Below are 70,959 nucleotides of genomic sequence, written 5' to 3' on the forward strand. Positions count from 1 at the left end.
ACGCAGTATCTGCGATACTGGCGCGCAGGCCCTCAGAATTCCCTCTGGCTGATCTCTTAAACACACAGAATACAATTATTTTTTCACAACGACCTTGAAACAGGAAGGGAGGGAGGGAGGGGGGAGCGGTGCGTCCAGGATCTAAGGAAGAAAAAAAAAAAGTCACACAAACATTTGGGTTACAGAATTTTGTAGAAGACACACACACACACACACACACACACACACACACGCACGCACACGCGCGCGTTTCTTGCAGCCAGAAACATTCTAAGAGTCTAACAATAACACAAAAAATAAACCCACCACTTGCTGTCCTGGAAAGAAACAAAACCAAGCCAAACAGATCCTTTGACCATGTCTTTCAAGTGCTGGAGAGCTTCCTCTCAGTGAAAGTCCACGGGGAGAAAAATCAAATTGCATTAAAAAAAAAAAAAGTGGGGGCTGGGATTGTTACAAAACATAAGCATCTTTAAATAGTATTTAAATAACACATCTTCTTTTAAACGCTTGAAAGATTAGATAGGGAAGAAAACAAAACACACGTACAAGGCAAAATCCAACCGATGCGGGATCCCATGATTTACGTAACACCACAAACTTGCAAAAGGCAAAAAAAAAATCCAAAAATCCCAAGCCACCATACAAAAAATAATAATAAATAATAATAAAGCAACACCCAGCAACCAAAAAAAATGCCCCAAATAATAATGAACCCACCGAAAACTGCTGGACAAATATTTTTCTCGTGGTGCCTAATAATCTAGCTGGAAAGAGCTTGTGGTGTTTACTGATTTTTTTTTTTCTCTTACTCGCTTCTAAACCTACTATATATAACAGACTTTTTCCAACGGTTCGAACCTCTCACTCCCTTTTGTGTATTAAGCCCAAGTTGCTGAGTTTATGGGTAAAAGAGGAGGAATTAAAAGCCCCAGACCCCGGGAAGGCAAAGCGCACTCCCCCTCTTATGTCACGGAATAGCAAATTAGTTCTCAGAATTCCAGAGGCCAAGCTTTGCTACAGCGAAGACGCCGACGTCACAGAGGGAAGCCCACGTGACCGTAGCGGAGCAGGCTGTACCATCGTCCCGGGCTTGGGGAGGGAGGGACAGCATCTAGCCCCTCGCACCCAAAACCAAAGCTTCCAAATCCGAGACGGCCAGCCTGTGAGGACTCCAGAATATGTCGGACGGTGACCAGCCCGTGTGATCTGGAGGGCTTTTCATGTGTCGGAAGGGGTGAAAGTCGCGGAGAGCTGACACCGAGTCCTCCCCTGCCTTGTAGCAGTGGTAAAGTCCGCAGCTCAAATTCCGAGAATTGAGCTCTGTTGATTCTTAGAACTGGGGTTCTTAGAAGTGGTGATGCAAGAAGTTTCTAGGAAAGGCCGGACACCAGGTGATTATTGCTGTTGCTGCCGCCGCTGCTGCTGCTGCCGCCGCCGCTGCTGTTGCCGCTGGTGCCGCTGCCGCCGCCGCTGCTCATGATCATTATTTTACCTTTAAATTCTTTTTTTTCCGCTCTTGCCAAATGCTTTGGCTCCAAGTTTCCTATGTGTATCTATTTGATATAAATGTATATATTTATTTATTCTAGCTGTCAGTTGTTAAATAATAAATGCCGAAGATTTAGCCCCATGTCTCTCCCACTCCAGGATATAGCTTTTTATTGTTTTTAATATATATTAATTATTTGTTCTTGCTGTCTTTGAGTGAATCGGCCGGTTTGGGGAGGCTTTTTTTCCCCCTCCCTCCCTTGTGTTGTTTTGGTTTTTTTTTTTTTTTAAAGGAGGTGGAGGAGAGGAAGGAGGGGAGTTAGGGGGCGGCCGGAGCAGAGAGGATGAGACAGTGTTTTGGGGGTTGATTCGGGCAAGTCTGGGGGCTGTCTGGCCCCAGACGGCGGAGAGGACGCGCGCGCTCGCGCTCTCGCTCTTTCTGCTGCTGCTTGCGTACGGCTTGTGGTCTCGCTGGAATCGTGCGGCTGTGTTTTCCCCCCTCTTTTCTCGCTTGCAAACTGCCTTTTCTCTGCTCTCTCGCTTCTGCCTCCCTTGCCTTCTCTGCCTCCTCCTCTCCCTGGCCTCTCCTTCCTTTCCCCCTTCCGTCCTTCTTGTTAACTCTGAGAGGCGAGGAGGGAAGCTTTGCTGCCTGCTCGCTCGTCCCGCTGGCTCCCTTCCACCGGCCTCTGTCCTTTAGATTCCCTGCCTCCCTGCCGAGATTTGGGGAGGAAAAATGCAACCGAATTCCGCGGGCGTTTCTCTCTTTCCCCTCCACCCCACACCCCCCTTTCAGTGTCTTGATTTTCTTAGGGAAAGCTGAGTGATTTTTGGTGCCTCTTTCCCCCACTGTTTTGGGAACGTTGAGCTTGCCTGGGGGCGGGGATGTTGAATACTTTGAAAATTATTCCTTCTTGGTTGCAGTTGAGGGACTCTGGAAGCCCCCACGCAGTCCCTCACCTCCATCCTAAGAAGAGAGGCTGATGGCGGGACAGGGATTTGGGGGGGGTAGTGTGGGAAAGGGGTGCGCGGTTGCACCTGCGGTGCGGTTCAGCGTGCAGAGGGACTCAGGGAGCCGGCACAGGACAGCCCTGAGCGGGGAAGGTGGCGGGATTTCTGGCGGTTGCTCTGTATGTAGTTCGGACGCTGCGTGGCTCCTTGTTAGCTCCCCGTGGCTGTTCCCTCCTGTTCTAAAATTTATTTCTCCCCATGGTACAAGCTTTGTTAAAAATAATAATAAAGCTAACTGCGGGCTAGAGATCGGCCGATGTCAGGCTTCAGATTCCTGAGGTCCATGGACTGGGCGAGGGGAGAAACAAACAGCCCCAGCCCGCGTTTCTATGTTAAGATCCAGGAGGAGAGAAGGGGACTTTGTAGCCCTTGCTGGGGGGAGCTGGAGAAGGGGGCGCGGGGTGCAAAAGAGATCTTGAGAGATCTTTGCGAGTGATTTTGCAAAAAAAAAAAAAAAAAAAAAGGATTGCGAGGTTGGTTGGATTTGCAACCTGTGGCTCCCCGCTAGGGAGTAGGAATGGGGGAAAGAAGGCGGCGGCGGCAGCCCTGGGCGGGAGCGGGCAGAGCGTAGAAGCCCAGGAAATCAGCAGAGCTCGGGGACAGCGAGAGCGAGGGGCCACCACTCTGATGGGTGTAGTGGACGGTGGTAAATGTCTTGGAAATTGGATTGTTTTGCCTTGATGATGCCGCGTTATTGGAACTCTAGCAAAAAAAGAAAAAAAAATGGAACTAGTGTTGCAACTATGAGCTTGAAAGCTCATCCATGTAAAACAAACACAGCCCCAACATTTTTCTAAAATGGGGTGGGGGGTTATTCTATGGTGTACCAGTTCTTGGAACGGTTAAGAAGTGGTGTTGAGAGTCTCCAAAGCTCCCAGGAAGGTGGAAATTGCAAGTAAGGTCCCGACAGTCCTAAACTGTTGTTGAGTCCAGGTCCGTGACCACCTTAGTAAACTGGTCATCTTATCTCTTCCACCCTCTCCTCTATTTAATCTTTTATGGATGTCTTCTTTTAAATCAGTTTCTAATTTCAAAGAAGGGAGCTCTTGTAGTGCTTTTGCTTTTTAAAGTGTTAGTAGATGCATTTTTTTTTTTTTAACTCTGGAAAAAAATGGGGCAGGAGAGAAGGAACCAGGGAAAGGGCTGTTTAGAAATACAGTTTGTGGCTCTGAGTGATGCCACTGGCTTCCTCTACAGAGACTGCCAGTTTCCCTTATTCTTTGCAAGGTGTGTGTGGTTTTAATAAATAACTTTAAAAAATAAAAGAGGGGCCCCGGCAAGATCAGTCAGGAGACAGGTATCTATTTTGCTCACTATTTACTACTAAGAGCCTTTGGCACTGAAACAGAGCCTTCTAAATCTGCAGCCCAAGTAGAAGTTCATCTGGCCCTAGTCCACACACTATTCCTGGAGGTAGCAAACACAAGTTCAAAGGAACATATTCTTGCTTTTAAATATATACTTTTTTTTTAATAAAAAGAGAAGACTTGTCTCTAGGAAAGAAAGAGTGAAGAGAAATGGGCATCCCCTTGCTAAAATGACTGCACTTGAATCTTCAGGCCCAAATAGCAACCTATAAATGGAAAATACCCCCCCCCCCCAAAGAAGTTTCCAGTGTCCCATTTGTTAGACTTTGAATACTACAGGCCCTAACATTGGCTGGTTGTAAGGGTCTGGTGGTGACATTGACACTAAGACTTGGAAGCCGCTGACTAAAAAACTAGGCAATCCAAAGCAAACCAGAAATGGGAGTTCTCCAAATGCCCTCTTCCCCTGTGATCAGTTTAGGTTTTTTTTTTGCCCAATGTTTTCTTGAAAAGACTGTCCAATTTATTCTGGGCTTGGTAGACAAGGATGGCACTTTAAAGCTCTTAAGCTGTTGTTTGCTGAGCCTTGAAGAGTTCCAGTTATTGGTTGAGTAAATGGTAGCCATGACTAGATGTCAAAATCCTTCCTTCCCTCTCTCTCCCTTGCTGAGTAGCCACACTCAAGCCACACTTTGTTGTGAAAACCTTAAGATATTCATAGGATGTGGTGCCACAGCACCACCCCTCGGCGGTGAAACTCTTTGCAAAAGTCAAATATTTGAAAAATATGGTGAATGACCTTATGGGACTTTTTTTTTTCTTTAGGGAAGGGAGATAAAACTAATTTCAAAAAGGACTTTGCATATGATCACTCAAACGCGTAGGAAAAAAGAAGGTTGTTTTCTAGCTCAGATGGTGTCTTGATAGGCAAAGTAGCTCAGTTCAAGTGCCTTGTGTCTTGTGTTTGCTTGAGCGCTCCATCCAGGGAGGAAGCAGGCTGTCTGCATGAGTTTAGACAGTGAGTTCTCACTTAGGTAGTCCCCCTCCCCCTTGGACTTGGATTCTGCGCCCTGTCTGGTTTTGAGATAAAGAGCTATGTGTTGATAGTAAAACAAACAAACACAGCAACTGGAGATCTTGTAGTTTCCCCGATGGTGTTGGTGGCCTGTAGAGAAAGGTGGTCTTGGGAGGCAGACTTGTGGACTGTGTCCGTCTAGCTTTGGAGTGCCCCAAACCCCACCCCCAAACCAGGCCAAACAATGCGGCTCGTGCAGGTTTCCTGCACTGAGCAACAAGTGGAAACGCTGTTGCCCATGCTCCTAATCAGGCTACTATGTTGTAGTAGAGCTGCCGGGTTGCTTCTCACCTGGCTGGGCTAGAAGATTGGAATGACTCCTCCCAACCTCCCCTCCACAATCCCACCTCTACCCCCATTCCCAGTCAGAGGTCGGCAGTCCCACCAGAAAGACCCTGTTCATCTCCCAACCCCCACCCCGGACTTAACCTAGCTCCGCAGTGTGCGCCAAAGATAACCTGCCTGTGGCCTCCAGCCCCCTCTCTATCCCTTAACTCAAAGATCGGGATTTTATTCTCTCACTTTTCTTTATTGTTCGATCTGTTTGGCAGGAACCTCTCCTCATACTCACGTGTGCCATTCTGTTTTTTGAAAACAAGTGCACCTTTTCTATCCCTTCCCAGTACATTCAGCCTTTCAGGCTGGGGAAAAACCCACAGCCTCAGATACTGTGTTGTGGTTGTTAGAAGCTTGAGTAGCAGGAAGGGCGGGATAACACCCAGTGAAAAGTGAAATGTTTTCCATCTCTGACTATGAGGTGATCCTCCTCCTCCCCAGTATACCAAAAAGAAAAAAAAAGAAAAAAAAACTAAATAAAACAGGGGTACTGGGGTAAGGTGTGTGGGGGAGTGGCAGTTAATTAATTGGGTGTGGAAGGCTATGACCAAGCGGTGATTTTTTTTTTTTTCGATGTACTGAGCCTGCCATCTAGTGGTGGCTCGTGTCTGAGCGCCCCATCTCCATCCTTAAACTCACAGGGGAACCTTTGGGCGCCTGAGTATTCATTCAGAACTGGTGCTAGGACTGTGGAGGAGGAAAAAAAAAAAAATCAAATGAGAATGTCATCCAACCTCCAAAGTTTTGGGAAGAGACTTGAAGATTAGAAACCCCCGGATGTTCGCTTCTTCCATGGTGGCTCAACAACTGGCAATGGCCTCCACTAAGAGAATCCTGAAATAACCCACATTGAATACGGTCTTGCTAACACTGTGTCTTCCCCGGGAAAGTCAGCAGTGGAGGCATACATATCTCGGGGCTCTAGGACATCCAACTCTTTTTTACAGTTTGAGGGAACAAGCCTGATGAGGGAGGCTGCTCATGGTGAGTTAGTGACCTAAACTGGCCCAGATTCTAAACCTATGAATTCCAGGTCAGTTGACTTAAAGTCTAAGGTGAGCTGAACCCCAGGATGTCTAAGGAAAGGAGCCACAACCAGGGCTGTGATTTTTAACTTTTTAAGTCACTGTTGTTGGAAACGGTCTTCCTACTGTCTTGGAAGAGTTTCGTTAGAAATCAAGGCCTGAGAGTTTCAGTAAGAGAAATGAATAGCAGTTCCGAAGGTGGGGGTGATTGCGTGCATTGAGGAGTGAAGACCCAATCTTGCACGGATGCTCCTTGCTGCTGCGCCAGAGGCTCACATTTGGATCCTGGGATCACTTTCCTTCCAAACTTTGCTTTAGTAGCTTGGAGAATTTGGTTGTGCGTAGAGGAAGGGTGGGGGTGGGGATGAGAGGCATAGGGGCAGAAGGAGCGCAATCTTCGTAGCATGTACGCCACTACAGCTGCTCAGCAAAGTTTTGTCGAAGTTCAAGATTTAAGATGGCAAAGGAACAGCTACGTGCTGGCGGCCCCTAGAGGCGGCCTGTGCTCCCCCCCACCGCGTGAGCAGGGGTCCTCTCCTGGTGGGTCAGGATCAAGTTCAGTCTCTCCTACTGCGGGAGTAAGGTCGAATGTGCCTCCGTTCCGGTTGGAAGCTAATCTGAGGATGTGTGTGAAGAAAGGTGCAGTTTGACTCATCACTTTCCAAGGACAGTTGGTGCCTCTCATCTTCACCAATGTGAATAAAAGACTGGCTGATTTCTGTTCAGATCGGATTTTAAAGGCATTGTGTGCTGGGGAGAGATCATGCTGCTCCTCTCCCCCAAGTAGCCTTTCCGCCAGCTAAGGCCCAGCCCAGCCTGGCCCAGCCTAGCCAGGATGACCGAGATATCTCAGTTTAGGCACATGGCTTGCTGGCAGAACCCATCCGCTGTGTCTGGGAGGCTTCTGTGAGCTGGGGAGCATTCCTTATGCAGCAGGTCTTGAGATCTCAACGATAAAACACATCCCTCTATTTTATTGCATTTCCTAGAAGCTTGCAGGCGTGCAGCCGTGTTATTGGCAGGAAATGTGATAGAAATGAAAGTCAGGACATAATGTCCCTGAACACCTCGGTCACCCAAAGCGACTGCTGAGGCCACGGTGTTATCAAATTCGCTTTCATCTACTTTCTACTTTCTTCCCTCCCACCCACCTCTCTGCAGTGTAGAGCGCTCAAAGTGTCAGTCCCCAGCGCAAAAACAACTCCGTGGTTTGACCTCGCCCCCCCCCCCTACCACTGACCCACAGTGGTTAGACCCCAGTAGCTCAAGTTATCCACAAAAAGGAGCGCTTTTTGTGGGGTTTGCTTTGCAGCAGTTCCAGTCTTATTAAGATTCTTCTCCCCTCCCCCTAAAGAAGGCTTTGCACTTCCAAGTTCAACCCTCCCCCCCCTTTTTTTTTTGAAGAGAGTTAATTGGAGTTATTAGATTACCAATAAGCCCCAAGCCAGACGGGATAGAAAGGATGGGGGCAGGGGGGAGGGCGGACAGCGTTGTCCACATTTGGAGACTGGTGCCAAACTAGGTCAATGAGAAAGAGGGGCGAAGCGAGCCGGACTGTAGGGTTCCAGCGTTGATGGAGGGCTCTCTCTAGTGTTCGGCCACAGTAACACAGGATGAGCTTGGAGCTCCCGGAGCCGTGGGACTCATGTTATCAATGAGTGTATTTACTTAATTTGGCCCTTCCTTTCCAGATTCTTGTCCCATCCCACACTTAGTTTTAGCATTCACTCTCCCACCCAGCGAGGGGAAGTGAAAGCCCCCCACCTTCCCCTGGAGGACTCTCGGAGGCCTAAGAGGCCCAATCGTACAGTGCAACTCTGACCCCGCCTCCTCCGCTGGAGAGCTGCGTGGCGCGGTGACGCTACCCGCCAGTTTTAGGACAGGCCCCGTGGCCTCAGGAAGGGGGGGGCTGTTCTTTGCCCCGCAGCACCTCCACACCCCGAAAGTACCTCTCAGAGACCACTACTTGGAACCCCAGGGGGGAGCCAGGGGGACTCAGATTCCCGGGAAGGCCGGGGAGGAGAGGGCAGCTCAGAGCGCAGCCTTGTGTGTGTGCGCGTGCGTATGCGTGCGCGCACTCGCAGCTGGACCTCCGCCGAATCCCAGCCTGAATGCTAACCTGGGCTCCGTAGCTTCGGAGAAACGGGATTTGGAAACCCCGAACTCCGGCCAGCCTGGAGGCGAAGTTCTTAAACACTCTGGGCCGAAGCCGAACGTAGCTGGAGTGCCCGTCTGGCCCGCTGGGCTGAAAGAAGGGGCTTCATTTTCCTCCAGCTCTGCGGGCATGTCCTGGATGGAGACCCGCAGCCCTAGCCTTAAGGTTCTCCATCATTCCATCATTTTTTAAAAGCAATCTATCACCTAACAGTCTCCTTGAAAAAGATGCTGGGCAAACAAAAATTAAAAAAAAAAGTTACAGTGTAAGGTGTAAGGCGTGGAGAGCAGAACGGACGCTACACCAGACAAACACCAGAGCTTTGCAACTGGGAGTAATGAAAGGAAGTGAGCCTTGAATTGGACCCGAAATCCTTTCTGGCTGTGCAGCGGCTCTGTTAGCCGTGGATCAGCCCAAACAGTTGTTTGGGGAGAGTTAGACTTAGGTGAACTGTGGGAGTCCCAGGCCAGCAGCTTGAACGAGGAATTTAGGGGAAAGTGTTCTCTGGTCCCCGGGAGCCTCCCACCAGTCCCCCAACACCTCCCCCAGTGAATCCCTGCCGCCTGCTGGGGCAAAGACTGAGATCCTGGCGGCGGCTGAAGGCTTGCAGCTTCCTGGAAAGTTACTTCTGGTTGGAGCCGATGGTAGGCAGTGTTCTGTGAAATCCGCTGAGCCTAGATCGACTACGTTCCGGGAATGAGAGGGCTGTGTCATTCCCCTCATTGCCCCCTGCCTTGACGGCTTAACAGGAAAGAAAAAAAAAAAAGGCACAAACAATGTTAGCTACCGAGGTGTATGAAAAGTTTTATTCGAATGGAACCCAATTAAGGGCTGGTACAGTCAGACTGCAGGACCTCGGCTGTGAGTGCGGGGGCTCAGAGGCGGATGGGCAGCGGTGCCTGCAGACAGCCCCAGGGTGGGCGGTCCCTGGAGGACAGGTACGGTCTGGGGGAATCAGTGTGGGCCTGAGGGTATGTGCAGGACTCGGGGTTGTGCCCCTGCCAGAGTGCCAGAGAATGAGGCTACCCAGCGCCTGCTTAGTGGAGGAGACAGGGACTGACTCTTCTCAAACTTAACCTTGATTTGCTTTTGCTTTTCTCTTGTCTCCTTTTCAATGGTTCTGTTCTCTCTCTCTCTCTCTCTCTCTCTCTCTTCCTGTGTGTGTGTTGGGGAAGACTCTTTACCAGTTCCTTTGAAGAGTCTAGTCTGCTCTCTCCACTCGATGTCTAAATGAGAATACACAGAAAAGGAGAGAAAGTATACGGAGTAGCTATAACAAAGTTTTTAAGTCTCATTTTGCTGATTAGTGCGTCTTCTGGGGCGGGGCCCAGTTGCCACTTTGCCTTGGACTGCCCTTCTCTTTTCACTGAGAAGTTTTGGAGGGATGACTGTTAACTGGTAGACAGGATTTGCTGATAACTAGTTTTGAGATCTTGGGTAAGGTTTTATCCCCTGGAATCTCAGTGCCCTTCCTAGTAAATCTGAGCTGTTAGGGTCAGATCCAGTAGTCAAGCGATAGGAGTTGCTGTGTTGTCTGTAAAAATTGAACTAGGTGTTTGTGGAACTTTCACATCTGCAGCATCTGGAGGGCAACACACTTTTGCCCACACCCACTATGACCCAAGTATTCACAATCTGCAGGAACCTGAAGACAAAATTAACTTAGGAAGGAGTGGATGTAATATTAAGGCTTGGGATTTAGTGTATGTGCATTTGTTGTTGACCAAGCCGGCAGAACTTGAGGGTGAAAAGTACCCAGTCCTGGGGCCTGGCTGACAGAGGACTCAGGGGAATTGTCTGTTTCTGTTGGAATCTGGAGTGAGGCAATGCCACTCTTCAAGGTGAAATGGCAAATCTGGACTTCCTGTGGTTCCAAAAGTCTGTGACTGGAAATCCACAAGCGGACTGGTGGTTGAAGCTGGTTAAAGACTAATGTTGGAGACTCCAGAGGTGCTTAGGGATCCTTTTCATGAGGAAAGAGGATATATATATATATATAACATGTGTTGTCAGCATTCCTTAAGAGAGACAATCATGAACTTGCTTAAGACTTATTTAGTATGTCTGCCTTGGCTCCTCTTTTGGTAGACTGGGGAGAGGAGGAAATAGGTTCCTTTGTCTTTTTCTTTCCTTCCCCTCCCCCCATTTTCCTCCCATCCTCACTCACTCACATGCACACATAACCTTTAAGCGGATGAGATTGAGTGACTAGCACTTGGGACCACAGAGTTATGTCAGTGTTTGGTTACAGACTCAAGGAAACCTCTCATTTTAGAGTGCTCATTTGGTAAGACTCAGTAGCCTGGAATGGGGGCAGAGTGTGTGGGGAAGGAACTTACAAATGAGAGTCACCCACATCAGGGTGCTGCTGCCTTGCATGTTTTGCAGCACGTAGGCTGGTTTGGACAGGAGACAGGAATTTGAGCCAAAAGACCTAGGACTGGGCCACTGACCATCTATGTGGCCTGACATGACCTCCCTGGACTTGGGCCCCTTTCCCCAGAGTGTAGCTGTCAAAGTATATGCTTTTAACAACTCAGTGGGGAGGGGAGGGGATTAGGGTTATGGTGTTGTTATGTTTTGTAGCCCACCTGTGATCATAAATGAGAGTTTTATACCTGTGCTTCAAACTGAATCGCTCTAGAGAAATTTCACTTTATATTGGGCTGTCAGACATATTTTCCTTTGTTTTTCTATGCAAGAATGCATCAGAACTTTTCCTACAGCCCAGTATTCTATCAGGACTCCTTTTCCAGTTCTCAGCCTTGCCACACAGTTAAATATTTCACCAAGAGGGGGCAGCACACACTTGGAAAATTGTAGACCCAGGTACATAGGAAGAGAAGACTTTGAGAAAGGAGAGGAATCCCAAGAATAGTGTAGCTATGCCATCTCAGATGGTCCCCTGCAGATCTGAGGTTTAGTGGCAAGAGTTGCAGGTGGTCAGGAAATACTGCCTGGCTGTGGTCCTGAGCAAATCCCTTCAAGTCTCAGTTTCATCATCAGTGAGACAGGAATAAAGATACTGACCCTGCTGGACTTTATGAATCATTCTAAAACTTGAAAGATAATATTTTAGCAAATTTGGAAGGTCATCTAGAATCTTCAGTCTTTTGAAGAGCCACCCTTATTGACTTTGAAAGATACATTTTTCTTATTTTTTATTTTCTTTTTTAAACATTTATTTATGCCCCTTTGTTACCCTTGTTGTTTTATTGTTGTAGTTATTATTGTTGTCGTCATTGTTGAATAGGACAGAGAGAAATGGAAAGACAGAGAGGGGGAGAGGAAGTCACCTGCAGAGCTGCTTCACTGGCTGGATCTTTGTGCTTTGCACCACCTGAGCTTAACCCACTGCACTACTACCCCACTCCCTATTTTCTCTTATAAGCTCAAGTGACCTTGGGAAAGTCTGCTTCTTTTTTTTTTTTTTCCTCACTTTTAAAAAGGAAATGTATGTGTATTTGTACATGTCACTAAAACATTCAATTACATTTATAGTATTCAGTGTAAAGACATCATATTGCATATCTTTGGATGTCTATGTTATTTCCTTAAGAGCAGAAACTGGAAAAATGTTTGCTGGATTCTTGTGGTAAAACCACACTAGCTGGTAGGCTGCGGCTTTCCAAGTCAAACTATACACATGCATCCTGAAGTAAGATTATTATGAATGATTTTACATTCATTTAATCAATTTCTCTTTGCTTTCTTTTCTTCCCTGCAGATTTTAAGCAAAATTTTGGACTGTGAATCTAGGCGTTGGGTAAGTGAAATTATATGCCTTTAAATTTTGTGGGCAGGCCTTTTATTTTCCCTTTTGAATTTGTCAGTGCCTGTGTGCCTGTGAAGTCACCCAATTTTCACTAAATGAGAGGAAAGGTAACCAATTCCCAGGCCTCACTCTTTCACCTCTGCATCAAACTAACAACACTCTTACGGGGATCATTCATTTCTCATTCATTGCTTAGTTCAAGTTAATTTAGCCACCACAATACACTAGTCATGTGCCAGGTACTAAGTGTTCAAATAACGTTGAAGTCTAGCAATAATAGCATGTGATACTAACACGAATCTCTGTAGTTTTTGAGAATCCACAACAGCCCAGGTGTTTTATCTCTAATTTTCACAACCACATAACTAATTCCACTCCCATTGTGGAAAGCCAAAGCCCAGAAGTAGCAAACAAAGTCAAGTCACACAGCTAGCAAAAAATAATGCTAGCCAGCTCACCTCCAAAGCATGGTTTCTTTCCCCTGTGACTCACTCACTGCCTCTCCAAGTTGGCAACTCTCCAAGTTGGTATTTGCTGTGTAGGAAAACTACTTAACAAATATTCATCCCTTCTCTCTTTCCCCTAAAAGGCTTTATATTCCAACTTTGATAGATTCAAAAAATAATGCTCAGAGAGGGAGACTGTGAATTTTTTTAGAGACTAAATGTGAGGGAACTCAGTTTGCATTCCATGCCTGAGCAGGCCGAGCCACCTGTTCTCACACTCCTATTAAGCAGGAATCAGGCTCAAGAAGACTAATGGGATTCTTTTGGACTTTTTTTTTTTTTTTTTTTTTGCCAGGTCGAGACAAAATGGCCTCGCCGGCTGACAGCTGTATCCAGTTCACCCGCCACGCCAGTGATGTTCTTCTCAACCTTAATCGCCTCCGGAGCCGGGACATCTTGACTGATGTTGTGATCGTGGTGAGCCGTGAGCAGTTTAGAGCCCATAAGACAGTCCTCATGGCCTGCAGGTGAGGGGTTGAGAAGGGAAAGATAGATGAATAATAAATGGGAAGATTGGTAGGGTATAAGCCTTTTTCTGTATCTGGGATCACTGCTTACTCCTTTGTATCTAGGTAACAGAGTAGGTTCCCAGGAAGTGAATAAATGAAAACTTTATTTATTTGTTTATGTATTTATTAAAGAGTTTCTATTCTGTGGAGATAAGAGAAGAAATCATATATGATCTGACAAAAAAAAGGATTTATATTTTTGGGAGAATATGGAGAATAATTTTAGCTAGTCAACGGAAAAATTAAAAGAGCTAAACTACTTTATGCAAGTTCATGTGAAATAGTTACGTGAGTGAGAGTGAACAAGCTGACTCTTCATATTTGCCAAGTGTTTTGAAGGTTCAGAGCAATTTTGTATTGTTCCAACTCTGGATCTTCATAGCTGTTCTCTCTGTTATGGCTGGCATGGTGACCTTTGTTTTGTGGGCAATCAAACAAAGATATAGGCAGGAGAAATTATATAAAGTCAGGGGCCTCTACTGTGTATAGAAAAAAAGTATTCAACATATATAGTGAGCACCTTTTTAAAACGTGGCAAGAACTGAGATTCATGGCGATATGAGAGTAGTGGAGAATGTTCAGGGGATGCTTGCTGTGTGACAAGCATCATTCCTTTCCTTGAATTTTTTAGCTTTGATCCTTTATAAAATTTTATTTATTTGTTTGTTTATTTATTTATTGACTGGGTAGAAACAGAGAGAAATCAAGAGGGGGGAGATAGAAAGGGAGAAAGAAAGATACCTGCAGCATTGCTTCACTGCTCATGAAGCTTCCCCGACTGCAGATGGGGGCCAAGAGATTGAACCTGGGTCCTTGTGCATGGTAAGTTGTGTGCTCACCCAGGCATCATTCTGTACCCTTTACATTCCTGTTCTTGCCTCATTCTGAAGAAGCAGATACTATTGTTCCTGCACAGCTCCTTCTTGGTTGAAATCCAGCTCGTTTCCCAACCCACTTAGAAAGAGTGGAGTCAAGATGATAACCTCAAACTTTGGTTTTTGAACTGAGTACATTTTACTTGACTAGATCATCTCATATTTAGAGTTAAGCCCTGAGATTTGACTTATACCTTTTAGAAGTATTGACCTTGCCATAGTCTGTGGACTTTTAGAAGATCAGTAGGCTGTAGACGTTGGCATAAATTCATTTATTTATTTGTCACCAATTCCCAACTTCTAAAAATAGAGTAGGATCTTAAAAATAAACATAATTTGATGGCACCCGAAAAGCAATACTTACCCTAAAGCTACAAACTAAAAATAGTTACTGCAAATGAGAGCTAAATTTAACTCTAGTAACCCAAGTAGTGAAGAATAAATCAAGAAGAAGGTTCTGTGATTTTTGAGGACTTGACTTCCCTGATCTTAGATCCATTGTTTGGAAAGGGGGCTAGGTGATGGCATTTACCTGGAAAGCCTGTGAAGAACACAGGATAATAAATGTCAGGTGCTTATGATTTCTGGCATCTCGTAAGCTGTTCCTAACTGCCCTAGATATTGTGAAGTTAAATCTGAGGGACAGGAAGATACTGACTTTGATACTGACTAGAACTGACCGTGATTCTGTGTGCCTGCTATAGTAAGGTCTGTGCTTGTTTTTGTAGTGGTCTCTTCTATAGCATCTTCACCGACCAATTGAAATGCAACCTCAACGTCATCAACCTGGATCCTGAGATCAACCCTGAGGGCTTCTGCATTCTCCTAGACTTTATGTATACATCTCGGCTCAATCTGCGCGAGGGCAACATCATGGCCGTGATGGCCACAGCTATGTACCTGCAGATGGAGCATGTCGTGGACACTTGCCGCAAGTTTATCAAGGCCAGGTGAGGTGCCGCCACCTGGATGAAAGCCTGGGAGACCAGAGGGAACAAAAAATCCTGGCTGGTGCAGGCGGCAGGGGAAGAGACATTCCCTTGTGCTGTACCACAAGTACTTCCACATGTTCTGCATGCTTCTGACTCCGTGCTGTCATGCACCATGTCTCGTGCACTCCTCCCCGCCCCCTTCCACCCCCGCCTCCCTCCACTGCCCATATCCTTTCTTCTTACCCTTCTGGCAAGGTCCAGCTTGGATGCAAGCTCCTTCACTGACGTTTCCATGCCACCACTTGTCCTCCCTCAGCATTTCCTCTGTTCCACAGCTGTGTGCCTGTCTCCAGTGCCACCTTTCCCTTTTAATGATTTGCATATACATTTTAGTTCTCCTTCGGGGTCCTTTTCCTGACTATTTATACTTATGTGTGTATATATATGCATATATATATATATATATATATATATATATGCCTTAGTTCCCCTGCCAGACTGTGGCCTGCTTCACTCATCTTTTATGTTACTTTGATTCTATTAGAGAGGACTTTGTTGAATTAAATTAAGTCTGTTGGGTCTAACCTCCTACCCAAGTGCTCATAAGACACACCATACGTCATGTGTGGGTGATGGACCAGAGACAAAGAAGTGAAAGCTTCTCTATGGAAAACAGACTCTAGGGCTTAGCCTTCCCCTCCTCCTGCTCCTCCTCTCTCCTCTTCTTCCTCTTCCTCTTCTTTATTCATGCTCTATTTTTTTTTTTAGCATCTTATTTATTTGGTTAAAGACAAATCAAGAGGGAAGAGTGCGGTAAGGAGAGGGAGAGAAGTATATCTGCAGTGCTGCTTCACCTTGTGAAGCTTCCCCCTTGTAGGTGGTGACTGAGGGCTTGAACTGGAATCCTTACAAATTGCCACCACCTGGCCCCAGGACTGTTTTTTTTTTCTTTTCTTTTCTTTTCTTTTTCTTTGCCTCCAGGATTATTGCTGGGGCCTGGTGCCAGCACTATGAATCCACCACTCTCGGGGGGCCATTTTTTCCTTTTTCTTTTTTAATTAGATAGAAATGAGAGAAATTGAGAATGGGGAGATAGAGAAAGATAGACACCTGCAGACCTGCTTCACTTGCTCGTGAAACAGACCTCCTGCGGGTGAGGAGTGGGGGCTCGAACTTGCACTTGGTAATGTGTGTGTTTAACCAGGTGTACTCCTCGTGCCCCCCCCCCCCCCAGCTGATTTCTTTAGAGCCATTTGATTCATTTGCTCTAGGGGGTTTACATTCTTTCTGAAACGGAGGGACTTGCACCATGGAACACCTCTAAGAGCCAGGAACTAAGAGTTCCCAGAGCGACACTATCTATTTTGGAGAGTTAAAATGCCCCTCTTTCTGACGAGTTGAAATCTGGCTCCCTTAACCTTTGCTCATTGGCTCTAGCTCTGTTAACTGTGAGTGTGTTCAGCTGGCCTATTTTTCTCGCCCACATAATGTCCCTTCAAGTACATGCATCTGGAGCTCTTTGCCTCCGGTGGGTGGTAATGGTGGTGGGATCATCACTGCCGTCATTTACAGGTACTTTGTGTGGGTCAGGCCTTGTGCTCGGAGCAGTAAAATAACTTGCTTCAGATTACTTAGCTGAGAAGTGGCACAGCTGGGGTTAGAAGTTTGCTCTGCCTGCTATATTGCTGGAGCTGCTTTTTCCAGCAGCCCTGCTTGTTCTCCAAGGTGAATTTCCTCATGACTTCACTTGGCATGTGGGATAAGTCTTCCCCTCAACAGACTTCCAGTCTGTCTGAGACCTTCCAAAGGTGAGACCCACAAGCCCTCTGTCATCCCTATGCCTCTATTTGTTCATGCATCAAATGGAGATGTGCAGATTCACATACACACATATGATATGTGTGACTTAAGCATGCAAGACCTTGTCAAGAGGGTCACAGAGTATGTGACTAGTTCACCTCTCCCTTCTGGGCCTAGATTGTGCAGCCGTTGGCTAGAAATCTAGACTTGCAGCATTTCTGCCTGAAACTGTGAGTCCTTCCCTACTTCAGAGCCTCTGCCCCTCTGTCTAGCAGAACCAGACACAAATATGGCTGCAGACAGCTAGGTAAATAATCACACAAACAGGAAGTAGATTATAAAGAGACATTTACTAACAATACATTGTGCACATGGGAGATTCCTATGGATTCTGAGAAACTCACAGGCACTGAGGTCATTCTATTGCAGGGGCTTTGGGGAGGAAGAAGAAAGGAGGGGTCAGTTAAAGTGCTGTGTGTTCTGCTCTCTCAAGGAAGAAAGTAAGGCAGCTCCAATGTGGCTGCATAGACCCGTATCCCGGGGAAGATCATCTGTTACACAGTTCTGGTTCAGAGGTTGATGTTTCCTCTTCTCTCTTTGCTCTTGCAGTGAAGCAGAGATGGTTCCTGCCATCAAACCTCCTCGTGAGGACTTTCTAAACAGCCGGATGCTGATGCCCCAGGAAATCATGGCCTACCGGGGTCGGGAGATGGTGGAGAACAACTTGCCACCGAGAAACGCCCCTGGGTGTGAAAACAGAGCTTTTGCCCCGAGTCTGTACAGTGGCCTGTCCACACCGCCAGCCTCTTACCCTGTCTACAGCCACCTGCCCGTCAGCAGCTTCCTCTTCTCAGACGAGGAGCTGCAGCTGCGGGATGCCCGCATGCCCATGGCTAACCCCTTCCCCAAGGAGCGCTCCCTCCCCTGCGACAGTGTCAGGCCGGTTCCCAGTGAGTACAACAGGCCAGCCATGGAGATTTCCCCCAGCATGTGCCACAGTAACATCTACTCCCCCAAGGAGGTGAGCCCGGAGGAGGCACGGAGTGATATGCACTACAGCATGGCTGAGGGCCCCAAGCCCGCTGCCCCTTCGGCCCGGAACATCCCATATTTCCCCTGCGACAAGACTGGCAAGGAGGAAGAGAGACCCTCCTCAGAGGATGAGATTGCCCTGCATTTTGAGCCCCACAATGCACCCCTAAACCGGAAAGGTCTGGTGAGTCCCCAGAGCCCTCAGAAGTCTGACTGCCAGCCCAATTCACCTACAGAATCCTGCAGCAGCAAGAACGCCTGCATCCTGCAGACCTCTGGCTCCCCGCCTGCCAAGAGCCCCACTGACCCCAAAGCCTGCAACTGGAAGAAGTACAAGTTCATTGTGCTCAACAGCCTCAATCAGAATGCCAAACCCGAGGGGCCTGAGCAGGCTGAGCTGGGCCGCCTTTCCCCTCGAACCTACACAGCCCCCCAGGTCTGTCAGCCACCCATGGAGCCCGAGAGCCTTGATCTCCAGTCGCCAACCAAGCTTAGCACCAGCGGGGAGGACTCCACCATCCCACAAGCCAGTCGGCTCAACACCATCGTTAACAGGTGATTTGGGAGGTAGTCTGGGGTCAAGGATTACCTGAGCAGAATTCTGGAGCCACTTCTTAATTTTTTTTTTTTACCAGAGCACTGCTCAGCTCTGGCTCATGGTAGTGTAGAGGACTGAACCTGGGATTTTGGAGCCTTGGACATGAGACTCTCTTTGCATAACCATTATGCTATATACCCCTGTCCCCACTTAAAAAAAATGTATTTGTTTAAGAGAGAGAGTTAAAGAGAAAGCCAGAGCATCACTCTGGCTCATGTAATGCCAGCAATAGAACTCAGGACCTGTCATGCTTGAGCACCCAACACTCTAGCCACTGTACCACCTAGCAGCTCTCGGGTCAATTCTTCTGAATACAGAAGCCGCCTAGACTTGCTGAGCGTGTTAGGTGTGTGCCCATTGAGCAAATGAGCCCATGAAAGACTATTAATCTTGAGTATCTTTTTTTTTTCTTCATGGCACAAAAAAGTCTCTCTATGGAAGAATGGGGTAGAGTACAGCAATGCTCAGACTTGCCTTGGCTCGAGGGCACCTGTGTATGGCAATGTGGAAGGGAAAGTGTGTGAGGGGTGTGAGGGGCATTCTGGGAAGCTCACTGTGAGCCCCACCACCTTGTCTGCTCCATTGCTGAGCAGCACTCAGCAGCTTCAGATCCAGAGTGGAGCTGCCGGTGTGGCCTCTACCCTGGCCCCAGCAGAGAGGAGAGGGGAGTGGCACTGAGACGAGGCTGTTAAGGTCTTTCCTCCTGTCTGTCCACAGGTCCCTGACAGGCTCCCCGCGTAGCAGCAGCGAAAGCCACTCACCGCTCTACCTGCACCCCCCCAAGTGCACGTCCTGTGGCTCCCAGTCCCCCCAGCATGCAGAGCTGTGCCTCCACACTGCAGGGCCCACCTTCCCTGAGGAGCTGGGGGAGACCCAGTCTGAGTACTCAGATTCCAGCTGTGGTGAGTCTCTGCTCAACCTTTTCTCACCAGGTGGATGGAGGGCCCCTGCCTGCATGGCTTTGGTCTTTCTATTTTGAGCTATTTTCTCTGATTGGGAGGAGTCCTTTGGTGCTAGGATCACGAGTCAGTTGTCCCACTCCTGACCTGTTAGGAAACTAAGCTGACCAGAGCATGGAATAGGGAGTCAGAGTTAATCCGGAGGAGCTGGAAATGACCAGACAGCCTTTTAGCTTCATTACCAGCCAAAGGTAATTTGTGAGGCTGGCTAGAACTTCCAGAACTTTCTTAGTCCTCTGGACTTGAGCTGCTAGTGAAGGTCTGCTAATGTGTCCACTGGGGTATAGATTCTACAAAAACAAGTCTCTGACTTTGTTCATACCTTGAGTTTGTGATAGGTCCTGCTGAGTCTCTAACATGGAATGGGCATTCAGTTAATATCAGTTTCTAGATGCTGTGTGATTGGCATCTGCAGTTTTCACCATTAAAAAAATGCCTTTTTTCCCCCCAGTTCTAGCTGTGGAGATACAGTGCTGTAATTTCAAATCAGGATTAAACCACCATGATTTAGTGCTTTCAGATGTTCCTAACCAAAGGAAAAGAAACCAGTTGCTCACACAGAGAGGTTTAGCTTTGGACCTATAGTTGGGAGAGCAGGGACTGTCCCCTTGGCCATTTGCTGCATTCCAGTTCCTTCTCTCTGGACCTCTGTTTCCATTTCTATTGTCATCTGTGATCTTCCAATCTCACAGCAGTGTATGGGAGACAAGCTATCCAGATAGGTGCCATGTTCATCATCAATTCCTCCTTCAGTGACATCAAAGTATCCTTGAATTTGATTTCTATCTCACATTCCAATAATGCTTTGTGTTATACATACGCTCCAGTGAAGTTGACAGGACAGGGATTTATTATCCTGATTTTGGAGACAGAGGCATAGAGAGAGAGGTCCTGCCAGATGAAGGGGCTTGCCCAAGGGCTTCTCCTGCACATCAGTGTAAACAAAACTATAAGCTGATAAGAAAAGTCAACTCCCTCAGAGCTCTTGAGAGAAGAAGCATGCAGAACGTCCCTCAAGCTGATGCAGGCTGTATGGGTAGCTGTTAGTTTGGGTTTCTTTTCTGTACTTTAATATTCAAACCCATCCCCTTTCTCCTCCTTGAGTTTCTAAATCCTAAGAAAATAAATAATACCATCTGCCCTTTGCTCTGAACTCCAGTGACTATTGGCTGGACGGGGTGTTGGGGTTCAGGTTAGCACCGGGTAGTAGTGACAGAGGAGACAGGTCTTGGAGACCGGCCTCCTTTCCTCGTGCTGACATCAATGTCCCCCTCCCTCCTGCCCCCTGACAGAGAATGGGGCCTTCTTCTGCAATGAGTGTGACTGCCGCTTCTCTGAGGAGGCCTCACTTAAGAGGCACACGCTGCAGACCCACAGTGACAAACCCTACAAGTGTGACCGCTGCCAGGCGTCCTTCCGCTACAAGGGCAACCTCGCCAGCCACAAGACTGTGCACACGGGTATGGCCTTGCCCCACCCCGCCTGAGCTCCCCTGGGTTCCTGAGGACAGGAAGGGGGAGGGGATGCTAGAGAAAACAGTGCTGTCCTGTGGGGTGAGACACCATGATCCTGTCCTCTTTGCTTAGCCAGTGGCCACTCCCTGTCTTCTTGGTCTGTCCTCTCAGATGCTCTCATCTGCTTCTTTATCTTGCTGGGGTTGGTAGGATTAGTCCCCCTGAGCAGGGGAAGGAAGCTAAGGCCAGTAGAGGTGAAACAGATTGGGTTTTTATATAGCCTTAACTAAGTTAAAGACCTCTTGATTTCCCCTAACTCACAACCCTTTACCATGTAACTTGTGATGATCTGGTCCGAAGTTGACTTTCTCAGTAGTGTGATAGGTCCATTACCCCAGAAGCTTTCCATGAAGGCAGGCTTAGCCCTATTGGTTTCCTTGGCCTGTGCGTCTGCTCAAAGCCTGGCCCCGCTCCTTTTGCAAATGGAATCCGACCCAAGTTGGCCCAAGAAGAAAATCGTATTTGCTCTAAAGGAGAGAAATAGAGCAATCTGGCTGTATCTCTCTGGTGTATGTTGCCTTTTAGACACACAATGAACCAGACAAACCCGAGGCCATTTGCTTTTCAGGTGCCAGAGAGGGAAACTGAGAAGATTGAGTGTGACCTCTCTTAAATCCATCAGTTAGATATTCCTAATGACAATACTGGTTCCGAGATTCCCTGGAGTCTCCCTCCCTTTTGTCTTAGTGTTGTCCCAGGTCTCTCTGCCACCACTGGCAGGGCATACTCCTGCGTGAGACAGAGAGAGAGGTGGCAGGCCAACAGGCAGGAGCCTGGCTTCTCTCTCTCTCTCTCTCTCTCTCTCATGTCTTTTGAGGGAAAGAAAAACTCATGCTGCCCCCCCCCCCTTAGAAAGGGCAGTTTTCTTTGAAACCCAGGACCCAGAGACTCCTCTGTTGAATGTGGCATCTTTTCCTTGGTACTAGGTGAGAAGCCCTACCGCTGTAACATCTGTGGGGCCCAGTTCAACCGGCCAGCCAACCTGAAGACCCACACTCGCATCCACTCTGGAGAGAAGCCCTACAAGTGTGAAACCTGTGGAGCCAGATTTGTGCAGGTGAGCTGGGGTGAGGGGGAGAGGACCCCTGGACCTGTGCATGTCCATGAGGGGTGCCAGGTAGTCCGTAGCCCACCCTGCAGTGCCTCTCATGCTTTGCTTCTCCCTCAGGTGGCCCACCTTCGTGCCCATGTGCTCATCCACACTGGTGAGAAGCCCTACCCCTGTGAAATCTGTGGCACCCGGTTCCGGCACCTCCAGACTCTGAAGAGCCACCTTCGGATCCACACGGGAGAGAAACCTTACCATGTATGTGAGCTTCTTATGGCCATGGGCTGGCCTACGAGGGGAAAGGAGGTGGAAATGTGGAATAACCAGTATTATTCCTTCCAATCTCCAGCAGCTAGTAGGATAGCCACTAACTATAGGTCAAAGACCCGGATTTTGCCCTGATTATCAAAAGAAGCCTGCCTGAACTTGGCCTGGGCTTCATTTGTGCTCATCTTTAAAATGGGTATTTTCTGTTTTCTGTTCTCCCATGGTTGTCCTAGGCCATTAAAGGAATATCAACAGAAGATGTGGCTCTTAAGAAAGAGGCCTGGCCTATGGACTTATAGATTTGGGGGTTATTCATTCACTCCTACAAATACCTTTTCTAGTGCTCCCCTGCATTAGGCTAGTTATCTACTTGACCAGAGTCAAAGTGTTTAAGAAAAGCAGTCATGGGAGAAGGAGGAAGAAGAGAGACTGAAGATTGTGGTGATTAAGAAAATGCAGAGAGACGAGGCTAGAGTCTCGCCTGGGCATGGCGTTGCCCCGGCGTGCTGGAGTCCTCGGAGAGCAGCCGCTGGCCTTATTCGCTGGCTATGGCTCTGTGGCCGAGCCGGTCTCCAGGCCAGGGACAGGCGGGCGGGCAAAAAAAAGGAAAATGCAGAGAAAGGACCATATCCAGAGGGATTAGGGCTCAGCTGGGGGCCCGATGCTACAGACACTAGCAGTTGTGTTCTAGAACAGGTCTTGGCAAACAGTTTGGGGAGTAAATCAGGAACATTCTGTTAGCTCAAAATGGGTTTTAAGTGTTTTACCTGCTTAAAAAAGCTATCAAAAATATTTTGTGAGCTGTGCACATTATATAAAAGTCTGGAAAATGTTGATGCCAATCCACAAAGTTTTTTTTTAAATTTTTTAAAAATTAATTTTATTTTTGAGAGAGATGCAGAGAGAGAGAGAGACACACACACACACAAAGAGAAACACCAGAGCACTGCTCAGCTCTGGCTTATGGTGGTGCAGGGGATTGAACCTGGGATTTAGGAGCCTCATGCATGAGAGTCTGTTTGCATAACCATTATGCTGTCTCCCCAGCCCCATCCACAAAGTTTTATCAGGAGACAGTCACACTGCTCTGTGCACACACTGTCCTTGATGGCTTTCCCATGCCAGTGGCAAAGTGAAGTCATTATGCTGAGAGTGTATGGCCCACCCACAAGGTCCAGAATATTCACTCTCTGACTTTTTGCAGAAATACTCTGCTGATCTCTGTTAGAGAGGGCAAAGGTTTTGGTCAGGCAGTCAGGCTCTCTGGGTCCTTATTCTGACTCTGATATGCATCCTTTCTAATGCCTGGGTCAAGTTCTGATCCTGTCACTGGGCCGCAGTTTTCTTTCTTCTTAAAATGTTGACCATGATTAGTTTTCAGACTCTGCTTCTTCTGTCTTAAAGATTCTGCATCCCCATAGGTAGGGTTAGGCCAGGGCTGTGGCCTCTTGGACCATTTGAATCTTCATTTAATTTGATTTAAGAGTTCCATGACTTCTATGCATGGGAATAGTTGTTATTGAGGAAGCTGATTTTGATGAATTTATGGCTTCACTATCCGCCATGGGGACACAGAGTTTAATCAATGAGTGATTTGCCCACAGCACAGATGGGCAACTTGCAAAATATGCTTGTTCTCATTCACTGATTTATCAGTTCTGGATTGATAGTGGTTTCCTGTTTTATTTAATTTTTAATTTTTTATTATCTTTCTTTATTTATTGGATAGAGACAGTCATAAATCGAGAGGAAGAGGGAGACAGAGAGGGAAAGAGACAGAGAGACACCTGCAACCCTGCTTCACCACTTGCAAAGCTTTCCCTCTGCAGGTGGGGACCAGGGGCTCGAACCTGGGTCCTTGCGCATTGCAACATGTGCGCGCAATCAGGTACACCACCACCCGGCCCCTAAATTTACTGTTTTATTTAATTTTTAATTTTTTATTATCTTTATTTATGAGAGTGGTTTCCTACTTGCACTTTGTTCTTGGGAAAATGAGTTATTTTCATAGTACCTTCCTTACTCATCTACTAAGCAGACCTGTTAATAGAAAATGCCTTGTGGGTCTGTTAAATTAAGTAGCCAGATCCACTGAAGTCTTCAGAATCCTCCTTGGCATGGAGTAAGAGTACAACAAATATTTGCTATTATTGTTTGCTAGACGTTGAGATGAGCAGAGTATCAGAGTTGAGTGACCATCAATAGAAGGGGAAGCCAAGGCCCAGAGAGAAAGAAATATAGTGTCTAGAACACACAGTATTGGTTAGTAGAAACAAAATAATGAGCTCTACCTCTCCCAAGACTAGGTCTCGTTCTGTTTGCTGTCTTATGCATTTTCATTTATTATTTAACTTTTCTACATTTATTTCTAGTTATTCTTTTTTTTTTTTTTTTTGCCTCCATGGTTATTGCTGGGGCTTGGTGCCTGCACTACAAATCCACTGCTCCTGGAGGCAATTTTTTCCCATTTTGTTGCCATTGTTGTTGTCGTTATTGTCACTGACGTTGTTGTTGTTGTTGTTGGATAGGACAGAGAGAAATCGACCTGCTTGAGGACCCAGGTTCAAGCCCCTGGTCCCTACCTGCAGGGGGAAAACTCTGTAAATGGTGAAGCAAGGTTGAAGGTGTCTTTCTGCCTCTCTCTCTCTTTTTTACTTTCTTTTTAAAAATATTTATTTATTTATTTATTTTCCCCTTTGTTGCCCTTGCTGTTTTATTGTTGTAGTTGTTGTTGGTGTCGTCATTGTTGGATAGGACAAAGAGAAATGGAGAGAGGAGGGGAAAACAGAGGGGGAGAGAAAGAGAGACACCTGCAGACCTGCTTCACCGCTTGTGAAGCGACTCCCCTGCAGGTGGGGAGCTGGGATGTAGAACCGGGATCCTTGTGCTTTGCTTCATGTGCGCTTAACCTGCTGCACTACCAGCTGACCCCTGTCTCTGTCTCTCTCTATCTCTCCCTTCCCTCTCAATTTCTGGCTGTCTCTACCCAATAAATAAATAAAGATGATACTTAAAAAAAAAAAGAATGGTTTTAGTTTTAAGGAAAAGTTGTAAAGATAGGTACAGAGCATTCTCACACATGCCTGTTATCCCTAATGTTAGCCTTTTACATTAGTATGAGGCTTTTGTCACAAATTTATATTTCTTTGAATTTTTTTATTGCCTCCAGGGTTATTGCTGCTGCTTGGTGTCAGCTGTGTGAATTCAGTACTCCTAGTGGCCATATTTTCTGTTTTATTCAATAGGGCAGAGAGAAATTGAGAGAGGAGGTAGAGAGGTAGAGAGATAGAGATAGCGAGATAGAGAGAGAGATGCAGACCTGCTTTGCTGCTTATGAAGTGTACCCCCTGCAGGAAGGGAGCCTGGGGATCAAACCCAGAGCAGTGTCTTTGTGCTTTGTACTATGTGTGCTTAACTGGGTGTGCCATTGCCTGACCTCCCTTTCTTTGAATTTTTTTTTTCTCATTACCTAAACTGTCCTTTTTTGGTTCATCCTGGTTATCCCATTATATTTAGTCATCTATATTATTTTCCAGTAACCTTTTCATTAAAGCCATTATCATCTACCCACTGAATTATAGCAAGAAACAGCTTCATTTGCTAATGCCTTCTTAGCTTAACTAAGGAATTTATACTCACAAGGGTATGCAATTATTTCAACTGAAAGAGACAGTCAGGCCACTACAGCACTATTTCTGTCATTCCTTGGGTCACACCCAGGGCTTTGCACATGCCAGGTGTGTATTATGTGCCTGGACCGACCTCCTCAGCCCAAACACTGCATTTGGAAAGTGTATTCTAAATTCCAGACTTTTCATGAATCCTGACTGGTCTAGTTCATGTGTCCAAACATGTTCAGGCTTATTGCATAATTAATTTATTGCATAATATGCCTAAGAGGTATATTCTGCTAGCTACTCAGAAGATTATCCAGTTTAGAAAGAGGAGGTTGTTGCCTTCAAAGCATTCCGGAACTGATAAGGATGCCAACGCTTAGGGTGACTGAGCAGCAAGGTGAACCATCTTCAAGAGGTTCAAACGAAAGTTTATTTTCATCCCAGAGAAATCTAGAAAGGCCTCAGTAATAAGGGGATTGCAGTTTGAGAGAATATTTGCACTTGTACAGCTGTGGCAGGAGAGGGTGTTTTTTCTTTTCTTTTTTTTAAATTATCTTTATTTATTATTGGAAATCAAGAGGGGAGAGGGAGAGAAACAGAGAGACACCTGCAGTTCTGCTTCACCACTCGTGAAGCTTCCCTCTACAGGTGGGGACTGGAGGCTCAAACCCAGGTCATTGTGCTCTCAGCCAGGTGCGTCACCGTCCAACCTCGAGAGGGTGTTTCAAGCTGGTGAAACACATGAGCAATGCTTTGGAAAACAGAGAAGGGATATTAAGTCCCTTAGCAGAAACCAGCGTTTGTGTGTCTCCTCTTAAAGTTTTTTAAGAGAGAAGAACTACATATCTCTTGCCAGGAGAGTCTTCTGCTATGGGTCTTGGAGCAAAGACGCGCCTCCTGGGGTAGATGATGGCTAACCATGTATCTCTGTTTTTTCTTTCAGTGCGAGAAGTGTAACCTGCATTTCCGTCACAAGAGCCAGCTGCGTCTGCACTTGCGCCAGAAGCATGGCGCCATCACCAACACCAAGGTGCAGTACCGTGTGTCGGCCACCGACCTGCCCCCGGAACTCCCCAAAGCTTGCTGAAGCATGGAGTGTTGATGCCTTCCATCCCAGCCCCTAATGAGAATCAACCCAAAGGATACTGTAACACTTTACGATGTCCATCCCATGATGTAGTGCCTCTTTCATCCACTAGTGCAAATCATAGCTGGGGAGGAGGGTGGGGAGGGCGGGGGGTAGATGGGAATGGGGAACCAAGGCGGCTCCCCTTCCCCCATGGCCATAAAACATTAAGAAAAAAAATAATATTGCTTCTTCTCCTATGTGTAAGGCAAACCATGTCAGAAAAAAAAAAAGTAAAATTGTTTTCTATATTGAACTGGGGGAATACTCGAAAGTTCTGACTTGACTTAGTCTGCAAAATGAGGAATGTATATGTTTTGTGGGAACAGATGTTTCTTTTGTATTGTAAATGTGCATTCTTTAAAAAAAAAAAGAAGAGACTTCAGTATGTTATCAAAGAGAGGGCTTTAATTTTTTAACCAAAGGTGAAGGATATATGGCAAAGTTGTAAATATATAAATATATATATATATATATAAAATAAATATATATAAACCTAAAAAAGATATATTAAAATATAAAATTGCATTAAAGGCTCGATTTTGTATCTGCAGGCAGACACGGATCTGAGAATCTTTATTGAGAAAGAGCACTTAAGAGAATATTTTAAGTATTGCATCTGTATAAGTAAGAAAATATTTTGTCTAAAATGCCTCAGTGTATTTGTATTTTTTTGCAAGTGAAGGTTTACAATTTACAAAGTGTGTATTAAAAACTAAACTAAACAAAAAAAGAACAAAAAAAGCAGCTGAAGGAAAAATGTGTAGTTTTGTTCCAGTTTTTTGGTTTGTATATACCTGTACAACGTGTCCTACGGTGCCTTTTTTCTTGAAAGTTTTCAATGACGGGCAAGCGTGCCATCCCTTTTTGAAGTGTAGGCAGACACAGGGACTTGAAGTTGTCACTCACTAAGCTCTCTTTGGGAATGTTTGTCTCATCACATCCTGCGTCATGCTTGTGTTATAACTACTCCGGAGACAGGGTTTGGCTGTGTCTAAACTGCATTACCGCGTTGTAAAATATAGCTGTACAAATACAACAATAAAATGTTGAAAAGTCAAGTTGATGTGTCAAGGAGGTCTTTCCTCGAGGATTGGAAATTTGAGATTGAGTGTGAGGTCTGGTCTCCTAGGTTCTTACCTCAGTGGGGAATGTTCTTGGAATCTCTGCTGGCTTGGGGTATCCCCGTCCCAGAGGGCTGGAGCTGGGATTGACTCCTGGGAGCAGAAACCAGACCCATAGTCATAACCCCCCTAGTGTGGACTCCCAAGTGCTGGTTCTGAGGAGGGTCATTGGGTGTAACACTTTCACCTGGATTTCTAGATGGCTCCTTCCTTTTTCTGTTTCATCAGAAACAGAACTCTAGGCTAAAGTCTTAGTGACTTCCGTCCTAGTCTCAATGACACAAATGTATGTGAGTCTTTTCCTCCTTTGGCCCTTGGAGAACATGCCATTCTCTGAGGTGCCATTCTCTTGCCTCCTGAATTCACAAATAGTCACTCTGCAGGGCCCCTCAGGCAGTATGAAGTCCCTGACCCATCATCCACTTTTTGACCTTGCTTCCTTTGGCACCCTTTTGGTATCTGATAGGTGGCTGACAGACATCTGTAGACCCAGAAGCTGTGTGAATGGCCACCAGCCAAGCAGACCTTTGTCCCTGCAGAAGGACTGTTTTATCACAAGAACTTCATGGTGGAGGTCAGTCACCTCCCATGTGACTGGGGATACCATTTCCCTCAGGGCTTCTTACCCAACCTGTCTGTAAGGAGGTTGGATTAACAAGATTATACATGATTCTGTGATTCAGACATAAATTCACTCTAGCTAGCTTTGACACCCAGTTCCCCTTTACCTCAAAGAACCCCGAGGATCATGCTTGATTGATGGAACCTGAGGACAGTGAGGGCAACCATGGTGCTGGCTGCTGGCTCAGTAGGGTGCGTGTCTGTGTGCACTCCTGGGTGGTGGTGGGGCAGGGATGTGCAGCAGATATGTTCCCAGGGTCCTTAGGCTGCTGAGTGAACAGTGGTGTCCAGTGGCAGGGCCTCTACAGCAAACTTTGAGCATGTGCTGGGGAGTTTACCAGAGCACCCCTGTCCCCACCCCCAAAGCCCCAGAGAGAACCTCAGAAAGTGACACCACCCTCTACCAGCCACATGGCCCTTCAGCTCAGGTTTCCTTTGAAAATAACTTTAAAGCACTTGCCAGCTTGAGGCCTCAGCTCACCCTGCTCTTTGAAAAGGGAGAAAATGATCCCTCTGCTCCCATAGAAACTTGGCAGAAGAACTTACAAAACAGGCATCTTCAGGAATGACAATTCACAGGCCCCAGAAAGCTGGCCCCAGGGCCCCTTACTTTGTTTACATATCGTTACTGTTTACCAGAGAGGCTAGGGGCTGAGGGCATACAGTGTGGGTGGCATTCCAGTTCAAACAGAAGGGAAGATCAAAGCATGAGAAATTGCAGCCAATCACCGATCAATAATGAGGAAAAGCAAACATCTCTAAACAGATAGTCTAGGGCAAAGGGGATCGAGAATTTTTATTACAGAAGCACCATTTGAGTGCAACTTGTCACAAATACATATCTTACAAAACAGAGTGCTCACAACAGTCCTTATGTTGGTGGATTTTAAAGAAAAGGTTTTGAGGGCCCCTGGCCCTGGTGATGGGCGGGGCGTGACTCTCAGGTTGCTTAGGAGTTGGAAGGGATGGGAGCCCATAAGGATCATCTAGTTCTGTCACTGGCCCATGAAGACACAAAGGCAGGAAACATGAAGAAACTCACCTCCCCATCACCCAGTGCACTGGGGCAAGTGGAAAGCAGGTTTCTTATCTAGCCCTAAAGGAAAGAAAAAGAGATATGAAAGCTCCCATTTTTAAAAGGAGGACATTCACACAGGGACTCATCCAAGTTCACAAAGCTAGGAAGTGACTAGCTACCCTTCAAGTTCATGTACCTCTTTGTTGGAAAAAAAACAAAAACAAAAACTTTAGTCAACTTCTTTTGTTAGGACAGATGAAACATTCCCTTTGTAATTCAGGTTCCCATTAATTTCAGTGTCACAGTGATCATTTTATTAAACTGTGGTGACAGCATCTTCCCTTTCTTTGATTAAACATCACTCGGTGCCTACATGACAAATCCACTATTCCTGGTGACCATTTATTTTCCATTCTTTTATTTAATATGACAGAATTGATAAGGAGGAGACAGAGAGAGACAAAGAGATAGACACCTGCAGTACTATTTCACTATCCATAAATATCCCCCCCCTCCCCCCGCAGGTGGGAACCAAGGACTTGAACCTGGGTAATGTGCACTGAGCAGGGTGCACCGCCCAGCCCCCACATCTCTCATTTCTGAGGTGCTTATGGCTTTCGGAGCTCATTTGGAACTATAGTCTCATTCAATTTTGACAACTACCCCTGTAAGAGTAGTGGTTATAGGGGCACTGAAAGAACATACCCCTCCCCCCCAGAAAATCCAGGATAGTAACAATGCCTCAAGACTTACAATTGAAACAGGGACATAATAAAGTCAAATGTCACCTACCCAGGGAATTCCCACAAAGAAACTGCCTCATCCTCAAGTTCCTGTTGAAGGGCGGCTATATTTCATATCATGTGACCTACATTCCCGATCACTGATTGGTCTAGGTAAGGACGCTTCATCCAAGGGCAACCAACCAACTGGCCTGCTGTCTACCGTGGTAATTAAAGTGCTGCCTTAGCCAAGGGGTGTTCTTGAGTTGGGCCATGAAGCCTCTATGTTGGGGAAATATGGAGCCAACCAGTCAGTACTAAGTGTGTCTTCAACCTCTGTCATTTGTGCTCCAGCTGCACAATGTTGCTATAGCATTGTGCCTCAAAAACACACAGTCTTTGTATTTTTTAAAAATGTATTTATACAAATAATGTCAAAAATGACATAAATTATGGTGATGCTATGTATTATACAGCAAATCCTAACAAAGGGATATTTCAAAGTTAACCCAATCGCCCAATAATGTGATTATAGCAATAACTATCTATTGCCTTCTTAACTCTAAGACAGTAGGAACCTCCCGCTTCCTCTATAGAGCTTATATTTTTCTCAGTCCTGGAACCTCTAGGGTGGGGCTCACTTTCCTGCATGCTTCTCTCAATTCATACCAAATGATATTGCATCTGCCGATCCCAACCTAATCAATGCAAGGAGTACCACCTCAGCATGCTTCACTTCAGACTGTGTCCAGAGACATCAGGCATGGAATGTCAGCCCTTCAGCCTCATTACTCGGGTGAGACCTTTCCTTTCATAAGATTCTCTGACTCCATTTCAGGTGGTTCACTTCCTAACAAAGTCCCAAAACCTAGATATAGACCAGGTCCCATGAGCATATGTTCACATGTATCCATAAATTAGGGCAAAAATACATAAAAATAATAAATAAAAATAAAAAATAATAAATAAAAATAAAAATACCTAAAAGCAAAAGTACACAATAGTCTGCAGTGAGTCAGTATAAAGTTCTAATGAAATAGAGTCTACTTAGACTTAGATAGCCTCCTCACCTACTTCCTATTACACTCCCCTCACTCACTCTAAAGCTAACCTTATCAAAGCAGGGACTGCAAAAGCTGAATAAGGGCAAGAGACTGGTTTACTTTAACAATGACTTTTTAGTCACTATCAGGCCACCCCATCAGTTGGGGCCCTATTTGTGAGTCCTGAGATTCCCAAACAGACATGATGGACCTAGACCTTGAGTAATTCCCTCTCTCCATTGTTACCGGTCGTCTGTATCAGGAACAATACAATAGACCCCTTTGTGGGCCCCCATAGGACCTTGCCCTCAACATGGATCAACAATGGTACAGAATGTTCCATCCTCTGAAGGGAGGATGACAACATACTCTATGATACACCTGAGGAAGATGGGTCCTGATATTGGGGCATTTTGGAATGTTACTGCTGATAACCACAGAATGTGAGCTCAGATCTACAGGGATGCAGAGGTCACATAGGCTCCTAAGCTAAATATGAGCCCCAGATCACATCAAATTGATGGGGTTTACATTCAACAATTTTACACACCTTTCCCATATTTGGGAGCTACTCCCTTCCCTGATCCAGCTTTCTGGCCCTTTTTCCAGCCATGACATCATCTCCTTTTTCCAGCCAGACAATAACTTGGATCCAACTGCATATCAGATGTCAGGCTCAGGGAAAAAAAAAAAAAAACTAGTATAGCCACAGTTCCTTTAGACTAACTAAAATATGCTATCTACAAAATGGAGGGCCCCCAACTCTTCATCTGCACTATTCCAGCCTTTAGGTTCATGATTAGTCAACAATTTGTTTGGCTTTATATGTGAACTCTCTTATCAGCCACCAGGTTCCAGATGCTAGCATGATGCCAAACAGATTTCCCTGGACAGACAACCCCACCAATGTGTCTTTGAGCTCCGCTTCCCCAGAGCCCTTCCCCACTAGGTAAAGAGAGAAGCAGGCTGGGAGTATGGCTCAATCTATCAATGCCCATATTCATCGGGGAAGCAATTACAGAAGCCAGACCTTCTACCTTCTGCATCCCACAATGACCTTGGGTTCATATTCCCAAAGGGTTAAAGAATGGGAAAGCTATCAAGGGAGGGGATGGGATGCGGAGTTCTGGTGATGGGAACTGTGTGGAGTTGTACCCCTCTTATCTTATGTTTTTTCCAGTGTTTCCTTTTTATAAATAAAATAAAAGAAAAAATTTGAGAGTCTGCCAGCGGTAGTGCAGCGGGTTCTAAGCATAGGATCAGCATAAGGATCCTGGTTCGAGCCCCTGGATCCCCACCTGCAGGGGAGTCACTTCATAGGCGGTGAAGTAGGTCGCAGGTGTCTACCTTTCTCTCCTTCTCTCTGTCTTCCCCTCCTCTCTCCATTTCTCTGTCTTATCTAACAATGACGACATCAGTAATAACTACAGCAATAAAACAACAAGGGCAACAAAAGAGAAAGTAAATAAATATTTAAAAAAAGAAATGCGAAAAAAGAGAAAAAAATTTTTAAATGTATTTATTGGGGTGGGGTGGTGGTGCACCTGATTGAGCGCACATGTTACAATTCGCAAGGACCTGGTTTTGAGCCCCTGGTCCCCACCTGCAGGGAGAAAGCTTCACACCAATGGTGATGGAGGGCTGTAGGTATCTCTCTGTTTCTCTCCCTCTCTATCACTCACTCCCTTCCCTCCCAATTTTTGGCTGTCTCTATCCAATAAATAAATAAAGATAATACAAAAATGTATTTATTTATTGGAAAGAAACAGAAATGGAGAGGGGAGGGAGAAAACCAGAAAAGGATGGAGACAGAGAGACCTACAGCGTCACTTCACTGCTTGTGAAGCTTTCCCTCAGGAGGTGGGGACCAGGGTTTGAACCCAGTCCTAGCGCATTATAATGTATGTGCTTAACAACATGCTCTAACTCCTACCCCCAGACTGCTTTTCTCTAAATCAACACATCATTTAGATCTACATTTTCCCACTTATAAATTAAGATGAATGTGTGGCATTCAAAATAATTAATGTTCATGCACTAGAAACCGTCTGTCCCTCTATCAGAGGCATGATTTGACCCTAAGACAAACTGGAATGGGGAAGAGACACAGAGAAAAGCTGACGCTGGAGGGTCCCAGGGCCATATGAATGGTACAACACTAGGGTGAGGTGCCTGGTGGAAGATGAGAATCAGAAATAACTTCCAGTACCAGGCCCTGTGGAGTTTGTGACTGAAGGGAGAAGTCTGGTCTCAGATTTCTAGATGATTCTATTCCTCATACAGCCAGTTCATAATAAGGGACCTGTGTCTACTTCACAGTCATCTACCATTGTGTGAGTTGACCTCTGAGACAACCCCCCCCCCACACACACACACACCACCACCATTTCCTAGAATGAAAAGAGCAAAATTGCATAGGTGGCTGAGTCTTTGGGCTGTCTGCCACTAGGAAGACACTGAAACATTCTTTGGTTGAGTCTAGACATTCTTTCTTTCTTTCTTTCTTTCTTTCTTTCTTTCTTTCTTTCTCTTTCCCTTTCTTTCTTTCTTTCTTTTCTGTTTTATACCAGAGTACTGCTCAATTCAGGCTTATAATGGTGCAGTGGCTTGAACTGGGACTTCAGGGGTTCATGGCTGACAATCTCTTTGCATAACCATCATGTTATCTCCCTGCCCTGGGTCTAGAATTTTCCATAGCCCAGCTAGGGGGAGGTTGAGGCATGCAGTGATGCACTGGAGGTAAGAAATAATAAAAAAAATCTACATAAAATACTGCAGTCACTTTGTGAGTCCATGCTTCTCCAAGTCCTCTCCTCCCCGCAAACAGCAATAGGTGTCTAAAAGGCACAAGAGAGGGGGCTGGGCAGTGGTGCACCTGGTTAAGTGTACATAATATTATGCATAAAGGCCCACTCAAGGATCCCAGTTTGAGCCCCTGGCCCCCCACCGGTGGGGGGGAGGCGTTTCACAAGTGGTGAAGCAGGTCTGCAGGTGTCTTAACTTTATCTCTCGCTCTCTATCTCTCAATCTCTCTCTTTCCTAGCCAATTAAAAAAAGAAAAAAGAAAAAAATTGGCCACCAGGAACAATGGATTCATAGTGTTGGCACCAAGCCCCAGACATATCCTTAAAGGCAAAAAATAAAAATAAAGGGGGGAAGGGCACAGGTGAGCCCAGTCCATGCTTAGCACATATGCCCTAGTAGCCAGGACCATGCACAGTCAATAGGTAAAGATGTGACATTTTCTTTTCTTTCTTTTTTTTTTTTTTTTTTTTAAGATTTTATTTATTTATGAAAAAGATAGCAGGAAAGAGAAAGAGAGAGAGAGAGAGAGAGAGAGAGAGAGAGAGAGAGAGAGAACCAGACATCACTCTGGTACATGTGCTGTCCAGGGACCAAACTTAGGACCTCATGCTTGAGAGTCCAATGCCCTATCCACTGCACCACCTCCCAGACTACAAGATGTGGCACTTTCAAAAGAGGTGCTAAAGGAAGATGACCTTGAGCTCTAGGCATATACCCAGTGGGACCTGCTCCCCTAAGGCCCTGGGACCCAACCCTCTTATTAATGGAGCATGTCACATTTACTCAGCACATCTAAGGGCTCTTGTCTCCCGCCTCTTTTCCTTTTGAACACAGAGCAGGCAGGTTGGTTAAGCAACCAGAGTGCTTAGAATCAATGTCACAGAATATCATGACTGGAGGGGTCTTGGTGATTATAATCCTGTCCTGTGTGTAGAAAAAGCAGGCCCTGAGGGGAGAGGCGGCATGCTGACCATCAGGCCAAGGACTTTATCAAAGAGGTCACCCGACTCCCTGTCTCGCCTTCAAGGAGTGCACAACCAACCTGGGGAAGCAGGGACAGATAGGGAAATACAATCACAAAGCAACACAAATAGTGGTGTGGTTGATGGCTAGGAAATGGCATTCCTGAGGACTCAGGGGCTTTGAAGCCACTCTGTTTTGAGTACTGGCTGGAAAAGGGCAGAACAAAGCTGACAGTCAGCCTGTGGAGCTGCTGGCACCCACAGGAACCTCTTGGGGGCTTTCTGGAGACTTCTGCCCTCTCTGTGGAACTTTAGTGCCTCCTTCAGGCCAGCCAGAACTGTCCTCCTTGAAGTCACTAATCAGAGTCACCCTGGAGGTGGCTTAGCCTACTATGATGTGGAGTGACTGAAAACAGCACAAGTTTGCTGCCTCCTACAGTTCTGCAGGACTGAAGTCTGAGAGCAATGGGTCCATGGGTGATGTGCTTCCATGAGAAAGGAGGAGAGAGAGAAAGAACCAGACATCACTCTGGTACATATGCTTCCAGGGATTGAACTCAGGACCTCATGCTTGAGAATCCAAAGCTTTACCCACTGTGCCACCTCCCGGACCAAGGGTGACATGCTTTCTTTGCCAGTAGAGTTATCACGGGAGCTCAATGCCTCTACTGCTCCACTGCTCCTGGGGGCCAGTCCCTTCCCCTTTATCTTTCACTGCAAGGTGAAGAACAGACAGATGGAGAGAGTGACACAAAGAGGCAGACGTACCTACAGCACTGTTGCACTGCTACTGAAGCTTCTTCCCCCATGCTAGGGGGTCCTCACCATCCAATCTGGGGAGTGTCTTACTTTCCCTTCTAACTAGCCATGTCTAATGTCACTGGTGGGTTGGGGATCACTTCAGAAGACTACTCAGGGACAAATAAACTGCTCAGTGGACAGTCACAGACTGGTTATATCAAAGGAAGAACCATCTTGACTAAGTTCTCTTGTGTAATCATTTAGGAGTGTGTAAACTTGTCTCTAGGACTTTGTGAGAACTATGGTGGTTATCAGTGGAGGATGCAGTGTGGAATTACTCCTGCAATTCTATAATAGCAATAATAATAATAATGATTTAATATCAATTCTTGTGAATTGATATTAAATCATTACTAACACTTAAATTAAAAGAAAGAGCTTGAATACATGGCCCGGGAAGGTGGCTCAGTTGTAAAACTTATATCTTACATGTGGGAAACTCTGGGTTCAATATTCACATTGCATGATGGCAACAATGAGAGTAACAAAGACAAAATTAGTCAGAGCTCTGAGGATGGTGGAGTGGTGCCTCTCTCTCTCTCTTCTTTTTTAAAAAATTTTATTTATTTATTTATTCTTTTTGTTGCCCTTGTTTTTTATTATTGTTGTAGTTATTATTGATGTCATTGTTGTTGGATAGGACAGAGAGAAATGGAGAGAGGAGGGGAAGACAGAGAGGGGGAGAGAAAGACAGACACCTGCAGACCTGCTTCACCACCTGGGAAGCGACTCCCCTGCAGGTGGGGAGCCAGGGGCTCGAACCGGGATCCTTCCACTGGTCCTTGTGCTTAGCGCCACCTGCACTTAACCCGCTGCGCTACCGCCCGACTCCCTCTCTCTCTCTTCTTATTGCCCCTCCCACACTAAAAGAACTTGTGCATCTGGTTTTGATCAAAGCCCATTATCAAAAATGAAAGATTATGACATTCAATTGCACTTTGAAATGGGATGGAGTATTTGCATTTACCTTAGTAATGACCTATTCCAGTAGTTTCCCACTCCAGCAAGGGGACATTTAAAAGTGCCACTGTCAGGAGGTGGGGCTATGGAACAGCAGTAGCTATTGTTTTCTCTCCTCTCCTCTCCTCTCCTCTCCTCGGTCAACTAGGAATACCAAAGGAGGTCATCTGGGACCACAACAAGACAGGACTAGAATGACTTCAGGAACCCACCAAATGACTGGTGAGTGCAAATATGTGTGGTTAGTTGACAGAGAGGAGCCTAGGGACAGATTAAGTGGATGGTAACAGTCTGGCAGTTTACCAGTTGAGACACCACCTCCAGTCTATTTCACCAACAAAAAGATGGCTGAAGGGAGGAGAGGATTCCCCTAGGACTTACCAAATGCAACTGTGAGTCTCTATTACTACACCCTCAGAAACTAGAGCATCATGGGGGAGGCCCTGTGCTCACACCAGGGGACAGAGAACTAACCAAGAAACTCAGGAGAAGATCTATACCTTGGTGGCCTAGCGGTGGGACTTTGAGAGTCTCTTTGCATAATCACTGTATTATCTCTGCCCTACCCTGCCTTATCTCTTGGTCAGGAGTGAGGGATTAAGCTAAGAAGCCTACTTATGGCTTAAAAGCCCTCAGGCTCCCATACCCTACAGGGAAGAAAAAGAACAAAAGAGGCTTTTAAATCACTGTTCTCCAACTCAGGGATTAAAATAATATTGAAATAACTGTCAATTTCCACAACTATGAATCTTTTAAGTAAGTTATTTAGACACAAATTAATCCAGGCAAGAGTGATGAGTAATTTGAAAAGTACTGAGAGAGGGACTTCATAACATACTATATAGAATGATTAAACCAACAAGAAGAAATATTGGAGAAATGAACCAGGACAAGAGTCCAGCTAAAAGCTCCCCAAAGGTTGAAATGCAAAATAATGAGGTCAACATCCAAACACTAGCTAAGGAAATAATCACAGGAGTGAGCAAAGAGTTGGAAAGAATTGTCATCAGAAATGCAGAAAAACAGATGAGACTCTGGAAGAAAACACAAATTATCTCAAGGTTATTAGAGAGCTGAAAGCTAAAATAGCTGAGCTAAGAACAAAACTAGCTGAACAAGCTAAAACAGTATCAGAACAGGGTAACAAAATAGATGAACTCCAGAAAACAGTAGAGGGGAGAGAGAATAGAATAAATGAGGCTGAAGACAGAATTAGCAAGATTGAGGACAAATTAGAGACAACTAAAAAATAAGTAAGAGATCTCCAGAAGAGATTAAGAGATACTGAAAATATCAACAGAGGCCTATGGGATGACTTCAAGAGAAATAATATACTCATTATTGGCTTACCAGAGGAAGAAAGAGAGGGAGGGGAAGAAAGCATTCTTCAGGACACTATAGCTGAGACCTTCTCTAATCTACAGAACATAAATGACATAAAGGTTCAAGAAGCCCAAAGGGTCCCAAACAGAATTAACCCAGACTTAGACACATCCTATTTAGAATGAACAGCAATAAAGATAAAGAAAGGATCCTGAAGGCTGCAAGAGAAAAACAAAGAGTCACCTACAGAGAAAAACCCATAAGATTAGCAGCAGACTTCTCCACACAAACACTACAGGCCAGAAGAGAATGGCAAGACATCTATCGAGTGCTCAATGAGAAAGACTTTCAACCAAGACTACTGTATCCTGCTAGACTGTCATTCAGACTAGATGGAGGCATAAACACCTTCTCAGATAAGCAACAGTTGAAAGAATCAACTATCACCAAACCTTCCCTGAAAGAAGTTCTGAAAGATCTCCTATAAACAGTCAGACCACCATAAGTATGCCATATATAAGAACATTCTAAAAATATACAAGAATGGCGTTAAAATATCTTCAATCTCTGATACCAATAAATGCCAATGGCCTGAATTCACCTATTAAAAGGCACAGAATAAGAAGATGGAATAGAAAACACAACCCAACAGTATGCCGTCTACAGGAAACCCACCTAACTTAACAAGACAAACACAGACTCAAACTGAAAGGATGGAAAAATATCATTTAAGCTAATGGCCCACAAAAAAGGGAGCAACAGCTTTCTCATATCTGACACAATAGACTTTAAAATAAATAAAATTTAAAAAGATAGGGATGGACATTACTTAATGCTCAGAGGATCAATCAATCAAGAGGACTTAACAATTATTAACATCTATGAATCCAATGAGAAGCCATCTAAATACATCAAACATCTACTGAAAGAGCTACAGAAATATAATAACAGCAACATAGTCATAGTAGGGGTCTTCAAGACCCCACTCTCTCAACTCAACAAATCATCCAGGCAGAAAATCAATAAAGACATAAGGGAGATAAATGAAGAGATAGATAAACTAGAACTATTGGACATTTTCAGAGTCATTCATCCCAAGAAACTGGAATACAAATTTTACTCACGTCCACATGGGTCATTCTCAAGAATAGACCATATGTTAGGCCACAAAGACAGCAACAGCAAATTCAAGAGCATTGAAATCATCCCAAGCATCTTCTCAGATCACAGTGGAATTAAACTAACACTTCACAATCAACAAAAGATTAGTAATATTACCAAAATGTGGAAGCTCAACAGTACACTCCTTAACAACTACTGGGTCAAAGAGGAAATCAAGGAAGAAATCAAAATGTTTCTAGAGTTCAATGAAAATGAAGACACAAGCTATCAAAATATTTGGGACACAGTACTGAGAGGAAAGTCCATACAAGCACACATTAGGAAACAAGAAAAAGCACAAGTAAACAGCCTGAGTGCACATCTTAAAGACCTAGAAGAAGGACAAAGGAACGCTAAAGCAACCAGAAGGACAGAAATCACTAAAATTAGGGCAGAAATCAATAACATTGAAAATAAGAAAACCATACAAAAGATCAACAAAAGTAAATGTTGGTTCTTCGAACAAGTGAACAAAGTCGACAAACCTTTAACCAGACTCACAAAACAAAAAAAGGGAGAAGACACAAATAAATCAGATTGTAAATGAAAGAGGAGATATCACAACAGACACTTCAGAAATTCAACATATCATGCTAACCTTCTATGAATAACTATATGCCACCAAGCTAGAGAACCTGGAAGAAATGGACGATTTCCTAGATACCTACCAACTTCCAAAACTAAGTAAAGAGGAAGTAGATAATATGAACAGGCCCATCACAGCTAATGAAATTGAAACAGTTATCAAAAACCTTCCCAAGAATAAAAGTCCTGGACCAGATGGTTTTACAAATGAATTCTACAAGACCTTCAAAGAAGAACTAATACCTCTACTTTTAAAAGTCTTCCAGGAGAGTGAAGACACTGGAATATTCCCTTTCAGCTTCTATGAAGCAAACATTATTCTGATGCCAAAAGCAGACAGGGACACAACCAAGAAATAAAACTATAGGCCAATATCTCTGATGAACATAGATGCTAAAATATTGAACAAAATTCTAGCCAACTGGATACAGCAGTATATTAAAAAGATTGTTCATCATGACCCATTGGGGTTTATCCCAGGGATGCAAGGTTAGTTTAATATATGTAAATCAATCAATGTGATCCACCACATCAATAAAAGCAAGACCAAAAACCACATGCTTATATCAATAGATGCAGAGAAAGCCTTTGACAAAATACAACATCCCTTTATGATCAAAACACTACAAAAAATGGGAATAGATGGAAAATTCTTGAAGATAGTGGAGTCTATATATAGCAAACCTACAACCAACATCATACTCAATGGTGAAAAACTGGAAGCATTTCCACTCAGATCAGGTACTAGACAGGACTGCCCATTATCACCATTACTATTCAGCATTGTGTTGGAAGTTCTTGCCATAACAATCAGGCAGGAACAAGGAATTAAAGGGAGACAGATTGTAAGAGAAGAAGTCAAACTCTCCCTATTTGCAGATGACATGATAGTATATACAGAAAAACCTAAGGAATCCAGCAAGAAGCTTTTGGATATCATCAGGCAATACAGTAAGGTGTCAGGCTACAAAATTAACATTCAAAAGTCAGTGGCATTCCTCTATGCAAACACTAAGTTAGAAGAAGATGAAATCCAGAAATCAATTCCTTTTACTATAGCAACAAAACAATAAAATATCTAGTAGTAAACCTAACAAAGAAGTGAAAGACTTCTATACTGAAAATTATGAGTCACTACTCAAGGAAATTGAAAAAGACACAAAGAAGTGGAAAGATATTCCATGTTCATGGGTTGGAAGAATTAACATCATCAAAATGAATATGCTACCCAGAGCCATCTACAAATTTAATGCTATCTCCATCAAGATCTCAAGCACATTTTTTTTTCTCTCCCTTCAGCTAAGATAGAAGAAGAGGTTATTTATTGTACACGGGTTACATTCAGCCAAAAGGAGAGCAGAACTAGTCCAGAATGACAAGTCTAAGGCAAAGGAGCAAAAGGGACTGTGTCTTGGTATGAGCAATGAAGGTCACTCAAGATGGTCGCGTAGGATCAAACAGTGATGAGTTTCTAGATCCGCTGAAAACAAGTTCTAGGCTGCAGCACAGAAGTCCAATTTGTACCAGCGCCTCTGGCCTCCGGCATCCCTTATTTCTGCTCTCGTGGCTTCCATGGGTGCACAAGTCTACTTGGACCTCTGCCTCATCTTTCTTCTTTTGCGCTTCAGCCTGCGCATTCGCTTCTTCCTCCACTTGGCTCTCATCGTGGAAAGGGTTCTAGAAGATGGCGCTAAGGCCGAGAGCCTCAAGCACATTTTGTAGGAGAATAGAACAAATGCTACAAATGTTCCTCCGGAACCAGAAAAGACCTAGAATTGCCAAAACAATCTTGAGAAGAAAGAACAGAACCGGAGGCATCACACTCCCAGATCTCAAATTGTATTATAGGGCCATTGTCATCAAAACGGCTTGGTACTGGAACATGAATAGACATACTGACCAGTGGAATAGAATTGAGAGCCCAGAATTAAGCCTCACACCTATGGACATTGAATCTTTGACAAAGGTGCCCAGACTATTAAATAGGGAAAGCAGAGTCTCTTCAACAAATGGTGTTAGAAAAAAATGGGTTGAAACATGCAGAAGAATGAAACTGAACCACTATATTTCACCAAATACAAAAGTAAATTCCAAGTGGATCAAGGACTTGGATGTTAGACCACAAACTATCAGATACTTAGAGGAAAATATTGGCAGAACTCTTTTCCTCATAAATTTTAAAGACATCTTCAGTGAAACGAATCCAATAACAAAGAAGACTAAGGCAAGTATAAACCTATGGGACTACATAATATTAAAAAGCTTCTGCATAGCTAAATAAACTACTACCGAAACCAAGACACCACTCACAGAATGGGAGAAGATCTTTACATGCCATACATCAGATTAGAGGCTAATAGCCAGAATATATAAAGAACCTGCAAATCTCAAAAAGACAACAACTAACCCCATCCAAAAATGGGGGGAGGACATGAACAGAATATTCACCACAGAAGAGATCCAAAAGACTGAGAAACACATGAAAAAATGCTCCAAGTCTTTGATTGTCAGAAAAATGCAAATAAAGGCAACAATGAGATACCACTTCAGTCCTGTGAGAATGTCATATATCAGAAAAGGTAACAGCAACAAATGCTGGAGAGGGTGTGGGGTCAAAGGAATCCTCCTGCACTGCTGGTGGGAGTGTCAATTGGTCCAGCCTCTGTAGAGAACAGTCTGGAGAACTCTCAGAAGGCTAGAAATAGACCTACCCTATGACCCTGCAATTCCTCTCCTGGGGATATATCCTAAGGAACCCAACACACCCATCCTAAAAGATCTGTGTACACATATGTTTGTGGCAGCACAATTTGTAATAGCCAAAACCTGGAAGCAAACCATGTGTCCAATAATAGATGAGTGGCGGAGCAAGTTGTGGTCTATATATACAATGGAATACTACTCAGCTATAACAAATGGTGACTTCACCATTTTCAGCCGATCTTAGATGGACCTTGAAAAATTCATGTTAAGTGAAAAAAGTCAGAAACAGAAGGATGACTATGGGATGATCTCACTCTCAGGCAGAAGTTGAAAAACAAGATCAGAAAAGAAAACATTGGCAGCACAATTTGTAATAGCCAAAACCTGGAAGCAACCCAGGTGTCCAACAACAGATGAGTGGCTGAGCAAGTTGTGGTCTATATGCACAATGGAATACTACTCAGCTGTAAAAAATGGTGACTTCACTGTTTTTAGCTGATCTTGGATGGACCTTGAAAGAATCATGTTGAGTGAAATAAGTCAGAAACAGAAGGATGAATATGGGATGATCTCACTCTCAGGCAGAAGTTGAAAAACAAGATCAGAAAAGAAAACACAAGTAGAACCTGAAATGGAATTGGAGTATTGCACCCAAGTAAAAGACTCTGGGGTGGGTGGGTGGGGAGAATACAGGTCCATGAAGGATGATAAATGACATAGTGGGGGTTGTATTGTTAAATGGGAAACTGGGGAATGCTATGCATGTACAAACTACTGTATTTACTGTTGAATGTAAAACATTAATTCCCCAATCAAGAAATAAATTTAAAAAAATAAAAAAAAAAAAACACAAGTAGAACCTGAACTGGAGTTGGCGTATCTCACCAAAGTAAAAGACTCTGGGGTGGGTGGGTGGGGAGAATACAGGTCCAGAAAGGATGACAGATTACCTAGTGGGGGTTGTATTGTTATATGGGAAACTGGGAAATGTTATGCATGTACAAACTATTGTATTTACTGTCAAATGTAAAACATTAATTCCCTAATAAACAAATTAAAAAAAAAAAGAATGTGTGTTAGGTCATGTCACAGTACTATTAAAAATGTTCCAGTTGCTTCCTAATGAGTTTTAAAACAAAACAAACAAGAAAACCTCAGGGCCTTACAAGACTTTCAAGATATCAAGTGGCCCATGCTTGTCAAGTCTCCCACTTCATCTTATACCCTTTCTCTCTGCGCTGCTGTGTTCTCATCTCCAGGACCTCCCTTCTGCAGTTCATTTCACCCTCAGAGTCTTGGCATTCAAATCACCTCTATCTGAACAGCTTTTTCTTTCTCTTATCATTGCATGACTCAGCACACATGCTCCTACCTTAGGATGGATTTTTTAAACACCTCCTCTAAGCTGTGCCTCCTTTAATCCAGGTGGCATCCATTAGTCCATTTTATTTTTTTTCATGATATTTACTGCTGGCTGAAAGTAAGTAAGTCTTGTTTTTCTTCTTGCTTTTTTTTTCACAGGAACTGGACTGTTTTATTTTTCTTCTGTTCCCTGGGTATAACATAGAATCAGTAAAAAAAAAAAAAAAAAAATTAGAAAAAATGCTGCTGTCAGCTCCACAGAGAATTCTCACATGTAGCTGAAGGTGACAGTTTTCGATCTAATCCAACCCCTTCATCATACACAAAAGGAACACATAGAAGAAGCATTGGCAGAAACCTCTTGTATCAGAGGTAGAGATGGCTTCTTAGACCTGCATCCCAGAGCAAGGAAAATGGCAGCAAGAGGGGGCCATGAGGTGTCGTACGTGGTCGAGCTCACATGTTGCAATCTACAAGGACCCGGGTTCAACCCTACCCCCCACCCCCACGTACAGGGGAAAAGCTTTGTAAGTGGTGAAACAGTGCTGCAGGTATCTGTCTTTATCTCTCTGTCCGCTCTCAGTCTTTCACAGTATGATATGTATGAAAATCGAAGCCAAAGCAAATGAATGGGATGATAGCCCACTGAAAAGCTAGTGCATAGCAAAAGAAACCTTCACCCAAACAAAAAGACATCCTACTGGATAGTAAAAGGCATTTGCAAAGAAAGGGTTAACCATTGGGTTATATAGGGCTCCTATACTTAAAAGAAAGATAGACAAGTTCATCCAAAAAATGGTGAGAAAGCCTGAACAGAGACTTCATTTTATTAAAGAAGACACACAGCTGGCCTATAGTTTTGTGGAAAAATGCTCACTAAGACTGATTATCAAAAACAAACAAACAAGCAAACAAACAAAAAACAAATGTAAAATCAGAAAACAGTGAGAGAATACCTCACACCTGTGGGAATAGTTTCCCTCAACAAGGACAGAAGCAACTTGTGCAAGTGAGGAAGGGACAGAAAGGGAGCCCTTTCACTCTGCAGGTGGGAGTGCAAAGGGTCTAGTCCCTACTGAAAACATGGCTTCTCCTCAAGATATTAAAAAGAGATCTACCGGGGCCAGGTGATGGTACACCTGGTTAAGTGCACACACTACAGTGCGCAAGGACCTTGGTTCCAGCCCCTGGTCCCCATCTGCAGGGGGAAAGCTTCACAAGTGGTGAAGGTGCTGCAGGTGTCTCTCTGTCTCTTTCCCTCTCTATCTCTCCTTCCCCTCTCAATTTCTCTGTCTCTATCCAATAATAAAAATATAAAAAAAGAGGTCTACCACACACTCTAGTGATTTCTCTATATCTGTCTGAAGAACACCAAAGTGAAACAAAGCAAAACAAAATAAGTAAATCAGAAGGCAGAAGGTTGACTGACAGGACAGCTCACCTGTCCTATAGTGCTCTTATATATATAGGATAGAGACACAGAGAATTGAGATAGGAGGGGTGATACAGAGGAAGAGCAAGAGAGACACCTGCAGCACTGTTTCACCACTTGTGAAGATTTCCCCCTACAGGTAGGAAGTACCCCCCTGACAGTTTCCCTACAGAGATTTGAACCTGGGTCCTTGTGCACTGTAATGTGTGTGCTCAACCAGTTGTGCCACCACCTGGCCCCAACAGTGGTCCTTCCTTGCTATGGAAGAGACCCAGATTTGAGCTTTCCTTCCACCTCACTTGGGGTGGGGGAGTGGGGGGAGTGCTGTGGTGTCTTTGTCTCTGTCAGTCTGAAAATGTCAGCCCAGGTGGTGAAGTCCAGTGACAAAATAACAGCAGTTAAAAAAACGAATGAGTAGAAGGAGGAAGACAATGATGATCTCACTCATACATGGGACTTAAGGACCGAAAAAAGCGAAAGGATGGGGTAAAACATTAGTTCACTGCCATTCTGTTATCCGCAGATCTGAAGAGACTACTTTGGAAGGCGGGAGGGGTGTTCAAAGGAGTTTGGGGTACTGCGTCCCCTGCTGGATGGAGAGGGCATTTTGGACTTTAAAGGTAGGTGACCTGTGTGTGCTGGCTCCTATCCCAGGGAGACTAAAGTTATACCTCCAAGGAGACAGTCTTGTAAAACAGCAGTTCCCCAATATACGTAAAATTTAAAAGATCTGACTGAGAAGTAGTCTGTACATATAGGATCCAGATTTTCACGAAAACCACTACCTGGCGTTGTCTTCAGGGGTTATTTCCAGAGAACCCAAACGAAGGCCTTCATCATGTATCTTCATATATGTAACCCCATGTCTTGGATGTGAGTGTAGGGGCTAAAACTTGGACCAATAGGTGGAAATGACAAAAAGGCTTAACTCGTTGGAATAGAATAAAGGATTTCTCAGACAACTGTCTGAGAATGGGGGATGGGGAGGGGAAGGGGCTGGCTGAGGCCTTGAACTTGATATCACAGAGGCAGTGGGTGAGTAAATGTTTGTTCCATAAATTGACAGTGACACTGACTTAATGGGGGGGGGGGGAGCTGGACTAAATGAAGCCAAGGCCCCTAACAAATGTGAGGTTAGCCAAGCTCCTTTCCCATTTAGAAACTTTACAAAATATTTTATTTACTTACGTTCTAATGAGAGGCACGCAGAGGAAAAGATACAGAGAGAAGGCCAGAACACTGCTCAGCTCTGGTTTATGGGGGTGCTGCAGATTGAACTTGGTACCTCCGAGCCTCAAGATGAGCCTTTTGCATAAATGGTATGCTGTGTCCCTGACTGGCTTCCTTCCTTCTCTCTCTCTCTCTCTCTCTCTCTTTAATGATCTGTATTTATTGGACAAAGACGGCCAGAAATTGAGAGGGTAGGGGGAGATTGAGAGGGAGATAATGAGAGACACCCGCAGCCCTGCTTCACCATTTGTGAAGCTTTCCCCCTGAAGGTGGGAACTGGGGGCTAGAACCCGGGTCCTTGTACCAAAGGACATGTGCGCTCAACCACCCAGCCTCACTTTTTTTTTAAACCAGAGCACTGCTCTTCTCTGTTTTATGCTGGTACGGGAGATTGAACTTGGGTTATTGGAACCTCAGGCAAGAGAGTCTCTTTGCAGGACCATTATGCTATTCCTTCCTCCCTTCCTCCCTTCCTCCCTTCCTCCCTTCCTTCCTTTCTTCCTTCCTTCCTTCCTCCCTCCCTCCCTCCCTCCCTCCCTTCCCCCCTTCCTCCCTCCCTCCCTCCCTTCCTTCCTTCCTCCCTCCCTCCCTCCCTTCCTTCCTCCCTCCCTCCCTCCCTCCCTCTCTCCCTCCCTTCCTTCCTTCCTCTCTCCCTCCCTTCCTTCCTCCCTCCCTCCCTGCCTCCCTCCCTCCCTTCCTCCCTCCCTCCAGGCAGCACTGGTTAGCGCTCATGTGTGGGCTGCAGGGCGCAGCATGATAGCCAGCGCCTCCACGTGGCTCTCTCATTGCCCCTGTCTCCCCCATTCACTTGGCCCCTTTTACCTGTTTGCCCACTCTCTTTCCTTCTGGGGAACCGCTGTTTTGTTTTATAGTCTGAGGGCTGCTTTTCTTTTCTTTTTTAATTTTATTAGAGATTGAATATTGATTTGCAAAGTTATGATATAACAAGGGCATAATTCCATATCATTCTAGTCACCAGAGTTCCGTGTCTCCCATTCCCTCCATTGGAACTGCAGTAGTTCTCCCAAGGTCACAGATATGGGTTAACTATTTGTCTATATTTATATATATGTTTGTCCATTTTCCCCCATGGTCCTGTCTTCTTTCCCTTTCTAAGTCACACCTATACCTATTACTATGTCTGAATGTCCTTTTTTTTTTTCACTTATCTCTCTGGCTCCTTATGGAATTGGAATTCAGTGAGGGCTTAGTTTCTTTGAATTTTGTTTGCTAAGTTTGTCTCTTTATCTCCCCCCAAGTGAGTGGAATCATATGATGTTTCTCTCTTCATCTGACTTGCTCCAATAAGCAGGAGGCTCAAAATACTGCTCTCACCTGTGACTGGACAACTAGGCCATTTGCCACTGGAGGCTATTGTGAACAACACTCTCTTAGAGGTAGTGTGAGAGCTGATTGTGATCATGGGTGGAGGTCAGGAGCACAGATTCTCTCTGCATTTCAAGAGACTGTCCAAGTCTAGAGTCATTTGGTGTATGGGTGGGGCAGGTCCTGTACCCCTAATATGAGTGACATTCCAGGGGCAACTACTGTCCATCTTTTTTATATTTTTGCCAGTCTTGTGGTGTCATGCCTGTCATTTCCTAATGGTGAGACTATACCTCATTTCTTCCATTTCTATTTAGTGTTTCCTATCTTCCTGCCACACAGAAGAATGCATCATTTTGCAAAAATACCAAGATTCCAGGTTGGTATGCACCAACACCTTCTACTTTCTCCCTTTCTTTCTCTTCTCTTCTCTTCTCTTCTCTTCTCTTCTCTTCTCTTCTCTTCTCTTCTCTTCTCTTCTCTTCTCTTCTTTCTTTCTTTCTTTCTTTCTTTCTTTCTTTCTTTCTTTCTACCTTCTTTCCTTCCTTCCTTCCTTCCTTCCTTCCTCCCTCCCTCCCTCCCTTCCTTCCTTCCTTCCTTACCATATCATACCCTGGAAACTCCTTCAGTCAGGGTCAGAAACTGGTGAATTTTCTCACATAGACAGCCATAAGCACGTGTACAGGTTGGTTGAATGGTAGAATAAGGCTGAATATGTGATTAGAATGTTCAACTTTTCTCAGAGCTCCTGACTAGATTTTAAGATCGTTTTTCCAGTGCAGTCTAGCAAACAGCCACCAGATGTCAGTGTAGAACAAGGAATAAAAGCTCTAGGCCCATAGGCTGCTGGGGTTCAGCATTTGTTTTTCTGTTCACATTCCTTTGACTATGTGCCTGCTCCCTTCTTGGAACCCTCTACTTCAGTTCCAGTGGAATTGGCTGCTGGCCTATGGGATGTAATTTCAGGCCCTCTGATTCTCAAATCTCCCCTTCCGACTTATTTTGCTATATACATTTCTATGCTGAAAGTTGTTCCAGAGTTTCAGCTCTGATTTCCTCAGGTTTGTTTCTGATGGTTTTCCTTGGAAAGGAGGCAGTGCTCCTATCTCAGTTCTTAGTCAAATTGTGGGGTGGCACCAGCAGTAAGTGCAACTAGCTTTACAGATTGGGCTGGGAAGACAGCTGAATGATTACGCAAACAACTTTTCATGCCTGATGCTTGACTAATGATTGGTTGAACCTGAGTTCCCAGGTTCATTCTCCAGCACCACCATAAACCAGTGTTCTGGTGAAAATAACAAAACTGACAAACAAGGAAGAACAATAACAAAAACAAAGCCTCACTCACTTATGGATTACCATGTACTTTCATTCCCAAGAGCTTTTTTTTTTTTTTTTTACCAGAGCACTTCTCAGCTCTAGCTTATGGCGGTATGAGGGATTGAACCTGGGACATTGGAGCCTCAGGCATGAAAATCTCTTTGCATAACCATTATGCTATACCCCCACCCTCAAGAGCTATCTTAATTCTTACTACATCCTTGACAATGAAGGGAGGAAAAAAAAAAATCCATGTGACGAATGAAGAAACTGAGGCTCAGAGCCATAACCACCTAAGAAGGCGGTCAAGGACAGGGCTGGGACTGGAGCACTCGCCTTCTGCTCCAAGGCTTTCAGTCAGCAGACACTACCTTTCTGTGATGGAGGACTTCTAGACACAGAGGCTCCCCAGTGTTCCTGCTCCCCTAATGCATGGCTTTTGTAATTGCACCCCACAGACTAAAAAGAGAGTTTAGGATCTCAGGACTGGGCTATTCTCTGGCTCAAAGTTTCCATTTCTGAAGCCAGTCAGACAAGTCACAGGGGCCCTCTGCCAGCTCACAGGGATGCCCTGAGCCTGCTACTTGTCTGGGTGCATCATGTTACCTTTTAATGCTGAGTGTCAGGGAGGACTTATCCCTAAGCACTGCTTTCCTGATCAGACCCAGTAAGCCTGGCTAGTGTGTTGAGGTGGGGGTGGTGGAGAGGGGGGGGTGTGCAGATCTGGACTGTAATATCATAAAGGTCCAGTGTAGGTAGTTCTGATCCTGATTTAGTTGGAAAACTCCTCCTGGTCCCTCAGCTGCTCATTCTAAATAAAAAGACACCTGGAAGGGTCTCCAGGCCTCCTTCTAGAAGTTGTGACTCTGATCTTCACAGTCTGAATCACTGCGGTAGAGATGGGAGCTGGGCCTCGCAGGGGTTTCTTGGGACTAGATGTCACTCAGTGAACCCAGTAAGTCTTATTGCTGGGGCAGGCCCTTCCTCACTGCCTGTCCCAGTGTCCCAAACACACGGGAGACCAACATTTACAGGCCCAGAATCTGAGGCTGCCCCATTCATATCTCCTCCAAAGGGGGCTCACAGAATGACATTGTTTATTAAAACCTTCAGTACTTGGCTGTTCCTGAGGGGCTCAAGGCTCCTATGCAGTGATTTGCAACCTTGACAATAAACCATTTTTCTTCTTGAATAGAACATGAAAGGTCAATGATGAGTTAGCTCACCTGGTAGGGTGTCTGCTTTGCTATGCAGAAGACTCAGGTTGGAGGCCACCCCTCCCCACATATTCACACAGTCCTGAGAGAAGCTTCAGTGCTACGGTATTTTTCTCTCTCTCTCTCTCTCTCTCTCTCTCTCTCTCTCTGTCTGTCTGTCTCTCTTCTTTTTAAAAATATTTTCTTCATTTAATTTTAATGAAAGAGAGAGATGCAGAAAGCAGGACACAAAGAAAAAGACCAGGGGGCTGGGTGGTGGCACACTGGGTTAAGTGCACATAATATGAAGTGCAAGGACCCAAGCAAGGATCCCGGTTCGAGCCCCCAGCTCCCCACCTGCAGGGGGGTTGCCTCACAAGCAGTGAAGCAGGTCTGCAGGTGTCTCCCTTTCTCTCTCTCCTTCTCTCTCTCCCTCTACTTTCTCAATTTCTCTGTCCTAGCCAATAAAATGAAAAAAAAAAAAAAAGATCTCCAGGAGAAGTGGATGTGTAGTGCTGACACCAAGCCCCAGCAGGAACCCTAGAGGTGAGAGAGAGAGAGAGACAGGAAGACAGAGACCGAGACCAGAGCACTGCTCAGCTCTGGTTTATGGAACTTGGGAACTCGGAGCCTCAGGCATGAAAGGTTTTTTGTTTTTGTTTTTGTTTTTCATAACCATTATACTGTTTCCCCAGCGCTTCTGTGTGTTTCTATCTGAAAAAGTTGGCCCAGAGTAGTGTGGCAACCACAAAACAAAACTATAACAGTTACTATTATTGTCTATTTCATTTCAAAATCATTACAGACCAAATGCAGAGAAACTTTAAAAAATAGCACCATGCTGAAATGATAATACCCAGTAACTTTGATCGAGCACTCATGACAACATAGGTTCTGCTGTGTGGACAGCTTTTAGCAAAAGGCAAAAGATTTATGTGATCTGAAGAGAAACCAGAGTATGAACAGTTTTGAATCTCTGACGCTTCTATTGCATCCACATAGGATTGTAGCGTTTGTATAGGATTGTATAGGTCTCAGATGTATAGCCTCAGAGAGATTGACTGTTGCTCGTATCCAACACACCTGAAACATAAACATGCTTGTATATACTGTGGACTGTGAACACTGTCTTCAGATAGTCAGCAAAAGCCCCACCCCACTTCCAGCCTTCATGATGCAATTAACCTCTTTGACCCAGTTAACTTACTTCCACGTCCTCTCCCCTTCCAGTAATTACTGTTTTGTTGTGATAGTCTAAAAGTCTGCTTTTGCTTTGCTAGCTCATTTGTTTTACTCCTTTTTTTGGCCACAGACAAGCAAAGCCATATATTTATTTCTCTATCTCAGTCGGATTTAGTTCACTTAACATAGTACCAGCTAGCTCCATCCATGTTGCTAACAATTACAGGATTCCTTTCTCTCTTTCTTTTTCTTTCTTTCTTTCTTTCTTTCTTTCTTTCTTTCTTTCTTTCTTCCTTCCTTCCTTTCTTTCTTCCTCTCTTTCTTTCTTATTTTATTTTTTTCATATTTTTTTCCCTTTTGTTGCCCTTGTTGCTTATCGTTGCTGTCATTGCTGTTGGATAGGACAGAGAGAAATCAAGAGAGATGGGGAAGACAGAGAGGGGAGAGAAAGATAGACACCTTCAGACCTGCTTCATTGCCTGTGAAGTGAACCCCTGCAAGTGGAGAGCCAGGGGCTCAATCCAGGATGCTCATGCCAGTCCTTGCACTTCGTGCCATGTGCTCTTAACCCACTACACCAAAGCCCAGCTCTCTCTTTCTTTCCTTCCTCTCCTCTCCCTTCCTTCCTTCTCTTCTTTCTTCCTTCTTCCCGCCCTCCCTCCCTCCCTCCCTCTCTCCCTTCATTCCTTCTTGTAGTTGGACAGATTTTACTGTGTATATACCACTTCTTCTGTACACACTCATTATCAGTTAGATTTTTTTGTGCCCCATTTTCTTTAAAAATTTTTTTATTATCTTTATTTATTTATTGGATAGAGAAAGTCAGAAATTGAGAGGGAAGGGAGGGATAGAGAGGGTGAGAGACAGAAAGACACCTGCAGCACTGATTCATCACTTGTGAAGCTTTCCCCCTGCAGGTGGGGCCTGGGGGCTTGAACCTGTGTCCTTACACAGTGTAACATGTGTGCTCAACCAAGTGTGCCACCACCTGGCTCCTGTGCCTCATTTTCCTCACATAGAAAATAAGGGTGATTTTTAGTGTCAGACTCATAGAGTGCTGATGTGGTTGTTTGAGTCGATATACGTAACACATGCAAATTGCTTAGAAAACCCTTTGATGTGTAATCTCTGGTAGTTTGTAGTTAACTGTGGTCTACTAGGATTCCCCGCCCAGCTAGCATTTAAAACGAGGAAGAGTCTGCTCTTTCTTTCTCTGTTTTTGGTGCCTCAAAAGCCGGGTTGGAGTTTCTACTATTGATATTTCTTGCATCATATTGAGGTCTCTTGGAAGAATGAGCTGGGTTCCCAGATGGGAACTGTAGCTCCTTGTGTGTTTGGTGTTAAACTCTGACCAGTTTCCACCTGTGGGTAGGTCCCTATGGACATTGAGACCATTCTGGACTGAATCTGAATTTCCTTATCCTCTTGGACTTTGTTTTATAGGAAGAGGCAGAGATTAAACATCTATGTGGCTCTTACTCCCACGGTGTGTGGGATCAGATACCTGCAAATGTCCACCTCTGTTCCCCTCTAGTATCAGTTACCTTGGAACGCCCCCCCCCACCCCCCGCCCCACTCCCAAGAAGAATTCACAGTAAGATTTTCCAGTCCTCCCACAGCATCTTTTAAAAACTAAGTAAAAAGACTGAAGGCAACTTGGAGGTTATTTGTTGTGTCTCATGTACTTCATACATGTGAATGTCTTACTGCAGACTTAGTAAGCACCACTATACCCACAGCTTGGTCACATGAACCTCCACTAGAGGTAATGACTCATAGACATTTTATTGAGGACATAAACTCGTTTCAAACATTTGCTGTCTTTCATGCCTGAGGCTCAAGGATCTCAGGTTCAATCCTTGAACTAAGCAATGCTCTGGCTAAAGATAGAAAAGAAGAGAAGGGAGTCAGGAGGTAGTGCAGCGGGTTAAGCGCACATGGAGCAAAGCACAAGGACCGACGTGAGGATCCTGCTTCAAGCCCCCGGCTCCCCACCTGCAGGGGAGTCGCTTCACAGGCGTTGAGGCAGGTCTGCAGGTGTCTGTCTTTCTCTCCCCCTCTCTCTGTCTTCCCCTCCTCTCTCCATTTCTCTCTGTCCTATCCAACAACAATAAAAACAACAAGAGCAACAAAAGTAAATAAATAAATATCGAAAAAAAATTTTAAAAAAAGAAAAGAAGAGAAAATGAAAGGGAAAGACAGGAAAACCAAGTAAACAAGCAAGCAGACTCCACACGGCTTGCTACTCAGATTCTGAGGGCTTGCTGCTTTCTAATAAAACGCTGCAGACAATTTCACCATTGTCTTGTGGTGTTAATCTACTAGTTTCTCAGTTGTTAGTGGAATTTTCTATGGAGTTTACAGATCTGGACTAGGAAATATCACCCTACTGTTCAGTTCTAATTATGCTACATACCCCTTGGACTCCACATACAGAAATTACCCCCCCCCAAAAAAAATCTGAAGAAGAATATAAAATCACTCATACTCTCATAGCCTATATAACTATTTTGGGGATATATTTCTGTATTTTTTCCATTAAACTTGAATATATGTCAAGCTTTTTAAAAAAATTTTTATTTTATTTTTATTTAAGAAAGGATTAATTAACAAAACCATAGGATAGAAGGGGTACAATTCCACACAATTCCCACCACCCAATCTCCATTTCCCACCCCCTCCCCTGATAGCTTTCCCATTCTCTGTCCCTCTGGGAGCATGGACCCAGGGTCATTGTGGGTTGCAGAAGGTAGAAGGTCTGGCTTCTGTAATTGCTTCCCCGCTGAACATGGGCGTTGACTGGTCAGTCCATACTCCCAGTCTGCCTCTCTCTTTCCCTAGTAGGGTGGGGCTCTGGGGAAGCGGAGCTCCAGGACACATTGGTGGTGTCTTCAATCCAGGGAAGCCTGGCCGGCATCCTGATGGCATCTGAAACCTGGTGACTGAAAAGAGAGTTAAGATACGAAGCCAAACAAATTGTTGAGCAATCATGGACCCAAAGCTTGGAATAGTGGAGAGGAAGTGTTAGGGAGGTACTCACTGCAAACTCTAGTGTACTTCTGCTTTCAGGTATATATTTTGCAGTAGTTTATGGATACGTGTGAACATATGCTCTCTCTCACAGAAACTGGTGTATATCTAGGTTTTGGGACTTTGTTAGAAAGTGAACCACCTGAGATGAAATTAGAGTGTACTGTGAAAGGAAAGGTCTCACCCGAGTAATGAAGCTGAAGGGTTGTCATTCCACATGTGAAGTCTCTGGACACAGTCTGAAGTGAAGCATGTTGAGGTCAAGCTTTTTAAAGACAGTTTTGAGCTTTAACTCTTACCCTCAGCATTATAATGTGAAGATGATTTCCTTTCATTGAACTAGCCTTGTAGTATTATTTCATTTTTTACAAAAGATGTATTTATTGTTTGTGAGGGAGCAGAGCGTCTTTCCTCTGTGGCCTATGTGGTAACAGGAATCAAAGCTATTGACTGGCGCCTTCTGTTGCTTGAATATTGGCAAAGAGTTTATTTAAAACTGCCTGAAGTAAACCTAATCAACCTTAACGATAATGAAAGTTAATTGTGTCAGCTGACTTTACAGCATAGATTTTTCTAAGTACTTTAACATTTTTTATTCTATTTATTTATTTATTGGATGGAGACAATCAGAAATCGAGAGGGAAGGGAGGGATAGAGAGGAAGAGAGACAGAGAGACACCTGCAACCCTGCTTTATCACTCTTGAAGCTTTCCGTTTACAGATGGGGCCCGGGGACTTGAACCTGGGTCCTTGTGCATTGTAACATGTGTGCTCAACCAGGTGTGCCACCACCCAGCCCCAGATTTTTCTAAGTACTTTAAATACAGAAATTCATACATGAGCTCACACAAAGACACTGTGAGGCTGGTACTATAACCAGTGTCTTAGTCTTGCAAGTCCTGTGCTCTCTCACTTGGTTATTTATTGTCATTGTCCAGCCCTCACCATGACATTGGGTCACAGGACTGCACTATGAGAATGAAGAAGATTTTACCTCCTCAGATCATGCCAGTCCTTTCCCGTCACTGGTAACATTGGCAAGTATTCCAGACCAAGCAAGACATGGGCATCACATGAAAGTATTTGCAGGCTTTTAATCTGGATATACATTTGCCCCCTCCACCAGGTGACTCAGTTTCTTTCTTAAATAATGAAGTTATGAATATTATCATACATGTGATCTAATGAAAATGTGAGCCCCTACAGGATATATACTCAGAAATATAACTGCTGGGTCATAGGATTCTTTTTTTAAAAAAAGTTTTGTCTTTTTTATTAATTTTTATTATCTTTATTTATTGGATAGAGACAGCCAGAAATTGAGGGGAAGGGGAAGACAGAGAGGAAAAGAGTGGCAGAGAGACACCTTCACATCACTGCTTCACCACTTGCAAAGCTTCCCCCCCCCATAGGTTGGGACTGGGGGCTCAAACCTGGGTCCTTGTGCATTATAACATGTACACTCAGCCAGATACGCCACCAGGCAGCCCCTTTAAGTATTTATTGGATAGAGACAGTCAGAAATTGATAGGGAAGGGGGTGATAGAAAGAGAGACAAAGTAGCACTGCTTCACCACCGGCAAAGCCTTCCCCCTGCAGGTGGGGACTAGGAGCTTGAACCTGGGTCCTTGTACATTGTAGCATGTGCACTCAATCAGATGAGCCACCACCAGGCCCCTATAGGCCTCTTTTTTTTCTAGTTATTATTTTTTTATTTTTTATTGCCGCCAAGGCTATCACTGCACAATGAATCCACTACTTCTGGTAGCCATTTCTCCTCCAATACTGCCTCCTTCCCCTCCCCCTTCCTCCTCTTCTTCCTCCATATCCCTTTTGAACAGAGACAGAGAGAAATTAAAAGGGGAAGTTGAAATAGAACAGGAGAAGGAAAGAAAGGCACCTGAAGTAATGCTTCATGCTTATAAAGTTTTTCCCCTACAGCTGAGTACAGGGCTGGGGGACTTGAACCCAGGTCTTTGCATATGGTAACATGTACATTCTACTGGGTGTGCCACTTCCTGGCCCCAATCATAGGATTCTTGAATAATCAGCCTTACAAAAACAGTGAATTCTATCTTCTTCCTTTGTGAACTGGCATCTCATTTGCTGATTTTACACTCTATCTATCATCTATCTATCTATCTATCTATCTATCTATCTACACGAAGACTATTTGGTTTACACCACTCTTTTCATTCATGTGGTTTCCATTCTTCACCAAGGCTTCGTCTAGGATAATTAGGCCCTGAAATAAAGGGACAGATTTGACCATCCTTGATACTGACCTTGGAGGACCCAGGAAGCATGGCCTCTCAAATTATTGGTTTGTTAGAAAAAATCATGATGTACTTCTTCTATACAAAAATGCATCTGGCTTTTCTTTTCTTTTTTTAACAATATTTTAAAAATCTTTTTATTTATTTAATATTGGATAGAGACAGAGAGAAATAGAGAGATATATCGGCAGTACTGATTCACCACTCGTGATGCTTTCCCCCTGCAGGTGGGGACCAGGAGCTTGAACCTGGGTCCTTGGGCACTATGACATGTGGTTTAACCAGGTGTGCCATCATCAGGCCCCTGAATTTTTCCAACAACCCAGCAGATGGCTGAAAGTCAGCAGGACTAGAGTCTTGTCTGTCTGTACTTGTTCTGATTGCTGCCAAATGCAAAAAGGATCATGTGGAAGCTGCCCTGGAAATTGCCACACTTGACATACTAATTGGAAGTCTATGCTGTTGTGGTCATGTGAAGACTTGGAGACTCAGGCAGAAGTCAGCTCCCTGCCACCCTGAGAACCAAACTTGGGCCTTGCTGCCTCAGAATGCTGAGAATGCCTCAGAATACTAGGGTTGAAGAGACCACCTCATCACCCCTCTGAAAAATTCTCCAGAAACTTGGATTTTCTCTGTAGCATTCCATGTTTCCTTGCTTATGGATGAACAGGGGTGGGTGACTGGGGCGAGGATAAGACGGCTTTTATTTCCCTTGGGTTTATTTCTTAGGAAAGTCCTATCCTGAACCATGAACTTAGTTACATTCACCCACCGTCTTACTTCACCTCTTGTGTTCTTTCTCCTCCTCCTCGTCCCCCTCACTCCACCCCCCCCCCCCCCACCTATCCCACTCTCTTCCTTCTTTTCCTCCTGCTCCTCCATCATCTTCAAGATGCCTGTGGAACAACATATCCCCATCAGTAATGAGGGCACTCAGTGCACAGCAGGACTGGGGGAGGTAGAGCAGGCCTATCCCCAGCTTGAGTGACTGACTTGTTAAGCGTACAGCCCAGATTCAAGCCCTCAGTTCCATGGTACAAAGGAGTTTCTAATGATTGTTATCTCTCCCTGTCTCCCTCTCTGACTCCCCCATATTTCCCTCACCCAATCAATTTGAATAAAATCTTGCTTATTTGAGGCCCTGGCACAGCATGAAAAAGAAAATAAAATAAAAACAACCTTGTATTGAAATTTCTGGGATGAGAAGAATTACTATTTTCAAAAGCCCAGAGTTGATTTTGATACACTCCCAATTCCTCCTTACCTTGTCGCTTTAGGCTCCACACTGACAGCCCTTACATTAGTCTATTAAATAATATTTAAATGATGAATATTTTCCCCAAAGCATCTGTTAGCCCATATTCCACACTGAAGGGGAAGAATGGTTCTTTCCATTCTTTTCTCCTTTCTCGATTTTGTTTGCAGAATGCAGGTGCATAGTACTCTGTTTTGTAAAGGAGTACACATTTATTTTTAGAAGTGCTGTCCAAACTAAAAATACGGCAGTCATGCGGACTAGACCCGCCACTGTGCCAGGTGGCCACAGCTGGGCGCAGTTACCCATCGACGTGCTATTAAACTGTGGCTCTGGATCCAGCCTGTGCCATTCAGAGAAAATTGAGGGAGTGACTGTGTTCACTGATTGTGTCAACAGCAAGTTTCTTTTTCCTTGGGAGAATAGTGCTATTGCAGAGGAAGATGAAGTATTTCAGTGTCTGCTGATGAGCCTCCCACTCTAAATTAAACTCGATATGGGCCTAAGGGGATTGCATCACCTGAGTAAAAATAAATAGTTGCACCTGGTGATTCTGGTGATTCTCACCCTCGATTTTTTTTTTTTCCGATTCCTCACCATTTCTCCTGCAAGTAGTGGCAAATCATTTCTCAAAGCTTCATGCCTGGTTTATGACTCTAAGCTGAGGCAGAAACTCCTTGTTTTAGTTTTATTCAGTTTCTGGGAACCTTGGATTCCCCGTCACTTGGGTGGTTCATTCAGAAGCACTGAACCAAATAATTTCCCATCTGGGGCTGGGGGTCTTAATTCAGTGTCTCAAAATGGAGGATAAGCAATGAAGAGAACAGTAAAAAAAAATGTTTTTCAAACGAAAGGCCCATTTCAGAGCTCTGCCAGGGTTCCAAAATACAGTTATCCTTTGTAAAGTCTTTAGCACAGAGCAAGAGGACACTTCCCCATTCTGAGAGACAACCCTATGTTGTCCCTATTCAAATAAATCTATAAAGTCCTGTATCAAAGGGAAAAAAAGAAAGCCAGGTTAAAGTCTATGATACACTGTCAACAGTAGGCAGAGTAGAAGGTAGGGGTACTGGCTTTATGAAGAGGCTCCTCCTGGAACCCCCAACTCCCGCTGAGAAAGCACGATGACTCAAGGCCTGAATTTCCTCAGCCATCAAGACTAGCTGATAAACAACCATCCATAATGTCCAAAATGCTCGCTCCCAAAGGAATGTGCTAGGAGAACAGACTATGGGAATAAAAGGGCCCTTCTTGCCAGCTTCCATGTGCACAGGGCACTGAATGAGGAGCCATGCTGTCTAGCCGTTACTCCGTGGGAGACTTCCTAAGGTACTTGCTGTGACCTCTCCCACGAAGTGTATAACATCTCCATACCAGGAAATTCAGAGGGGAGGGGAAGATAGAGAGAGAGTGAAGTAGACAAATACCTGCAGTACTGCCTCCCTGCTTGTGACATTTGCCCCCTACAGATGGGGACTAGTGGCTTGAACCTGGATCCTTGCGCATGCTAACATGGTGTGCCACCACCCAGCCCCATTAGTGACTGAATTCTTTTTTTTTTTAAAAAATATTCTATTTATTTTATGTGTGTGTGTGAGAAAGAGAGAGAGAGAGAGAGAGAGAGAGAGAGAGAGAGAGAGAGACTAGAACATTGTTTAGTTCTGGCTTATGGTGGTGCTAGGGATTGAACCTGAGACCTCAGAGTCTTAGGTGTGTGAGTCTTTTTGCATAACTATTATGTGGTCTCCCCAGTCACAGTGACTGAATTCTAAGGCCATACAGACATGGGAGCAGAGCTGGAGTGAGGTGTCACCTCATCCCATCTTTCCCCTGCCTAGGCTACCTCCCTCCTCTGTTTAGATAAAACAGATGTTGAGTCCAGATAGTATTTAGACTTGGCACCAGGCACTGGGGAGCATGAAGAGCCTGCAGCACCCAAGGAACAGACTGGGTCCTCCAGCCACAGATTTCTAGTAACCTGGGATGCAGAGTCAGGCCTGAGCTGGGACAGTGCTCTAGTCCAGGAACCTGCCCTGCTCTCAGTGTGGGGACAGCACATTGACATTCCACCTCCCCTCCCGGTCTGACTTGTCCCAGAGTGGGCTACTCCTCCTCAACTCCTGTGTCTGGCGCTCAGTAGTACTATAAGCAGCAAACAAGTGGGCTTGGTTTGGAATGACCTGGAGAGGAGTCTAGGATGAGGTATGTGACTTAGTCTCCCGGAGTGGACAAGCGCAGACATAGTCCCTGCTTTGGCCAATGCACAGACTAGAAGCTCCTACTTGGTGCATATAAATAAGGCCCTGGTCCATGAGGGATGGGGAGGGTCAGAGCTTCAGCCTCATTGTTTCCCTGCCACTTATTTCTCCTCTGATTAATTAATTTAATTAGTTAGTTTTTATTGCTACCAGGGTTATCACTGGGGCTCAGTGCCAGCACTATGAATCCACTGCTCCTGGTGCCATGTTTTCTTCTTATTCTTCTCCTTTTTTTTTTTATTTGTTTTGTTTTTGTTTTGCCTCCAGGGTTATCTCTGGGGCTTTGTGCTGGCATTACAAACCCACCACTCCTAGTGGTTCTTTTTTTTTTTTTTCCCACCTATTTTATTTGATAGAACAGAGAGGAATTGAAAGGGGAGAAGGAGATAGAGAAGGAGAGAGAGAGAGAGAGAGAGAGAGAGAGAGAGAGAGAAAGATCAACAAACCTGCTTCACTACTTGTGAAGCTTCCCCCCTGCAGGTGGGATGCGGGGGCTCAAACCCAGATCCTTGTGCATGATAACGTGTGTGCTCAACTGAGTGTGCAGCTGCCTCTCCCAAATCTCCCTCTTTACTCACTTCTTGCTGTCACCACCCAGTCCTGGCTCTCAAGCCCAGTTCAGGGCCCCAGGACTCTCTTGGGACTCCTTGCTCCCCAGCCCTGGCTCTGCCCTACCTGGCTGCCATGGCAACAGGTTCCAAGGTGAAAAGGAAGGCTGCTGGATCCTGTTTCCTGCTAGTTTTGTCGGTGAAGATTTTCAGACCTCGGAGACTGAATTGCCTTACACCTACCAGGGCTCATTTTGTATTCTCACTCAGTACCCACCGCAGCTGCCTTCCCTGCCAGCAGGGTCATGAGTACCAGCCTGACTACCTGCGAATGGAGGAAAGTCTTCTACGAGAAGATGGAGGTGGCCAAGCCTGCAGACAGCTGGGAGCTCATCATGGACCCCAACCTCAAGCCCAACGAGCTGGCCCCAGGCTGGAAGCAGTACCTGGAGCAGCATGCCTCCGGGAGGTGAGAGGCCCAGGGAGGAGGGCCCCTGTGGAGTGAGGGTGGAAGAGAGTTAAGTGAAGGCCAGTCCTGGGGGTTTCTCAGGTTAGGGAGCAGGAAAAGAAGAGTCCAGACCTATGAAAACTGCCTAGTGTTTAGCCCCAATAATGTTCAAGACACTCTCGGTGACCCTGAATGAATCATATTCTTTTTGGGGCATTTGGTTTTACATAGTGAATGAGGACTGTGATGTCTCCAGTGTCCTTACTATCTGTACCATTTTGATTGGTCTAGCAGTAGTAGGCCTTGAGGTCACTGGGGGAAACCGTTAGGAGTTGGGGGACCTGTGCTTTGGTTTAAGGTGACTTCAGTCAGCGTGGCTGGAGCTGATTTGAATACAACACCACTAATTGCCTACCTGCTATGTTTCTGAAACTGGCTCCATAGCTAAGTTTCTACACTTTAGGTATAGGTGCAGGAGTTCCTGACCCTTCTGGGTCTGGGTCTCAGATAATTACAGTTCTTTTGATTTTTTTTTTTTTTTTTAACCAGAGCACTGCTTAGCTCTGGCTTATTACAGCGGTGCAGGGAATTGAACCTGGGACTTTGGAGCCGTAGGCATGGGAGTCTGTTTGCATAACCATTATGCTATCTACCCCTGCCCAGATATTACATTTCTAAAAGCAAGAGGCTGGCCTTAGATAATCACATTCTTTCAGCTGGGCCATCTATGGGTCTGTGACAAGACTTAGTTTTGGGCAGGACTTCCCTTAGGTCTGTAGGGATTAGTGCACTTCTTTTCCTAAGAAAGGGGTTTGGTGTGTTGCACCAAAGTAAAAGACTCTGAGGTGGGTGGGGAAGAGTGTTCAGGTCCTGCAACATTATGGCAGGGGACCTAGTGGGGGCTGTATTGTTATATGCAAAACTGGGAAATGTTATGCATGTTATGCGAACTATTGTATTTACTGTCGACTCTAAAACATTAATCCTAAAACAAAATTAATCCTCCAATAATTAGAACAAAATAAAGGAGCTATACTCATTTGACGTCCATAGACCTCTGCCTCTTCTGGATAATTTTCTCCCTTTTCATTGTCATTTTAACACAGAGGTTGTAAACTACACTACAAAATATACTCTACATGTTTTTGCAATGAAAATGTAGAAAACTCTGACTTCATAAAATAAAAGAATACATGTGGGAGTTGGGCTGTAGTGCAGTGGGTAAAGCACAGGTAGTACAAATTGCAAGGACTGGCATAAGGATCCTAGTTCGAGCCCCCAGCTCCTCACCTGCAGGGGAGTTGTTTCACAAGAGGTGAAGCAGGTCAGCAGGTGTCTATCTTTTCTCTCTCCTCTCTGTCTTCCCCTTCTCTGTCCATTTCTCTCTGTCCTATCCAACAACAATAATAACTACAACAATAAAACAATAAAGGCAACAAAAGGGAATAAATAAATAAAATACATGTATGTATATGACAATAATTTTTTTTTTGCCTCCAGGGTTATCCCTGGTGCTCAGTGCCAGCACTATGAATCCACAGCTCCTGGTGGCCTTTTTTTTTTTCATTTTATTGGACAGGACAGAGAGAAATTGAGAGGGGAGGAAGAGATAGAGAGGGAGAAAGAAAGATAGTCACCTGAAGATCTGCTTCACTGCTTGTTCAAACCCCTGCAGGTGAGGAGCTAGGGGTTTGAACCTGGATCCTTGCATGGGTCTTTGTGCTGATTACTATGTACACTTAACTGGGTGGGCCACTGCCTGTGCCTCTAGAAAAGGGTTTTGAAAGAACATACACCCAGAAACAACATGGAAAAAAGATTGAGAAGTTGGATGTCATAACATTTTTCAAAACCTATACTATACATGACAAGAAAAAGAAATCACAAAAGTTCAAAGGCAAATGAAAGATTGGCTAAACATATTTACAATACCTACTAGAGACTAAAGGCTCCTTAATTTATAGCAGTTCATACATACCAAGAAAAAGTTAATAAGTGAAAGAAAAAGTTGATGAAAGATAGGAATAGTAGATTTAAAGAGACCACAACCATAGGTTTCCCTGCCCTCTACCTTGGGATCATCTCAGTGCAAGCTTCCTCACAGGTTCCATCAATCTGAGGTCAGAAAAGATCCATAAGCCCTTGGGAAGAGACCATTAAGTGGCCTTGTTCCAGGGGTGTAGTCACTCAGACCGGGTTGTTAGCACTTGTTTGTCTGGAAAGCCTGTGTGGTGCAGGATGGTACCGATGGCGAGAACAGGAGACAGAGTACAGGTGGAAGCATACATTTCTACTCTTGCCCTCTGACTGAAAATGTGAGTAGGAACCTGTTTTTGAGATAAAAGACAAGAGAATTGCATGTTGGCTAGTTTCCATTCAAATTAACTCAGGAAACATCTATTGGGCATCTGCTATGTGTTCAAGTGCTGTGTGTGTGTGTGCAAGGGATATGCAAGGGACCAGGTGATGGTGCACCCAGTTGAGTGCACATGTTATAATGTACAAGGACCCAGGTTCAAGCCCCTGATTCTCAACTGTAGGAGAAAGCACTGCAAGTGATGAAGCACAGATGCAGGTGTCTCTCTTACTCTCTCTCCCCTTCCCTCTCAATTTCTGGCTGTCTATTCAATTAATAAATAAAGATAATAAAAATATAAATAAATAACTAAATAAAAATAAGGGGGATATGCAGGCCAGGGTTCACTCTTCCAGCTTCAACTGGATCTAAGGATTGCCAAAGTGAAAGAGAATACTCTGTGTGAAGGTGCAGGACCCACCTGCAGTCCCCTTCTGGGCTCCTCCCCTGCCTGTCCATCTAGCCGTCCTGCATTGGCTGAGCTTGGCCCAATCCATGTGTCTCCTTGTCTCTGGAGTGTAAGCAGGGTGCACAGGTCACTCATGGTGGGCAAGCCTCCCTGTGAGTTTTCCAGAAAGGACTCTCACTGGACCCCAACACCCTGCATTTCATCTTGCTATGTACCACAGATAAGACACAGGGACCAGGCAGAGAGTGAGACCCTCCAACAGCATCCATGTTCTCTGCACCTTTGGTATGTGGAGGTGAGGTCAAAGAAGGGCACACCCCGGGGGCAGGCTCCAGGGCACTGGTGGGCGCCAGCTGCTCCAGTGCCTGGTTCCTGAGGGCTCTGCCCCAGACCCCAGGGGAGCTCCCCAGAAGAACTAATGATCCCAGGAGGTAGTAAACACTCCACCTCCTCTGCTTCCAGGGCCCTCGATTGCCCGCTGGCTGTGGCTGGAGGGAGGTCCACCTTCTCACTCCTTCTTCTCCCCATGCCTGCAGGTTCCACTGCTCCTGGTGCTGGCACACCTGGCAGTCGGCCCACGTGGTCATCCTTTTCCACATGTACCTGGACCGCGCCCAGAGGATGGGCTCTGTGCGTATGCGCGTCTTCAAGCAGCTGTGCTACGAGTGCGGCACGGCGCGGCTGGACGAGTCGAGCATGCTGGAGGAGAACATCGAGAGCCTGGTGGACAACCTCATCACCAGCCTGCGCGAGCAGTGCTACGAGGAGGATGGCGGCCAGTACCGCATCCACGTGGCCAGCCGCCCCGACAGCAGCTCACACCGAGCAGAGTTCTGCGAGGCCTGTCTGGAGGGTATCGTGCACTGGAAGCCCAGCCAGAAGCTGCTGGAGGAGGAGGCGGCCCAAAGCACCTCCAAGGCCAGGGCCCGGGACACCTTGGGCTACAACTTCTTCTCTCTCCGCTGGTGCCTCTTCTGGGCCTCCCTCTGCCTGCTCATCGTCTATCTGCAGTTCTCCTTCCGAAGCGCTACCTTCTTCTAGTCTCTAGTAGAGCAGGCTGGGGCTGGAGTTGGGGACCGGGGGCGGGGGCAGTTGCTAGTACCAGACCTAGTACCAGTTCTGATTCTGCCTCAGGTTCCTTGTGTAATGCAAGACAACTCGACTCCTCTGGGCCTCATTTATGTCTCTGAAGAATGAAATATTGCTTTCGGAGCTACATAGTGGGCCACCTATTAAGTGCACAGTGATAGAGGCAGGGTAGAAAGATCTAACAGGTATTCTAGAACCTTTCTGGTTTGACCCACAAGGAAGCAGCATCACCTGTTTTGTTCACTTCCATCTCTGTTCCTCCTTTTGTTTCATTTCTGTATTCTGCACTCCCACTGGAACGACTCACCGCTAGGTGAGTCGTTCAAGTAGCTAATCTGATGGAGCACGGGACTTGCACTCCTAGAGGTCCCAGTTGGACTGTCAGCTCGGAGTGTTCCAGAGAGCTTCTCTGTCTTTCTTATGTCTGTCTTGTCCCTGACTCATTCTCAAACCCACCTTTAGCTTCCTCTGACCGTCCTGGGGTGGGGATTGTTTCTCTTCAGAGTGCAGTGTCTCTACGCAAGGCATCTTTAACCAACATCCAAACAATGTGTCCCCTCTAAGACCTTCTTGGAGAGCCTGCCCCTGAAAGAAATTGGAAATACTCGATGTTTTACTCTGGTGCTAGAATCCTCTTGGCTGTAATTATTTAGAACTGCCATTTCCAGTCCACTAGGCCCTAGTCACATGGGGTTATTTAAGTTTCACTTGATTTGAATGAAATACCATCATCAGTTTAGTCCCTCATACTACTGCGTAGCACATGCCCAGAGGCCACTGTTTGGCAGTGCTATCTAGAACTTGCAATTCTTGGTTAAATGAAAGTTGACTCATAAAATAAGGGTTAGACATAGGCTTAAAGGCACAGCATGAAGCCATCTGGGGACTGGGACAGGTGTGGTGTGGTGGAAATATATAAATGTGTATGTACCCTCTCTGGTTCTGGCTGTGAATGGACTGACATCTTTGGGTTTCAGTGTAGTCTAAGTTACTTCCTGTGGGAAAAAAAACCTGTTGAAATTCACTGGAAGATGAGGCCTGCCTCTCTCTCTCTCTCTCTCTCTTTTGATTTAGGATTTGTGGACTGCATTTCTGTGCTTAGATGAAAATGGGCTGTGACAGCACTATTACCCTCTTTCTCCTTTAACCAGAGTACTGCTCAGCTCTAGCTTATGGTGGTATAGAGGATTGAACCTGGGACCTTGGAACCTCAGGCAGTCTCTTTGCATCACCATCATGCTATTTCCCCTGCTCACTACTTATGCTTGGTGCAGAGAGATGACCCCCTGACCATCTGTATGAAAATATCTTATTGCAGATTGTACACTCTTCTAGTTGCTCAGAATGGTGAAGTAAAGGAGAGAGAAGGGAAATCCATGGAGGTAACTTTTCCAGGTGACAGTGGGGCTAGGTGTCATCTTCCATTTAGGAAAAATGACCAGGAGCAGTGGAGAGTGCCAGCTCTCATCCTTTTTGTTCAGTCCAGAGACCACCTCATTGGCTGGAATGCTTTTGCTATGCCAGCTCCCTTGGGCAATCTGACTCATGGTCTGGGGTTAGACTATGTGCTGATTATTACTTAGAACAGAAAACAGATACTCTTCTGCTTACAGCACAAATTCTTCCCTGACATTCATACTTTTTTCTAGCCCACCTTTACAGCCTCTGCCCCAGATGTGACTGAACACTGATGATGCCATTCATGACTAGTGTGTCTAGCCAGATGTGTTCCAGATGTGGGTTGCTTTGGCACTTCCCCTCCTTTCACTGAGCATGCCAGCTGGCTCTGCCTTTGTTGCACTTTGGAAGGGGCTTCCTGGTGACTTATACTGACTTTTCCAAGGGCTTACAGAAGCAGAGAGTTGGGAAATCTGGAGGAATCTCTGTCTTTGTTTACTAGGTGTAGAGGAGACACAGGGAGAGCACTGCAGCATCACTAGTGGCCGTAGGAGGTTGTGTTCACCTTTGTCATTGGCAGAAGATGCTCAGTGGGGCCTGCGCAGAGTTTTTGTCCCACACGATGCTGTTAAACTACAAACACAGGTGGCTTCTGGGAAGATGGACACCAGCATCCTGGGAATCCAAGGGTCCCCAGAGAGGCCAGCTAGCTCTCTGACATGGCCCACTCTGAAGTCTCAAGGATAGTGAGGGGACAAGACGGGAGTAAAGTAGTGACAGTAGCATCCTTCTGAACTTAATATCCTCAGAGGTGAAGTAAAGTCAGACAAAATAGGTGTGAAAAGGGAGAAGGCTAGAAAGGGTGAAACGGAATGAAGTTGGGGGGGAATTTTGAAAGATAAACATCCTCATTTGTTACTGGTTATTATTCTTTGTATGTAAATACACTGTATCTTTTACTTTTAGCTAGAATGACCTTTTTCCCACTCTATTTCATATCTAACTATTGTCACATTATTTTTTTTATTCCTCAAAGCCATTTCTGGAGGTAGTGGATTATATTTATTTCTTTTTAAAACATTTAATGCATGTATTTATTGGATAGAGACAAAGAGAAATTAAGAGGGGAAGGGGAGTAGAAAGGGAGATAAAAAGAGAGAGACAGATCTGCAGCACTGTTTTAATGCTCATGAAGCTTCCCCCCTGCAGGTGAATACTGAGGGCTTGAACCCTGGTACTGGTGATTATAACATGTGTGTCCTACCAGGGGCACCACTGCCCACCCCCAGGTTAGATTTATTCCTACTTATTTGCTTTCTTTCCCATGTTCTGAAAACTGCTATCCCATACCTTATGGTCAAACCTTTGGCCTCTGTTCTGTCTGTCTGCATTTTTTTTTAAGTATATGCTTCAGTTCCTCTGTTTTCTTTTTTTAATATTTTGTTTATTTATTCATGAGAAATGATAGGGGAGAGAGAGAGAGAGAACCGTACATCACTGTGGTATATGTGCTGCTGGGGATTGAACACAGAACCTCACGCTTGAGAGTCCAATGCCCTACCCAGTACGCCATCTCCCGGACGACCTGTCTGTATTTCATGTGTTCTTACTGCTTCTCCCACCTTGTCCTCCTTTGAAGACTCCATGAAAGTACTTGCTCCTTGTTGACTCACTTCTGTTTTGTCTTCATGTACTCCTTACATGCTGCTGTTCCCGAGCACTCTGACACTGTGTACTTCTTGGTAATGCACACCCACCCCAGACTTCATTTAGCACTGCACATGTGCTCCTGCTCACTCATCTCCTCTGAGCATCTCCAGTGGCTTCCAGACTCACAAACCCACCGGTCTGTCCATTGTGAGCCTCCTTCACAGGCGACATGACTAGAGCAGAGAGAAGCATTTAACCATACGCTCTGCCCTGCTTCTCTGAGCTCTGGGAGTTATCGCCTTGTTCTCGCTCACTGCCTTCCTCCTCCTCCCCTACAAGATGGTCACCTTGTGTTGATTGTTCTTATCAGCTACCTCTGGGGTTGTCCTCTTTCTTTCTTTCTTTCTTTCTTTCTTTCTTTCTTTCTTTCTTTCTTTCTTTCTGTCACGCTGGCATGACTTTATCATGTGATGTCTCTTGCCTTTGTGGTTCCCCTCTAAGCCTCACACTCACAGCTCTAGTCCGTCTAATGCATTTTACTCTGCCACTCTCCTGGAGTGGTTTTTATAATCACCAAATGCAAGCAACTTACCCCCTTGCTTAAATTCTTCCAGAATTCTTTCCTGCTAGTTGATAAAACTTAATCTCATAAGTGAGGCATACCTTATTTCTCAGATAATAAAATGTGCATAAGGACCTGGGTTCAAGCCCTTACTTCTTACCTGTGTGTATTTGCATGTTGGTGAGGACGGGGGTGGGGGGCGGGGGGTGGGGGGAGGAGTCACAAGTGGTGAAGCAGCACTGCAAGTGTCTCTTTCCCTTTTGATTGCCTCTTCCCTCTTAATTTCTCTCTGTCAAATAAATATTTAAAAATGTACAAAAGAAAAATCTTTAATATTAATAATAAGAGACAATATTTTTGGGGGGTCAGCTGGCAGTGCACCTGCTTAAGTGCATATGTTACAGTGTACAAGGACCTGGGTTCAAGTCCCTGGTCCCCAGCCAGGAGGAAACCTCATGAGTGGGTAAAGCAGTGCTACAATGTCTCTGTCTCTCTCTGTATATAGCTTCCCCACCCCTCTTGATTTCTCTCTGTCTCTGTCCAGTAAATAAAATAGAATAAAAGAAAAAAAACTGGTTGCTGGTAACCCAGTTCATAGGTGACTGTGCTGAGGTCGACCCTGAGGATCTCTGAATTCTGACCTGGGATCTCAGTTACCCAGCATACGGATCTCGCGAGGCTTAGCATTGGCATCCCACTGTCTTGCTGCTCCAATCAAGCTGGCGCTCCTCACACTGCTGTCTGTCCCCCTGGAGCACTGCCACTGTCTGACTTTCCAGCTTGGGCATTAGTCCGGTACAAAGCTTTCTTCGAAGTCTCTGAGCTAGGCTTTTGAATCTCACCCCTGGAGGATACTGTACTGTGTACTTCTCCTGGTCAATTGCCACTACTTGTTCAAATGTGTGTCTGCCAGTATTGTTAGTCATCTCTCTTTCTTCTTTTTTTTTTGGAGGGGTGGGGATGGCTTGGGCATCAGAGTTATTGGGCTTGCCCAACTCAACCATTCCTGGTGACCATTATCTCTTTTTCTTAAGTTTTGATAGAAGATGAAGGAGGGAGGGAAGGAGGGAGAGAGGGAGGTAAAGAAAGAGGGAGAAGAGGGGCACCTGAAATACTGCTCTCTTATTTGTGAAACCTTCCCCCGGAGATGGGAACCAGAACCTTGAAGTTGGGTCTCCATGCATGGTAGTGTGTGCATTGTACTAGGCGAGACACTGCTTGCCCCCTGGACTCAGCTTTCTGGCCTCACTGCCTGGCACCAAATATCTGCTTAATTGGAGTGGCTGACTGAATTCTTGGCTGTTATATTTTCTAACAGACCCATCCTCCCATCAAGAATCTTCCTGTTTAGGGGCCATGCACTGCGGTTCCCACAGACTGGAATGGAAAGAAATACTGACTTTATTCCAGCTCTTATGCAGAATGTCTCCCATGAGAAAGACACTGGGATTATTCACACTGACAGAGGAGGGAAGTGGGTTTAGGTTTAGTTTGATGATGGAAATAGGACTAAGTTGGAGGTGAGAGTGCCCTGTAGATACTTAACATGGGGAGACAATAAATTGTCCTCATATGTCAACATCTGCACTGTAAACAATTAACCTCCAGTTCTTCTTCTTCTTCTTCTTCTTCTTCTTCTTCTTCTTCTTCTTCTTCTTCTTCTTCTTCTTCTTCTTCTTCTTCTTCTTCTTCTTCTTCTTCTTCTTCTTCTTCAGGTTGAGCCTGAGGTAAAGTTTCGAGACCTCCTTTGAATCTGGAGAGGTGGCAGTCGTTGACTATGTGGGTCATAGTCTGTCTGGAGCCGCAGGGGCAGTTCGGGTCGTCTCTGGCTCCCCAGCGATGGAACATA

At 45.1% G+C, this 70,959-nt stretch overlaps 2 protein-coding genes and 1 non-coding gene across 7 annotated transcripts; all 3 read left to right on the forward strand.

Annotated features, from left to right (window-relative positions):
* Nucleotides 1-1,285: 1,285 nt before the first annotated feature.
* On the forward strand, nucleotides 1,286-28,016 carry BCL6 (BCL6 transcription repressor). 5 transcript variants are annotated; one of them, XM_007532729.3, is made up of 10 exons: nucleotides 1,289-1,394; nucleotides 12,125-12,163; nucleotides 12,974-13,145; nucleotides 14,791-15,012; nucleotides 17,404-18,381; nucleotides 19,142-19,326; nucleotides 20,676-20,843; nucleotides 21,824-21,954; nucleotides 22,066-22,203; nucleotides 26,773-28,016. In XM_007532729.3, exons 3-10 carry the CDS (start codon nucleotides 12,985-12,987, stop codon nucleotides 26,914-26,916), a joined length of 2,127 nt encoding a protein of 708 aa, XP_007532791.1. In that variant the 5' UTR covers nucleotides 1,289-1,394; nucleotides 12,125-12,163; nucleotides 12,974-12,984; the 3' UTR covers nucleotides 26,917-28,016. The 5 variants fall into 5 exon arrangements, with proteins under 5 accessions (XP_060054512.1, XP_007532791.1, XP_016047875.1 ...); XM_016192389.2 differs by lacking the exon at nucleotides 1,289-1,394 and adding an exon at nucleotides 2,300-8,562; XM_016192387.2 differs by lacking the exon at nucleotides 1,289-1,394 and adding an exon at nucleotides 8,604-9,335.
* LOC132540622 (small nucleolar RNA SNORA3/SNORA45 family) lies at nucleotides 22,675-22,801 on the forward strand. The gene has a single exon (XR_009551813.1). It is a non-coding gene; the product is annotated as a small nucleolar RNA SNORA3/SNORA45 family (small nucleolar RNA).
* Nucleotides 28,017-61,488: 33,472 nt separating the features above from the next.
* RTP2 (receptor transporter protein 2) lies at nucleotides 61,489-65,452 on the forward strand. Its single transcript, XM_007532731.2, has 2 exons — nucleotides 61,489-61,667; nucleotides 64,948-65,452. Exons 1-2 carry the CDS (start codon nucleotides 61,504-61,506, stop codon nucleotides 65,450-65,452), a joined length of 669 nt encoding a protein of 222 aa, XP_007532793.1. The 5' UTR covers nucleotides 61,489-61,503.
* The last annotated feature ends 5,507 nt before the right edge of the window (nucleotides 65,453-70,959 follow it).

This window comes from Erinaceus europaeus, chromosome 9 (genome assembly GCF_950295315.1).
Source record: "Erinaceus europaeus chromosome 9, mEriEur2.1, whole genome shotgun sequence".
Classification (NCBI taxonomy): Eukaryota; Metazoa; Chordata; class Mammalia; order Eulipotyphla; family Erinaceidae; genus Erinaceus; species Erinaceus europaeus.

Coding starts and splice junctions, on each gene's coding strand:
- BCL6 (XM_007532729.3), top strand. CDS start 12,985: ATGGCCTCGCCGGCTGACAGCTGTATCCAGTTCACCCGCCACGCCAGT. Junction 20,844..21,823: donor CCACAAGACTGTGCACACGG/GTATGGCCTTGC, acceptor CCTTGGTACTAG/GTGAGAAGCCCTACCGCTGT. Junction 21,955..22,065: donor GTGGAGCCAGATTTGTGCAG/GTGAGCTGGGGT, acceptor CTTCTCCCTCAG/GTGGCCCACCTTCGTGCCCA.
- RTP2 (XM_007532731.2), top strand. CDS start 61,504: ATGAGTACCAGCCTGACTACCTGCGAATGGAGGAAAGTCTTCTACGAG. Junction 61,668..64,947: donor GAGCAGCATGCCTCCGGGAG/GTGAGAGGCCCA, acceptor CCATGCCTGCAG/GTTCCACTGCTCCTGGTGCT.